This window comes from Phocoena phocoena, chromosome 14, assembly GCF_963924675.1.
Source record: "Phocoena phocoena chromosome 14, mPhoPho1.1, whole genome shotgun sequence".
In the NCBI taxonomy this organism is placed as follows: Eukaryota; Metazoa; Chordata; class Mammalia; order Artiodactyla; family Phocoenidae; genus Phocoena; species Phocoena phocoena.
The window spans coordinates 3,124,444-3,196,532 of record NC_089232.1 but is presented as its reverse complement, the minus strand read 5'-3'; positions in this window follow the sequence as shown (position 1 = coordinate 3,196,532).

Here is a 72,089-nt window from a genome sequence, read left to right as displayed (position 1 = left end):
CTGTAAATCTAAAACTGCTCTAACAAATAAAGTTTAAAAAAGTGAGTTGGTGAAAATAAAGAAAAGAAAGGAAGATGGATAAACCAAGAGTGAGTGGCTACGATGAGTGCTGTAATAAAGTGGGTGTCCTTTGCTGTTAGTTCTGTTCATTTACAGTTTTGAAAACTGTGGTCCCTTCATTACTCATCACAGATGTTAACACTATAGTTGCTCTAAAAATAATCAGGATTTTGAGTCCACTTGTAGGGATTTGGAAGCGTTAGATAAAAATTCTGTCCTCTCAAACACATTTTAACTGCATGCACAGATCTTCCTTCACCCACTGAAATGTGACACTTACACAGAACTGCATCCTGAACCAGCAAATACACACCACTCTCTAGCAACCTCTGCAGAGAGGAGAAGCAAGAACAAAGGGTCTCCTGCCACGATTAACCCATGACTCTAGCTGAATTTTTCAACTTCTTTTTACCTCATTTTTTACCTGCAAAATTATAGGGCAAGATTAACTTCTACCCTTTCTACCTCTAAAATTCTTTTTCCAAAAGTAGCTAAATGATTGATGTGAGTGAGAGAAGAAGCTCTTTCCCAAAGCTTTTTTCAGCAACTAAGAAACAAAAATACAAGGTCAGTGTCTTACTAACATCCCATTGCTTCAGAACTCAAAGCGTTAATGGCTCCACGAGGACAGATCCATCTGTACTCTCCTCCAGTATTTCCACTAAACACATTCTGAAAGCACACTTGTTAGATGTTTGCATTTGTATCTATGGCTAGAAAATTGAACTTATCAAGTGTCTAACATTTGTGTAAATTACTTTGCATCATGCTTCCTGATTCACAGCGTTGGGTTTTCCTAAGCCAGCTACTTCTAGAGAATAACAAGAAAGTCAGTTTTTACTCTTAACCCACTTCCCAATGTCTGACAAGGATTTGAAAAAATGACCACGTCTCTTTTTCTCCCCACACCAAACTGACCTTTGAAATTCTCCATGACACTGCAATAATCTTGAATCTAAAAAAGGTAATTGTATATAAACCCCTCCAGTTGTCTGGGCCTCAGTTTCCCCATCTATAAAATAGAGAGGTTGGATTAGATTATTCATAGGAATAATTAAAAGGTCACTAGACCAATCACCTCTTTGTTCATTGAATTTCCTATATAAGATCCTTGGTAACTGATGCTTATTTCTAAAGTTCAAAGATGTAATAATTGATTTAATTATTATATTTTTGGGGTTAAATATTCCCATGTGACATAAAATATCTAGATAGATTAAAATAAACAGATATTTATGATTTCAAAACCTCATCTCTACATTTTCCAACATAGGAGATTTCATCACAGTGCTGTGGTCTGAATGTTTGTGTCCCCCCAAATTTGTATGTTAAAATCCTAACCCCCAAAGATGATAGTAGTGGAGGTGGGTCTTTGGGACATGCTTAGGTGATAAGGGTGGAGCCCTCATGAATGGGATTAGTGCCCTTATAAAAGAGGCTCTGGAGAGACTCCTAGCCCCTTCCATATGAGGACACAACAAGAGGCATTGGTCATGAACAAAGAGGAGAGCTCTCATCAGAAGATGGCCACGCTGTCACTTTGACCTTGGACATCCTAGCCTCCAAAACTGTGAGAAATAAATTTCAGTTGTTTACAAACCACTCAGTCTGTGGCATTTTGTTATAACAGACCGAATGGACTAAGACACATAGCTTCCTCTTTACATTATTTTAGTACCAACAAACTTTTACCTCAATTGTGGCACTGAAATTAATTAGAGCTCTTAAAAGGTAGTTCCAGGGCTTCCCTGGTGGCACAGTGGTTGAGAGTCCGCCTGCCGATGCAGGGGACATGGGTTCGTACCCCAGTCTGGAAGGATCCCACATGCCGCGGAGCGGCTGGGCCCATGAGCCATGGCCGCTGAGCCTGCGCGGCTGGAGCCTGTGCTCCACAACAGGAGAGGCCACAACAGTGAGAGGCCCGTGTACCGCAAAAAAAAAAAAAAAAAAAGGTATTTCCAAAAATTGAAACTTAGGAAGTCGTCTTGGAATCTGATGAAAGCTATGGAGCATGTTCCCAGAAATAATACAGTTATATGTAAATACACATTTATAAACACACACACACACACACACACACACACAAGTTCATCCACACATCTCCCGAACAAAGCCCATTTCTATTTCCACAGTACATATGAATGTCAGTTTAAGAAATACTGATCTAAAGACCGATACATGATAAACCAGGGAAAATATCAAAATGTGATTATTTCCCTTATCCATTCCAATCTTAAGGGATTCAGCTTATGCATCAATTATTGTAAAAAGTTTATTGACCAGATATCTAAAACACAGTGTGTGAAGAAATAAAAGATATATGACAATACAGATGATATATATGAGACATTTAAGTAAGTTTTGAATGCCCAAGTAATACAATATTGTACCTGTTTATAGACATATATGTATATGTATATGTGCATATGCTTTAAAGTAAACAAAATATATTAGAAGGAGCGACTCCAAACTCCTTAATGAGGGAGAGAGAGAATGATAAAAGTAAACTAAACAGTTACAGTATCCAGAATCCTGATTCCTGTCCAGGAAGACAGCAGAAACATGATACATTGTCAACAGTTGTTAATCCAGGATGGTCAGCACATGGGTATAGTTTGATCATAAATCTCCCGCAAGGTCACCAAAACCCAGGGTAGCACAGCCAACCTCAGAACGGATTTTTGGCTCTTGCTACAGGAGAATGAAAGCCAGCTGAGAGCAGGGGTCTGTGGAGTGGTCGTGTGGGCCAGGAGACAGCGATGTGTGTGGCCAGCAGTTTGGGCAGTGGCGGGCGTGGACAAAGGTCAGCCCACGACACACACCGAACGTAGGGCTCTTGCACTGCAGTTTTGCAGCAAAGCAAGAGCACTCATTTGGATCACCAGCTCTTCATTTCTCGCAGTCCCAGACACCAGCCCTGAACTATTGGCTGGTCCCCTTTGCCATCTCCCTGGTACCTGGCAATATGTCTCAACCCAGACAAAATTTCAAAATAATTGGTTGCCTACATAAAAATTAGCTCTCTGAAATGATAGTGGGTGGTGTATCTTCATGCTTTATAAACTTAAATTCTCAATTACAGCAAACTTAAAAGTACTGAAATTTTAACATGACTAAAATAAAATTCTGAATAAATTTCAGATGGAGAACTCATAGGAGCAATCCAAATTCTTTTAATGTCATCAGTGACATAAATCTTTTGCCCGATATGCCCTTTACTCTAAAATGAATTCTGAATAAATATTTTTGCAGTGAAAGAGTGAGTGAATTTAAAATATTGATGATTATACAGCATATACTCTTTAATCAGCTTTTGCTGTTGAGTAAGAATTTAAATATCAAATTTCACGAAGTGAATTTCACTTTTTAAAATGTATATTGAGTACCTACCAAGCAGCAGTTGCTGGCTTAGCTGCTGGAATAGAATTAGTCAACCTGAAGGCATATACAAAGTGATTTTTTTCCATAGGGCTATGAGTAAAAGTAAACTAACATTCTCTTCTAGAGTTATATCAGATCTGGTTTAAAATATGCTGTCTTAAGATGAATTATAAACTGTCAGAATTCATGGTTATAAAAAGGGATTTCCAGATATTTCTAATGACTTGGAATTTCTGTTTAATCTAACAAACCACACTGACTATTGAATTTGTGTGTCTGTGAATATAAAGATTTATTGTCCCTGGAGGTAATTATTGACCTCAGCATCTTATCAGTCAATATTTACCTCTCAGGCCAATAAATCTTGATATAACCTCATGAAAGTCAATATCTGTTTAATAGTATACATGGAAATCTGTAATAGTTTGATTACAGGCTTCAATGTCACACTGGCTAGTGCACGTCTTCCCATCGAAGGGACAGTGAATCATTTTTTCTTTCCAAGACAGAGCAGCTCTGATGGCTGTGATGTGCTTGTTCTCACTCTAACATTGGATTAGATATATGCATATCATTCTTTGATTCTCTTTTCCATACAAGTCTTGCCTCTTCAATCCACTGGTAAGCCCCTGTAAACCTAGGACTAAGTGAGTGTCTCTGTGGTTTCACTCTTTGTTCCAAGCATAGCTAGCTCTTCATCATTGCAAATGGAACCATTTCTGTGGCTGGACGAGTCTTCCAACATGCCGTGCCCCAGGGGTGACTTAGGAAGTCACTGCATCTCAGGATGCTTTCCAGACCCAGCAAGGATTCGGTGCTATCAGACGCTAAGGCAGCAGAAATGAGCATCTAATACTGAGTATGATGTTCCTCATCCCACAAAGCCAGAAAGTTGAGGCATCTGCAGTGATACACAGCTCCTGGGTTGTCTTATAACATTTGAAAGTATAGTTGACAAGGCACACTACTTCCCTGATGCCCATTACATATCAATTGACCAGGCCTCCAAAGAGGAAAATTTTGAAATCATTTTTGCTGTTTCATGGGCAGGTTCCGAAACATTAAGAATGTGGCACAAAGAACTATTAGGCTACTTCAAAGAGTCTTTTATGTTGATTAAGCAAAGATGGAGGCCAATGATTAGGCTGGATCCAGAGGGCTACATTTTCAGTGGCTGTAGACATCCCCAGCTGGGTTTCTGGCCTGTCTTAGAGTCTGGACAGCACCACTGGCCTCCTGGTGGCCTGAGACAAGAAGCTTCACCAAGTTTCAAAGCCTGGCTTGATTTCCGTGTTAATAGATACTTGTCTTTGTAAACCTGACTACGGTGGCAGTGGTTAGGAAACCAAATGCTTCTTCAGCCCGTGGTGGCTTGCACACCGCCCAGATGCAGGAAGTCCAGGCCTGCGGGGGCAGCAAAAGCTGGGGAAACTCACGTGGACATGACCAGTAGCAGGTGGGATTTCTCATCACCCATTCATGCAAGGACAGCCCTGAGATCTAGAAGGACTAATGTCATCACTGAGAAAGGCACTTCATCCTTGGACTGTTCAGCTTTTATGATGTGTGATCGGGAAAGTGCCACCACTTTCCTGATATGTTAGGGACCAGGCTGCAAAAATAATACAAAATGACAGAAACTTGGCTCCTGTCGTCCACTGCCAGCTCCATGGCTGGTGTGAGGAACAGCGTTAATTCCTCCTCTGGCATTGCATGCAGGGGCTGTGCATGGAGGGAAGAGCTGAAGTCCAAACCTTGCAGTGGACTAGGGTTGGTTTTACCATAAGCGCTGGAGCCAGTTTGCCTAGAGATTTGCAAGAGGCCAACTCCTCTGAGATCAGTCTTAGGTTACATACATTTTACCCCTCTGTCTCTGCTGCAAACCCAAAGGATGTCCCTAAACATAATACCGCAGCCTATGGACAACTCTTATCATTTAAACACCTCAGATGCATGAGGCTTCCTACTGACACAGCCATTGCAGGCACTGAAGCATGGTTAGAAATGGCTGGTGACTATTTCTAACCATAATGGCAGATAGGAGATGGTCATTTGTAAGAACAAGCTGGGAATTATACATTATCCCAGAAAGTGTCACAAGGCCATCATCTGTGGCCTTTTTGGAAACACTACTTCCAAATGTTTTCCAGTGGCTTGGGAACCTCTGTCATCCTGAAGAAAAGCAAACCTGTTCACAGGACACCCAGGCAACAGATAACAATGTCTACAGAGTGGTGCCCACCCAGCTTTTGACACAGATGGCAGTCCAGATATCCCACCTGCTTGAGAAAATCAGAGTCGTAGGGAAAAAATGTTCTCTGCACCTGTGTTGATGCAAACCATTTCCCACTCCTAACTCTGGGGTCACTAAGAGACAGAAGAGAGAAAGGGGAAGATGGACTCTTCCAGCCATAGGTATATTCAGGGATGCATCATTTCAGGCAAGTGGTCCAGCCAGTGCACCAGTTTGGGACAAGTGCTGCATTGGTGCAATTTGTCTTGAGTTGGCTGTACCTGGGTTCAATCTCTCTCCCACTATGCGAGCATTAAGGGCCATTGTACCCCACATGGTACAGTGTGGTGCTCTCTGAGCAGGGAAGGGTCCACTGTCTGACTGAATAATGTCCGAGTATCCTAACTATTAATTATAATCAGAGGCATTGCAATTGGACATCTAATGCCTCCACCATGATTCTGAAGTCTTCCCTGAGGATTCTGGTGTTTCCAGAAGGTGATTAGCTAACAACACCCAGGGATCACCCCTCCAGGTTGATACTTTACTACCTGAATCTCCTAAGGACAGAGGACAGTTCTGGGATTCCTCTCATCTCTGCCATCCTGAAGGTATGCACCCTCTGTAATATCCCCTCCATATCTGGTCATGGTACCTCCCATATCACAAAGAGGCACCAGACATGTGAGTGAAAAAGCCTCCAGAAGATTCCAGCCAGGGACCTTTGAATCTTCCCAGCTGAGGCCCCAGACCCAAAATGGCAGAGACACGGCATTGCTGCTGTACCGAGTCTGAATTCCTGACTCACAGGTCCCAAGAGCATAATTAAGAAGTGGTCTTTTTATGCCACTAAGTTTGGAGCAGTTTTTATGCAGCAGTGAACAACAGGGACAATGAAATCAAATTGTGGAAGCTTTGCATACCAGACTGAGGAATGTAAATTTCATCGTGCAGGTCAATGATTTTCTAACTCTGGTCCACAGAGACCTCTCAGTGGCCTGGAGGAGGGCGGGGCTGGGAAGAAAAGACAGAGCTCAGCCATCCACTTCTACCCCATTTACGTGCCTTCCAAGCAAGCCTTTGCTTAAGAGCCATGTGATACCTTTCTACAGACGAATATAATATATCACTTATATGTGGAATCAAACAACAAGATGGTACAAATGAACTTATTTACAAAGCAGAAACAGACTCACAGACATAGAAAACAAATGCATGGTTACCAAAAGGGAAACGTGCAAGGCAGGGATAAATTAAGAGTTTGGGATTAACATATACATACCACTAATATATAAAATAGATAATCAACAAGGACCTACCGTATAGCACAGGGAGCTCTATGCAATACTCTGTAATAACCTATACGGGAAAAGAATCTGAAAAAGAATGGCTATGTCTAACTGAATCACTTTGCTTTGTACCCCTGAAACTAACACAACATTGTAAATCAACTGTACCCCAATATAAAATAAAAGTTCAATTTAAAAAATATTAAAGCAAAAAAGAGCTATGATATCAAACATAATAGAATAGAGAGATTTTTTTCCCGTCTATAAATTATAAAGCTCTGGCTTCGTAAAGCCATGTTTCTACTACAGACTAGCTTCTCATGCACACTGAGCTGGTGCAGTTGCTCACCAGGTCCTCCAGGCGTGGTGCACCTGCATCTGCAGAGTCTCCACTCTGAGACCTGGCCCAGTTATGGGTCCAGAGAATAACATCTTTGCTCTGCAAGCTCACGATCAGGCCTGTGCTACCCTAACATACTGCACCTTTCACCTGATGCTCACTTTGGTCACCCTGGCCAGTCATACTCCAAATGCTGTTCAACTTAGGTCTCTGAACTCATCAGAATCTTTGGGGGTTGGAACAATTAGCTATTCAAACGTGGGAAATAAACTCTACCTCCTGATAAGAGTAAGGATGAAGTCACCATGCAAAAGGCTTGGATATCAGAAGGTCATTCATTGGGGCTGGCAATGTGGTCAGTCTACCAGAGGGGTAGAGCTTAAATATACATATTTGGGGGAATTCCCTGGTGATCCGGTGGTTAGTACTCGACACTTTCACTGTCAGGAGCTCAGGTTCAGTTCCTGGTCGGGGAAATAAGATCCCACAAGCCACGTGGCATGGCCAAAGTCAACAAATAAATAAATAAACATTAAAATACACATTTTTTAAGGTACTCTTGAGAGTGTAAGAGAATACTTTACACAGCGAAGTTTAGGGATCTCAGAATGTACAAAGAAGTAACCAGACTCCAGAGCCTGTATCTCAGAAAATCAACTCTAAGTGGTATCCATGTCACAAGAGCCGTTGTGGGTTTCATCAATGTGTTTTTGGGAGGAGTGGCCTGTTAGCTCTATGAGGGCTGGATTAGAGCAGAGAGACACGGGCGAACAAGGAGACCAGCTAGGGGATTTTAGTGACTCAGGTGAGAAGTGACAAGGCCCTGGAAAGTCAAGGTGTCAGCCAGGCTGCATTCCTTTCCAGGGTCTCTGCAGGAGAATCCATTTCCTTGCAAATTCTCAAGGCAGTCTGCATCCTTTGGCTTGGGGTCCCTTTCTCTGTCTTCAAAGCCAGCACTGCCACATCTTCAAATCACTGACTCTGACCTACCTTCTGGTCTCCCTCTTTCCCTTACAAGAACCCTTGCAAAATAGCATTGGCCCACCCAGATAATCCAGGATAACTTTCCCGTCTCAAGATCCTTAGTTTAATCACATCCGACTAAGTCCCTTACGCCTCATGAGGTGACATAGTCACAGGCTCTGGAGAATTAAGATGTGGATATCTTTAAGTGTCATTGTTCTGTCTATTCTACCATCATTTTCCCTTCTGCCAACCTTCTGAGGAACTGCTGTGTAGAAAGAGGGTTGGGGAAGCAGGGGTATTTATCCATTGATTTCCATTCCTGGTTGACTGAGGGTTATCCTAGGGGCATTAAAACTCAGGCATTTCCTGACTGCCCTGTCCGTGGGCTGAGAAAACTCCTATGAGAAAACAAGCTTCAGGCAGAGAAGCAAAGAGACAGGAGTGCTTAGGCGGGATGCTATCCTCAAGGAATGCAACTGTGCCCCCAGGTTGCAATTGAGCTCAGAAGTAGGCTAAGGGCTTATGAGGCAAGGCAACAGCAATGCCTGCTATAGGCACCAATCACTTCCAGTCCAAAATGCATAACATGGTATCACCAGGCCCATTTATCCCCGGACTAATTATTCTGCCCTTTCTCTTTCCATTCCCTTTATTGAAACCACATTTTCCAGTCATGGACCAGCAGAAATTTAACCTTCCTCATGGAGTGTTTGAAGAGTGGGTGACCTCCTCTGCCCCTCCAGGGAGTTTGTACTTCATAGCCTCTGTGATCTGACATTATCTGTCTTGATTCTGTAACAGCATCTCCTATTTTAGCACCATCTCCGCTCTGTAACTAGGCAGCTAATTCCTTGAAAGCAAGAGCTCTAGGTTTTAAAATAATATCTATTTCCAGCTAGAGGAGTGGTGCTCGGTGGATGGTTGGTGGACAAGGACTGGGAAAGTTCAGGGCTGCCTTAGGTCAGGAGTCGCTATAGAACTAGAGCATAGGTTTAACCAGCTGGTTAGCAATGATTTTTCTGCACTGAGTGGGTACTTGTGGTTGGTTTGGGAATGACAATGATGGAAGGGGTTTCACTTGGGACCTTCCTTCACCTTCTCCTCTCAGTTTGTTTTCTTGTACTTAAACCTCAAGCTTTACAGAAAGAAAAAAAAAAAAGTCATGGGTTGGTAAACCAAGGATCACACATGCTTTGAGCACTGAGTATAACTGGACCTAAAATTCTGCCCAAAATTTAAGCACAAGAGGATGCTACCATAACTGCTGAGTCACTCAGGGCCCTTCCTGCCCAGAAAGCCACCATCTCAGCTGGGCTTTCGTCCTTTGAGCCCATGTCCTCCACATCAGTGGATGGGTCTCTGCCAGGAAAGCCGTGGGGAACCAGAGTTTTAGAGGCAAAGTAGGTAGGAGACCACAGCGGAGACTTCTCAGCCTATAATTATTTTTAAGAGGTGTAATAAACCCTTCCTTTAATAGAGGCAAATGAATGCGACAGCAGAGTGATGGGCTTTAGAAAATGCATAAACTCTATTTTAAGCTATGGATGGCACAATTTGGATGTCAGCAAGTTGGCTGTTTTTACTTAGACATTATTATAATGATATCACATCTCATTATCTACTTATTTAAAAAAATGCACACTCACGATTTTACTGTTCATGGGAATTGCAAAGTGTTTACTTAGAGCTTCATCTTTTAAATCTCATGCATACTGCTCTTTGTCTAATAAGTTTAATAGTGTTCCAATGAGTTTAAATGAGATATACGCATAATATCCAGAAGGCGAGGTTTATCATTTTATTCTCCTATCCTTTGATCTTGTTTTCTCCATGTCAGCTATGTGCTAGAATGAAAGATTATTTCAGGGAATAAGCAAAACTGACATGATAACCTGATGTAAGCCCAGGCTGAAGATGAGCTGACTTTCCAAGGCCATTTCCATGGGTTGTCAATGTGGTTTCACTTCTCTTCCTATGTCACGTTCTCTGAAGGAGAAATAGATGGCAGATATCCCTTTATGCATGCATTCATGTATTTCCACTTAAGAAACATTTATTAATGTCTCCCTTCCCATTTTATATCACTGTCACTACACATGAATTCACAAAACAGTTGATATTGGCTATATCATTGGATTAAAATTATCACTAGAACAATGATATAATAAGAAATATAATTATTAAATTATATTGAATTTTATTCAATATGAGTTTCTTCCAGAATGTAACACACTTATCTAACTCTATTAGGTTAGACTTGAGTCATAACTTATGTGCAACCAGACAACATTGTTGGTGTTTGGGAATTGCATTAAGGTAACAATTACTTCAACAAAAACCCCCTTTATGCTTCTGATGATCTCACTGTTGGGTTATAATTCCTCCTTTCAGGTCTCCCCAAAATCCACCACTTATCTGCTTTCTCTCACACTGCCAGTATATGCTTGACAAGGATTTTTATCTATGCTTTTTGACTTATAATGCATATTACTTACAATACTACTCTGGATATCATGTATAAGACACAAACTTCTTATGAATATAAAAATAATGCAAAATTTTTAAATTAAAATAAATGCATTTGTCATTGTTCTCCCAGTCAACGAGAGCAGACCCTTTGGTGTTATCTCTGATTCTTTTCTCTCTCTCATCCCATATATTCGGTCAAGCCTTGTAAGTGTTGATATCACACAGGGCCGGATAACAAGGCCACAGTCAAACTACTGATTTTGCAATTCTGGACTTAATATTGTTTACTTTCAACTCTACATGGGTAAATTGAAACCGTGCTTAGAGCAATATTGGAGAGAGCAGTGTGATACCGAGCCACAGAATTAACACAATTTTAAAAGATTAACTCATGTGCGTGTGCATATGTGTGCATGCGTGTTTTACTTTTTACAATAGTCTTTCATTTACAAAGTACGTTTATTCTTTAAAAATGTATTACTCACAGTTTCACGGTGGTCCCTTCCAGGTCCTTCCCTGACACACATACATATGTAACTATCATCATCCTCATCTAGTCCTGCCCATACCCCAGACATCAGCCTCTTGCAAACTAGTGTACACAAACCCTCCCCTTATTTGCACCGATCCTCAGTTCAAAACATTGCAAAGTCCCCAGGTTCTCAGAAAATAGAGATTCCCTCAGCCTAATTTTCAAGTCTTTCAAACTCTGTCCTCAGCCAAAGTACCATCTGAAACAAATCTACTTCTCCAACAAGAGTGACTGACAGCCTGGCCTCTGAATGTCATTTGCCTACTTTAACCCTCATGCCTTTCTTTACAGAGTCCACCTCCCACTTATCCAATGGGCCCTTCCTGAATCTACAACCTTCCAGAAACTTTCTCTGATTAACACAATCCATGGTATCACTCTCGATTCTAAATCCTTGTGGTCATTTTTTTCCTCAGTCATTCCACTTAGTTATAAGCTGTCCTTTCTTACAGGCAGTTTTTCATGAGTACTAATAAAATCTCTATAACTTGGACTTAGACTTGAAAGTGAGATTTTACCTTTCTCTTTGAAGTCACCAGTGTGCCTGGCATCTTACACATCACTTTAGCACTTTAGAAGCACAGCCTATTGAATTGCTATGGCTCAAAATTAAGCAAAATCATTCAGGATAATTTTCCAAATTATGTCCTAATGTGTATCTTTTTTATCCTTTATTCATCTGAACAAATCAATCTATGTTTCAACCAAAGATAGGACATGTTCAAAATGAAAGAACCAAGTTCTGTAATTTGATATGCTATTGAATAAGCAAAGTCTTTGGTGACTTCTTTATTTGTAACTGAAATATTTATCCCTGCCTTATTCATGAAATGGTATATGTCTTAGCCACTTGAAAAGTGCAATGCTAAAAAATCAATAGTTTGTTGTGAAGGACAGTGATGTAATGGTTGAGGCATGTTGCCTCATGGAAAATGCCTCTTCAAACTCAAAAGTGAGACCTGCTGTCATGGGTGGCAAGTCCATTAAGATGGGGGGACTCTGTCATTCTCTTTGGGTGAAAAGTCATTGGCCACAGCAGATTTTTATCCCAGTCCCTAAATCTCACAGCATTCCATTATATAGACTCAACCCTCAAGAAGATCATGAAAAACTCAGAAAATTAGGAAATTGAGAAATTCTGTAAGAAAAAATATCCTATTAGCAAATGGAAAAAGGGTATAACCAGATATTTCACCAAAAAAGGATATATAGATGACAAATAATAATGTAAAAATAGGTTCAATTTCATTAGGCTTTAGGGGAATGCAAAATAAAACCACAATGAGACATCACTATATACCTATCAACATAGCTAAAATAAAAACTAGAAACACACCAAATACTGACAAGGTTGCAGAGAAATGGAATCACTCATATTGCAGGTAGAAATGAAAAATGGTGCAGTCACTTTGGTAATCAGCTTGAAGCCTCTTTTATGAGGGCACCAATCCCATGGCTAAGGGTCCCATCCTCATGACCTAAGCACTTCTCAAAGCCCCTAACCCTCTTAATACCATCACTTTCAGGAGTTAAGATTCAACACATGCATTTTCAGGAGACACATAAATACCATAGCAAACTAGCTATTGATCCATCCACCTACATGGATGACTCTCCAGGGAATTATACTTACTAAAAAAGTTAATTTGAAAGGCTGCATACTGTGATTCTATTTAGATAACATTCTTGAAACAACACAATTATATAAAAGGTGAACAGATTAGTGGTCTCTGGAGTCAGGATGGGGGTAGAGTGAGGGTGGTCGGTGTGTCCCTAAGACAGTAACATAGTGGATCCTGTGATGACAGAACTGTTCAGCATCTTGACTATCCATGTCAGTATCCTGACTGTGATCTTATAGTATAATTTTGCAAGACGTGTTCATTCAGGGAAACTGGGTAACTGTTACCTGGATCTCTCTGTAATGCTTTTTACAGCTGCGTGTTTATCCCAACTTATTTAACTTCTTAATTAAACTACTGTCTAAGGAAAAAACAAAAACACTACAAGACAATAGCTATTGATAACTACAATTATCTCAAAATAGCATAATTTAAATAAAAAAGAACATAGGGGAACTTCCCTGGTGACACAGTGGTTAACAATCCACCTGCCAGTGCAGGGGACAGGGGTTTGATCCCTCGTCCTGGAAGATCCCATATGCTGCGGGGCAACTAAACCCGTGCGCCACAATGACCGAGCCTGTGCTCTAGAGCCCGCGAGCCACAACTACTGAGCCCATGTGCCACAACTACTGAAGCCCGTGTGCCTAGATCCCGTGCTCCGCAACAAGAGAAGCCACTGCAATGAGAAGCCCGCACACCACAAAGAAGAGTAGCCTCTGCTCGCCGCAACTAGAGAAAACCCGCACACAGCAATGAAGACCCAACACAGCCAAAAATAAATAAATAAATTTATTTTTTCAAAAAAAGAACATAGGAGGGCTTCCCTGGTGGCGCTGTGGTTGAGAGTCCGCCTGCGGATGCAGGGGACACGGGTTCGTGCCCCGGTCCAGGAAGATCCCACATGCCGTGGAGTAGCTGGGCCCGTGAGCCATGGCCGCTGAGCCCTCGCATCTGGAGCCTGTGCTCCGCAACGGGAGAGGCCACAACAGTGAGAGGCCCGCATACTGCAAAAAAAAAAGAAAAAAAAAAAGAACATAGGAATGGGTGATGTTGCAGCCACCACTGAAAACACTATCGACCATACTGTCCAGTAAGAACTGAATTCATAGAGTTAGAAAGTATGTTGGTAGATGCCAGGGGCCAGGGCCAGGGGCGGGGGTGAGGAATGGGGAGTTACTCTTTAATGGGGACAGATTTTCAGTTTAGGAAGGTGAAAAATTCGGGCGACGGATGATGGTGAGCGTTGCACAACAATGTGAGTGTACTTAGTGCCGCTGGATTGCACAGTTAAATATGGTTACAATAGTATGTTTTATATTATGTGACTCTTACCACAATAAAAAAAAATTAAAAAAAAAAAAAAAGAACTGACCGGCCAAAGATTGCTGTCCATTTTTTTGGAGCAACACCACTTGGAGGAAAATGATTGTCCTGGCAGGAACTTGTGACTTTCTTTTAGCAAAACTGTCACTGAATTCTGCTGCTTTCTCTAGCCTGCCCTATGCCCTTAAATTTCACCACTGTTAATTCTCTAGGACATCTTGGATTCTTCTTTGATTATTTTCTCTTATCCCAAAGTAGGAGGAGAAGAAAAGTTGACAGATGACTGTTCTCTCCGCACCAATGAATTCAGCTCCTCCTTAAACTGGCTCTTTGTGAGAGACATGGAAAAGAGGAGCCTGCTAGGAAACCCACTTTTCACACCGTATATTTTTTAAGCATCTCTGATCTTCTCCCCTGGACAAGCCCACCTCTTCCAACCAGAGGACTGGGGATTGGAAATAGGGTATGGGAGGGGTCACAGATGTGAGAGCCAGACTGTATAAAAGGCCACCAGCCCCAGAGAAATAAGCGGGAAGTCTTTTGAAAGAAACCTCGTTGTATGTCCCTGATCTCACACTTTGTTTTCTGATCCCCCGAAGTTCTTTCACCTTTAGTGGCTGGAACAATGGGAGAATGCAACAAATGCTAATTTGTCTAAATTAATTTCCCCTCCCCAGTTTTTCTAACTTTGAAATACAGAGAAATGTATTATTTTAATCTGGTTTTCACATGTTAATTGGTCAGATTTCTTTGAATTTATGTCAGACTCTTTTGACCTTTCTCTAGTGGCTGTGCCTGGGAGGAAGACCATCACACATTAACATAAGAAAGTGGGGAAAAGGGACACAAAACACAGGTGTCACTCTAGGAAATTATGGGAGGGTGACAGGAGTTACCTTTAGGAGGACTCTCCAAACAAAACTGTATCTCACACGTTAGTAAACACAGAGAGCACTCCTTGAACTGTATGTTCATGGGTCTGAATTTATTAGGACGTCTGGATGTTCCTCTCAATAACTAATCCTAACTGCTTCAAGTTTCAACCCCATTCTATTCTATACCCATGATGGTTAGTACAAAAATCACTAGAGGAGCTTTCAAAGTGTACAGACACGCAGCCTCCACCAAAGGCAGTTCCCATTTAGTTAGCCTGGGTGAGTCTGGGGCATCTGTGTGTTTAAAAGACTACAGGAGGTTCCACTGTGCAGCCAGGTTTGAGAATCAGTGGTCTCTAGGGAAGAATGGCCTTCTCCAAATGCACCTGCGATCCTATTTCTCACTTGCATAACACAGGCAATGACTTCTCAGCACCTCCCTGGTTCCTAGCCTGGAATATATGACAGACTCATTTCTGGGGATTTTTAAAAGTGCAGGTGCTCTACTCTGGAGCTACCAAATCAAATCTAAATCAGAGGACATCGTTTAAAAGCTTCACAGACAACTACAGTGCTCATGCTGGTTGAGAACCATTGATGTTAGAATCTAAAATCTAAATGGCTTTGACATGTATCTCAAGACACGAACCGTCTCTAGCCTCCTCGATCACTGCCTTGTATGCAAGTCAATTTCCCACCTGGTGAAATGAACCGCACTTTCTCTAAACTGAAGTCCCAAAGGGGGGTCCCCCTCCTCGCTTCCTCTACCTCTCAGGCCACTCCTTTTCTGTCTCTGCCACAGCCTCCTGTTCCTCTAAAAAGGAATTAAATGAATTCTCAAGGCTCTTAGTCACAGTATGTAATTCAGTATTTAATTAGAATGAATTAGTAAATATATGTGCCATGTATTTTCACAACTTTAGGCTTTGGTGCGTGCTTTCCCCTACGACTACCTTTTCTCCCTACATTTCCCAACTTGTAAACTCCTATTTCATATTTAAAGTTCAATTTGTTTGTTTGTTTTTTACTTCTTCTCTATAATGTAGGTAGTGAGGTTAGACATCCCCTCCATCGTGTACTAATAGTAGAAGCTTTACTGCAGAGTCTATTATAAATGATTCCTGTTTACCTCTGTCTCCACCCAGTAAACAGAAAATCCACAAGGATGGGAGGAGAGAAGGTGTCTTCTTGAACGTTGTGACTGGAAAATTATTATTAGCCCAGTGACTGAATTTAGCAAATATTACTTTGGACTGACTATGTGCAGAAGTCTATGCTACTTAGTTATGTTACTTAATTTCTTGGGCTGTTGCAACAAAAATGTGATCCAATTGTTCCTCATATTTCGAAGAGAAACAATATAAATGCTTATGACAAACATCTTCTCAGAGATGTAGAAGAGTTAATTAAAGGAATGGTTATGATGTATGCTTAAACTCTTAGAACTCTCTTTGGAGGAAGACAATGCTGAAAATTGATATGAGTTGGAAAACAGGGTTAATCCAGCTGAGGGGGAAAAATGAAGTATTTAGTATCAGAATAACCTGGGTTTGTTGAAAATAGAAGTCTGGTGCTTTGCTGTTTGGGGCTTTTACCCATTTTGAACAAATTTCGGAACATTCTTTGGATTCATCTAGGTAACCTTAAAAATCCAACTGCCATTAGATTACCAGGGCAGTACAAGAATCATAGCTTTGACGCAACTTTTAAATATTAAAACCCCAAAATAAAAGTCAACTTAGCACTGTTTATTGCTATAAGAAAAGAAGTATCCTGCAGGATTACAGGTTTAAAGACTAAAGGAAGAAGCATCGGCATTTAGAGAAATGAAAGGAGTAGGAAGCATTAATAATGACAAAAGCACTTCAGATGATATCTGAGAATCCCAGATCCATATTGAAACTGTTCTCCTTCACCAACAAACACAGGAGGTGGTAACACTCCTATAGAATAATGACCATAACACCCTTACCAACAATAATGACAACTAACTTACGGCAGGAGAAAAGAAAGGCCTACAAATTTACCAGATTCAAAAATCAGAGACTATAACCTGAACAACAAAAGAGCACCAATAAAATCAAGTTTAAGGATCTAGATTTATCCCAGTTTTATAGACCAGTTATATTAAACAAAGAAGGGGCAGGGTCTCTTCTTCCCCCAGCAATGGTTTTGTTGGTTTAGCAATTGCAATGTCCTGCACCAGGAGCTCTAAGTGATTAAACCAAATAAATACAATTTCTGCCCTCAAGGAGTGTGGAGCATCAACAACACACAAGATGCACAAGATGTTTGAGGGCAAACAGATGACATGGGTGGTCAGAGAGAGCTGTGATTGTTTCAGGAAAAGGCCTCATGAGGTCAGTACCATTTGGACAAAGGAACTTGAGGGGGTAGAGGGTAGGTTAAGGAGAAGTAATGGCAGGAAGAGGAAGGACAGGTGAATTTTGGGGATGGATGCTATATTAAACCCATTTTGGATAATGGTTAACGATGAGGCTAGAGAAGGGATTAAAACCTTCACAAAACATGCTGCTTACAACTTTTTGAAGTAGTTTCATAGGAAGACAGTAGAGGTTTCTGGTCAGGAGAATGATAGGATCAGAGGTAATCTGGGAGGTAATGAAACTGACGAATGTGTGTTTTCTAACAGAACAGAATAGTCAGAAGGCTACTAACCAGACCAGAAGGAAGGATGCTGCAATGGTGTAGAAGTTACCTAACTGGGACCTGGATTAATGATGGCAAGGCAAGTCAGGTGGACAGGGTGATGACTTCCTGGTGGATCAAGAGGGAAGGAGGAATTAAAGAGAGAAATTTTGAGCCTATGCAATTAAAGGGAAAGCTAGGGCATTGACATGAGCTTTATTGGAGGGACAGAAGGATGCAGAGAGAGAGAATCCTCCAGGGATGAACAGAGTTGAATGAAGATATTAAGCTTTTACTCTTAACATGGTGGTGAAAGTTGGCCTTTTGTCACACAGAGGGGAAGGAGCCAATTAAAAGATGGTGCAAGAAGGAAGGAAGGGGATAATCATACAGGAGGCAAGAAAAAACAAGATCAAAATCCAGCTGATAGGCATAGACTTGGAAACAAGTAGGATGTTTCCTTCTCTAAGACAGAAGAGAGGGAGGAGAGGATGAGCAAAGATGGATGGTAGGCATTTAAATGATTGGCGTTTAATGAATGAAATAACTGAACTCTTCTAACTTAACGCAATAACTATAAATTTGCAGGATCAAGAAAGAAAAAGAGACCAAAAGGAAATAGAATTTCTAATTTAAAAAAAAATAATAAGGAAAACTATGTCCTCGTCTGGCAGTTTCCTTTGTCCTTTCCTGAAAAGTTAAAACACGTGCCAAAGGACTTTTTGCACAAACAAAAAGATGTCAGTGTCAGTGTGGAGTCAAGGAAGGTAAATGGACAGAGCTCTGCTCCATCACAAGTCAAGATCTACAGCAGACACAAACGAAAGTGTGTAAACTTCCAATCGTGAAGTGAACTAACTGCAATTTTGAGGGGAAAAAAGTTATAAGAAAAGATTTGCGTTATCATCCTTTTCCATCTTCAAACTTCCTTATCTTCATATTTTCCAAGAAAGTACATGTGTTAACAGAGACCGCCATAAATGATAGACTCAGAGACTCCTTCAGTTCGAAATATTCAGAGGTCATTTACTTCACTCAGTGCAGAAATTCACTCATAATATCCCCAACAAACAGCTGTGCAGCTGCTGTGGGAAAGATTTCACATATGTAAGCTCACTGTATTTCTGAAAACACCATTCTATTTGGAGGTAGAGGCTTCCTTTTTCCATTAGGCAGAATCTGCCAACCACATCTAGTATAAGGAAGGATAAATCTGTAGCTAGCTGAAGGAGATAGTTGGGTCACATCCCCAAGTGTTCAAACTAACTCCCCCTCTACCTCTACGGCGTCTGGAACTGAGCAGGACCCTGTGGGGCTCCTGGGCACAAAAGCCTTTCTGTGTCCCCCATTTCTTGATTACAGGAAATAGGCTTCGTTCAGCCTCCAGGACCTTCCCTGAGTTCCAATGGGCAGGTTCAAATAGTTGCTAATCAGGGAAGCGAGGGGATGCAGAGGCAAGGGAGGAACAGTCAAGAAACAATAGTGCAGCCTTTTGGCAGGGTCCTTGCTCCCCTTCAAGGGATGCACACAACACTATCTTAGGGCTGTTTTGCAGATACTGAAACCCTTACCAAATGGGAGATGTTAACTACCTGATGAAGCACATTCCAGAGAAGGTCACAGTTGCCCGTCATCACCTGAGGCCAGATGATCTCTGGATGGAAGGAATGCGGGCCCTGCAGCCTGATCCTTACCAGCGACCCCACACCTGGAATATAAGACTTCTCACAGCCACGCCCCCCCCAGGTTGAGATACACAGTTTTGAGGGCATTAGCCCGCTATGTCTCCCTATGCCTGGCAAAGCAATAAAGCTATTCTTTTCTACTTCACCCAAAACTCTGTCTCTGAGATTCAATTTGGTGTCAGGGTCCAGAGGCCGGATTCGGCTTCAAGTCCTCATAGTGAGAGAACCTTCACTCATTAACCCAGTATTTCCTCTTGTGCACTCAAGTCAGTCACATTTCCATGTGGCCAGGGGGTGGGCAACCTATCCCAGTGATGAAGGCAGGGTTCAGCCAGCCTGCTTCTCACCTTGATCCTGTCTCTGTATCTACTACTTCAGCCTTCCATGTGAATTTGCTACATTATCATTATCAGCTCCTCCAGTAAAACCAAACTGTCCAAATATTCCATGGGGTCCCTGTAGCTTCTCTTTCCATTAGATTGAGCCTAGCAACTACTTCCTGGCAGAGTCTGATAAAAGCCACCATTCTCTCTTTTTCCTTCTCTTCCACGCTTGTGGCCACCTTGGAGATCTCAAGTCCAAAATGGAGACAGGCCACCTAACTCACCTGAGCAACTAATTATCTTATAAAAGCTACTGATGTCTGGAGGAATAAATTATTTATATATTTTTAAAAATATTTTTTTCTGCTTATGCTATCCTATCCTGACTGTGATCACAAAATACTCATATCATTTTTCACGTGAACTTATTTTAAGCTACCTCTTCCTCCTTTTTCGTTTAAATTTGATTAACATTTTATCCTAGTCCCAAGACAGCAAGGAAGGAGATATGAGTTTCCCCTATAAGGTAAAAATAAAAGTTTTTTCTTAGAAATGTTGGCTAATATTTATTAAGATAGCACCACATACCCTCAGTGTGCTGATTTATAGTGAATCAGAAATTGTCTAAAACGTTTTCAGTATTACAAGAATCCTGGCTGTTGTTGGGTTTTGGTGCTGAGAAAATACTTTGTAAAGTAAGTAACCACTTTAACTCTTTTATCAATCCCAAATATTCCACATAGGCTATAAACTAGATAACTTCCATGCATGTTCCATAAAATGCTGATAACACTACTCACCTTTTGCCATTTAGCTTTTTTTCCTCTTTCTGCAACCCTAGCCCTAGGAGTGGGGTGTTCTGGAATAAAAACACCTTGAGAATGAGACCATTTCCTATTCTTCCTTGTCTTCATCTCTGCCTAAGAAAATGCGAGCTCTTACTGACAAAGGAATCAGTGAAAGAGGACCGCTTCAGATGGACGTGGGTTTATCCCAATTCTACTACCCAACAGGTGTGTGGCCCAAGACACAGGTAACATTTTGGGGGCTCAATTTTCTCATCTGAATGTTTGGGTATAATAATCTCTGCTTCACAAGGTCTCTAGCTCATTTCTGTCCTCTGAGTCAGCACCCATCACTGCCACTCCCTTTCCTATACCTCCAATGAAATGTCTAAACACTCTCTCACACAGAGCTCTTGACTAGCCACACCTGAAACCTGATTCCCACTTCATTACCTGACACAGTGAAGATCCAGCTCCTCAAGCTGCCTTTCCTCTCTTTCTCTTCCATCCACATCTAATCCGTCTACAAGCTCTGCTTATTCTACCTCCAAACTATATCTCAGCTCATCCATGTCTATTTTCCAAATCATCCTTCTTTCTTGCATTGTTTACTAACTGAATTCTCTTGTCTCCATGCTCACTCTTCCCTAAACAGTCTCTTCAAAGAAGCCAGAATAATATTTCAGAAACAGAAATCAACAAATCCTACTTATAACTCATCAATGGCCTTTGTGAAAGTTTCATAGAGAAGGACAGAAAGAAAAGAAAAGAGTTCTAATACAAAATTAATAGGAAGCAACCCATCTGTGTCTCTAACCTCCTGAAGATAGGAGCTCTGATATGAATGGGAAAGTCGTTCAGTAGAATTAGCCTAAAAAATAGGACTAAGCAGGCTTCTCTGACATGATATGGGCTTGATACTTAGGGAAAACCACTGACAGAACTAAGCGTCAAAATGAATTGAAGTAATATGTGGTCATTTGAGGTGGGTATAGATGTGCTAAAGAAGTAGGCTGGACAGGAAGCTGGCAACGGTAATCCAAATAGAAAAAAAAAATTTAGTGACACTGAAAACACAAGAATTGGTGATATAGATGGAGACATACAATAAATCTGAGAAAGGCAGTGAGAAACACAACAGTGTAATTTGGTGAATACATAATGAGATGTGAGCAGTTCAGTAGTGTCTCTTCAGGACAGAGTCAAGGATGCAGTTGGAGGATCTTTGCTAGGACCCAGGTCACTCATTTCTACAGCTGGGCACACACACCACCTGCAGACTCAATGAATGCTTATCACTTAGTGATAACAGCAATTAAAATACACTTACCAAGATTATTTTAAGCTTTATTTATTTTTCTTCTTATTTTTTTCTCCTTCATTTTTTCAAGAATTTGAATATAAAATATTTACAATCTGGCCCTGATTCAAAATAATTCAGAAATTAATTAGCTCTGCTGACCCTCACCTCCTCACCACCAATAGCCAATTTTCTGCAGAAGTTTGTGGGTCATTAATATCTCTTCATAGAAAAATACATTAACATTTTTCCTGAAAAATAGTGATGGGTAATCCTAACCTTTAGATCTCATAATAGCTGAGTAGTCCAGACTCTTGAAAAATACATTTCTTAAAAACTTGGTAAATTGTCAGATTGGACATGGTTAACTGGTGCTAACCTTGAACCCTGTGTTAGATTTTATTCTACTCTCTGTTAACTCCCATCTTTCCAGTGAGCTCAGGTCTGAATGCAGTGATGACACTGACTCTGACTGGAACCATGAATTAATCCAAAATAACTCTCCTTATACCTTCAATGTTTCATCTTCACTCTTTGACATTAAAGATGGGGCTGCATCCTTAGCTAAGCAATGGCCTTGCCTGGAAATTGCAATTCCCAGAATTACAAACAGTTCTATTCAGGTCTATCCTATCTGAGCTCCTGGTGTTCTTGAACATTGAGCATAGTGCCTGGTGGTCATTAAATAGTCAACACATTGTAATAATTATAGTAATAGTAATAACCATAATACTAGCTAACACCTACTGAGAACTTTCAGACACATAAGGATTTTTATTATCTTAAAAACAAAATGCTGAACGAGGAGGGTCAAAGGTTAATAATTCACCTGTGCAATAATATCAGGCTTTTGGATCCATTTCTCTGTGCAGGTTTTGACTTTCCCCTCATGCTTGCAAGGTGGCTGCTGCAGCCCCAAGCATCTACTCTTCACACAATGCCTCCAACAACAGAAAGGAAGAAAGAGAGCTTTCTTTTTCTAGATACATCTTATTTCTTTATTTAAAAAAATAATAAAGGAACATTTTTCCTGTACATAAGCCCTCTCACAGTCTTCTCCCAGGTCCCGTCAGGCAGAATGTAATCACGTGCCTATCTCTTAACCAATTCCCAGCAAAAGGTAAAGGGATTGCTACGAGTGACTTAGTCCCTAAGAAGTCTCACTCCCTGGTATTAGGGAAGGAACCCACCTACCATGAGCACCTTATTATTCAAAACCTGATTGTCGTTATTATTCAAAATCAGATTTAAAATCTGATTTTCTTAGCTAGGGATAATGGCAGGAAGTTCTCGGCATTATCGGCAGAGCCCTGTCTGCCCCAGGTAGATCCTATTAGTATTCTCATTGAATCGATGAGGAAACTTAGGCTAAGGGAAGTTAAATAACCAGCTCAAGGTCACACAGCAAGCATATGGCAGAGATGAGACTTGAACTCAGTCTCATTCAAGTGATTTCAGAGTCCAAACTCTCATCAAGTAAGCTGTGCTGGTTCTCAATTAGTGTGAAGCATTTCCAGATTATCCTCTGGGAAACAGAGAAAACCATTGCTTTTTATTTCTAATCCTCCATAAGAAATATTCTATGTTGTCACTGAAGGGCAGAATTCCAGAAAGAGAACAGCATGGCATGAGGTCCTTAAATCATCCCTTGGTATCAGGGAAATGAAGGAGCACCTCTGGAGAGTGAAGCCAGTAGTCAGAAGAGCAGGATTGGGAGAGGACCTCCCTGCAATTCCTGGGGAAAGAGGGAACCCTGGGCTGGGAGAGGGTCCCCAGAGCTCTTGGTGTGGCCCTGGGAGCAGTGAGGTGGGGGTGGGACTGGAAGTAGAGTCCATAGGGTTATAGTGACTCTTGGAGAGCTTACACCACAGTCTCAGCCCTGGTGGAGACCCTGCCCCGTGCCAGCGTCTGCTCCGTCCCATTCCTGTGTGATGCTCTGTCCCTTCACAATCTCTAATCTCTAGAGAAGAAAAGCCCAGAGCAGACCTGCCAAATTGGTCTTATGCTCCTTAGTCATTTAAGACCTTTTATCATCTCATCCCCTTCCTCAATTTGTTTTCTACAATTCACTTCTAAGAATGGACTAATTCACATGAGTAGCCCCTAAACATATTTTACTTATTATCTACCCACTTGTGTTTCTTACCGGACTTTCCATGACAAGCAGGTCTACGCTGCCTCTCTGCTTATAATAATTCTATTTATCCATGAAAATATTCAATGGCGGTCGCTTGTTCAACCAGCTAACCATCTGCATGTGTGGGCATATCCTATACAGACACTCACACAGTGAGGTTAGACTTTCGGATGCACTTTAAACAAATAAAGCAATAAAACTTCAAGAAAGAAATAAAAGTAAAGTTTAGATAATATTTTTTGGAATAAATTTGGTACATGATACCAAAAACAGGAACCATAAAAAGAAGGGTTATAGAGAAACATAAAAATTAAACATGTAAAAAATTATTATAAAATGAAAAAACTAAAAATATTGTGACATATATCAGATAAATGGCTATTCGTTTTGATATTTAAAGAGCTCTTACATGTCTTAGAAAAGATTCACAGCAGTAAGGAAAATGGGCCAAGGCTTCAGAAAAACTCATTCACAGAAAATAAATATATAGAAAAAAAGGTCAGTACTTTTTGTAATTAAAGAAGCACCAGTTAAAATTAGGTATGAGTTTTTTAACCTCAAACTGAAAAATAAAACTCACAATTGCAATAGCTATGTTGGTAAGTGATCAAGACAATGTGACCCTTAAAGTAAGAAAACCGTAAATTGGTTCAGCTTTTCCAAGTATGTAATTTGTCATTATAGTCATTATACTAAAAGCTTTTAAATGTAGATCTGTATACCGTGTGATTTAATTATTTCACCTCTAAGAATTTATCCTTAAAAAATTATTAGCAAAGATTTGCTTGCAGAAATTTTTTATTGCACCATTAAGACAGGAAAATAACTTACCTAAATATCCATCAATAGACAGTTAAGTTATTTATGGTACACAACATTAGTTGGAATGTAATGCAACCATTTAAGTGGAAAGTAATAAAACTATTTAATTTTGTAGAAAATGTTCATAATATGTTGTTATTAACAAAATAGTGTTCACAAATACATTTTTTAAAATGTGTGTGTATATAAACACAGTAAAAATGAAGGTCTTTTGCATGTTTTTCCCTTTTCTCTAAATTTTCTATAATTGAAATGAATTACTTTTGTAATTAAAAAAACATGTTTAAAGGCTTTATGTGATGCATCTTTCCAGGCCCTCCGTACATAGGATCTTCGCAAAATGTTCTCTGATTTCCCCCAAGTGGGCATTCCTTCCTATGAAGAATTCATAAGAATTCTTTGTTCATTGTCTATAAAAATTATAAAGTATTTACAGAAGCCCGCCTGTGTCATAGGTTTTGTTGTGTTGTTACTGTTCTCTGTACATGGCCCATCTTCCTCACTATACCATCAGCTCCTAAAAGGCCAGAACTTGACATTTGTGTTTTATTATTTTCAATAAAATACTTAAGGATTGATATGTGTTCAGGAAACTGAACCATTATAGTGAGGTTTTATCTTTTCATAAAGCTTTCTGAAATATTACGGGACAAAGAATCTTTACAAATGCAAGCGGAGCAAATGCGATAAAGGCCTTTCACCTGGGAGGGAAATGGAAACCCAAGGTAAGTGAAGTCAGCCAAGACTGAACCCAGCTTTACAAACCTCTAGACCTCACTCTTCCCCAGTGTATCAGAAATAGCAGCTGCCTTGTGTGCTGGGGGACAGGGGGATTGTTACAGTGATGGCGCCCAGTGACTCCTGTCTCCCAGTTGCCATGCCTTTGTACAGTCCCTCCACGGACATTGACACTGAGCTTGGCCACATGAGTTGCCCCGGCCAATAGGACATCAGAAAATGGGGTGCCAGCGAAGGCTTTATGAGTGCTTGTACAATGAGGCTTGCTTTCTTGGAGCATGCCAGCATCCTTTAAAGAAAAGGAAATCCCCGCTATCCAGCTGAAGAGGCCACAAGAAGACAATCAAGTTGTTCCAGCCAATAACTACCATCAACGGCCAGCATGGGAGTGAGGCTATGAGGCTATCTTGAATCAACCAGCCCGGGGCAAGACACCCACGGTTGAGAGCAGTTGATTAAGTAGCCCCAGGCCAAGGCCAGAACTGCCCAGCTAACCCACAATGAAGTACAGATCAGAAGCAAATAAATGGTTAGATGTAAAGACTATCACCACCTCCTGTCCCTGCCTGCTGCCCAGGTAGACCTGGGTCCCCCACAGAGGGTTCCTGACCTGTCACAGCCCTCTTGTCACATGGGCTCCTAACTGGATTTCAGAATCCTTTTCAACCAGGGCTCTGATCTACTCCTTCCAGCCATTGGAGCTGTAGTATAAATTTTAAATTCTTTGTAATTCCTAAACAAGATGATATTTTCTCTTTTTCCTTATACATATATCCACTCTTTTAGATTCTTTTCCCATATAGGTCATTACAGAGTATTGAGTAAAGTTCCCTATGCTATACAGTAGGTCCTTATTCATTATCTATTATGTATATAATGTGTATATGTCAATCCCAATCTCCCAATTTATCCGTCCCCAGCCTTTCCCCCCTGGTAACCATAGGTTTGTTTTCTACATCTGTGACTCTATCTCTTATCTAATGGGGCAAATTGAGACAAGCTTTTGTGGAAGATTTCAAACCTGTGTCAGATACTATCAAAATTTAGTCTGATTTGGATTATGTTTTACAATCAAGGGAGTTCTGTTCCAAACTCACTGATCTAAAATTGTACTTTAAAATAGATCAGATTTGCCTTCATATTACAGATGGACTGGTAAATGGTGACCTACTGCTCTCAGTTTTGGAAGGAAGGAAGGAAGGAAGGAAAGGAGGGAAGGAGGGAGGGAGGAAGGAAGGAAGGAAGGGAGGTGTAGGTTGAGCAACAATTACCATTTTCTGTATATTCTACACACCCTACCCTCCCATTGAACAAAGAATTTAACCAAAATCATAAAAGTTTTAGTGGAAGCCAGTATGGTGACCCAACTTTACTTTAGGCAAAGTTGGCCATCTGTGCCTCGCTTTCCACATATGTAAATTGAAGGCTGTTACATCTGTCCCTTGCAGGGATATCATAGTAACAAATGAGAGGACATACATGAAAACATATTCTTCAGAGAAAAGTAGCCATAATTATCCTAATTTAGGAAAACACAGAAATCAACTTGCATTTAACAAAATGTGAAACTTCTTTTAATTGTTGTCGATCTAATTCCTATGAGGTATGTGGTTTTAAATTTTGTTGACAATGATTTCAACGAAACCATAATTTAGTTATTATTATATCCGTCCAGCTGTTTTATCATCATTAGTTTTAGTTCAGGTAGAATCCTCTTCAGATAAATTATATGTGTATTGGAAGCTAGTGATTATTGTATTTCTCTAAGAAATCTTTTTGTTTTATGCCCTAAAATCTCTCTGAAGTCAATGATAGTTTGTAAAACAAAAGCTTTATCAATGAAATTTTGCAAATAAATTGTCTTATCTACAACTGAAACATATTTGCTTTTTAGCCTGCATTAAAATCTTAACTTCTCTAATAGGTAAACTTTTCAGCTATCTGTGACAACTGGAAACTTTCTCTTAAAATGAAAACTGAAATGTAAAAACATCCCTGGTGATTAAAAAATCTTGTAATCATCATAAATCATAGAGATTTTGTCACCAAAAAATATCTAACTGATCATTTCAGAAATTTCCAGTTTGCTCCTCTGAACAAAACAATAGGAAAAAAAGAAAAGACCTCCCTGTCACTGCTTGTCTTAAACGCTTAGTTTAATTCATAAAGTCAGCAAAATATAATAAAGAGTTATGGCAAAATATAAAGAGTTCAACCTCAACTCCTGTTTCTTCTCAGATGATTTGTCTTCATTCTGCAGTTAAACCAATTTTCAAATTCCTTTTTATCCTGTACGAACGTCAATCCCCAAACATAATTTTTGAAATACAACCTGAATGCAAGCAGCTTCATAGCAACTCTCCTTTTTAATAACTTACTTAGCTCTCCCGCAGCCCACGTACGCGTACTTGGGCAGATACTAGTAGTATTGACATTTTAGGGATTAGGCAGTTGAAGTCTAGAGGGATTACCCTAATTGAGTGAAAATCAGCAGAACTAAACCCAGTTGTCTGGACCTGTAGCCTAGGAGAGGTCCATTAGAGTAGACCACCTTCGGAAACGCTGAGTCATGGAAACGTGGAAGGACCTAAGAAATCTTCTTTCCAGGATAGTGTGGTGAGCATTCAGGCGGCCTGTCTCAGCGGCCCAGCACCGAGCAGCATTGACCACAGCACAGCTTCCTCTGGTGTCAGGGGCAACAGCGGTGCTCCAGGAGCGGCTCCACATCTGAAATCTCTTTCCCCGACTTATTCTGTCAAAGCCCAAGAATCAGATATTGACCTTTGTTTCCTAGCAGCCGTTTTCTGCCTTCTCTCCACACAGTGTCCTTCTGAATTGCTAGATCAGGCTTGGTGGGTTAGAGAAGCCTCCTATTCCAGAGCCACTAGAAGTGTCTACCCCTGTCCCCAACCTCCCGTTATCCAGACACAGATTGCCTGGAATTGAGGCCAGTCCCCTTTGGACCAGTGTGCAGTTGCAACCTCTCTAAGGTACAAGGGTCATTCTGCAGGGCTGAGCAAGCAGAATAACTTGGGGTGATTGTGTCCCTTCTGTAGGAAGGAAAGGCATTTTGTAACAGAGTGACCGAGTGGCTGCTCTTTGTGGTGCTGGATTTGACCAAGTGAAACTCTGCTGAAGCAACAAGGGGAAGGAGGTCGGGAAGGGAATCGAGCAGAAGGTGCGGCCAGAAGGACAAATCCACCAAAGAGTGGATGGGACAGCGTCCAGGCAGGAGCATCTCTGTGCCCCGGGGTTGAGCTTTCTTGTCGGAGAAGAAGGGACAGGTCAATGGACCACAACTTGGCTTGTCTGAGACCCTCCTCAAAGACCCTGGATCCATCAGAACCTTCTGATGAAGCTTCTCTGAGTCACTGAAGCTCAGGCAACAGCTCCCCAAACCTACAATCCCCACCCCTATTTAGTTACCTGCTGACCTTCAGTATTCACTGCAAAATAAACTCAAGCCATGTGCCCTGCAGTTAAGTAGAGGACAGTTTGATGATAAAGTCTTATGGCCAGATACAAATGGCCAACAGGCACATGAAAAGATGCTCAACATCACTAATTATTAGAGAAATGCAAATCAAAACTACAATTAGTTATCACATCACACCAGTTAGAATGGCCATCATCAAAAAGTCTACAAATAACAAATGCTGGAGAGGGTGTGGAGAAAAGGGAACCCTCTTGCTCTGTTGGTGGGAATGTAAGGTGGTGCAGCCACTATGGAGAACAGTATGGAGGTTCCTCAAAAAACTAAAATTAGATTTGCTGTATGATCCAGCAATCCCAATCTTGGGAATATATCCAGACAAAACTATAATTCAAAAAGATGCACGCACCCCTATGTTCATAGCAGCACTATTCACAGTAGCCAAGACATGGAAACAACCCAAATGTCCATCAACATATGAATGCGTAAAGAAGATGTGGTATATATATATATATATATATATATATATATATATATATATGCAAGGGAATACTACTCAGCCATAAAAAGACAACAAAATAATGCCTTTTGCAGAAACATGGATGGACATAAGGATTACCACACTATGTGAAGTAAATAAGAAAGAGAAAGACAAATACTATATATCACTTATTGTGGAATCTAAAATGTGACACAAGTGGACTTATCTGTGAAACAGGAACAGACTCACAGACAACAGAGAGCAGGCGTGTGGTTGCCAAAGGGGAGGAGGGGTGGGGAAGGAATGGATTCAGAGTTTGGGGTTAGCAGATGCAAACTATTGTATATAGAATGGATAAACAACAAGGTCTTACTGTACAGCACAGGGAACTATATTCAACATCCTGTGATAAACCATAATGGAAAAGAATATGAAAAAGAATGTATATATATATATATATATATATATATATATATATATATATTATATATGTTTAACTGAATCACTTTGCTGTACAGCAGAAATTAACACAACATTCTAAATCGACTATACTTCAATTTTAAAAAGTGTTATGGTCAGGAACATGTTGCCATGTGTAGAGCCTATGAAATTTAAAACATGGAGATCTGGGTTCTGGTTGGAGAGGTAAAGGCACCATCATTGTCAACCAAAGGTGTCTGTTCTTGGAAGGCTGTCATTCAACAGTTTTGAGTTCCTGTCTCTACACTCACTGCTTCGTTCCCAAGTGTTGTGTTGAAAGCTTGTGGAGAAGCAGAAGAAAGGAACCATACAATTACCAATTATCGTACCAAAAACACAATGTTTGTTTTCTCATATGGAAATTATTCTGTGGGTCGGGTGGGAGGAGATAAATATATCTATGAATTAGTCAACCAAAACTGGTAACTGAGGTAATAACTTTTTTAATGGAAAATGATTCTAGTAAATACAGATGTTCACCAAATCTAAGTCATTCTCTGAGATCCTGGTTGCAAAAATCACTATGGCATGATTCAGCATTAGAAACTGTGATTTGTGGGGACATCTCTTCTCTGGGCACAGGTCTGTGTGTGTGCCTGGATGGCTTGTGGGTGGGGTAATTCATCAAGGGTGAGGAACAAAAAACTATGACAGGGGTCAGACCATCTGACCTGTTGAGAGAACTCAAATTCATGTCATCCTGAAGCCTGGGGACCTGGTCAATAAAACAAAAATTCGGGGATTGAATAGCATGCCCCACCCCCACACACACATAAATAAGGGCAAGTTAAGACTGAGTGATAAGGTCTCCTATTTAACAGTACGATACCAACGTCAATCTCTTCATTTTACTACTGCACTACAGTCGTAGAATGTCACCACTGGGGGAAGCCCGATGACGTGCTCATAGGTCACAATGTACCTGTTTTTTGTAACTTTCTGTGAGTCTATAATTAGTCCAAAATAAAAGTTTTTAAAAGTAAAAAAAAAAAATTCGGTATAATGGACTGTGTTATTATCTATTGCATTTTCCCCTCGCTTATGGAACTTAAGCCATATTTTCTAATCCAAAACTTTGTCAGGGAGAAAATAAAGGAAAACAAAGTTATAATTTAGAAATTAAACATGGTGGGCTCTGCCAGATGCCCCATATCCGTCAAGGGGTTCCCTGGGTTCTGGAAATTTCATCTCAGACAAACTAGATCAATGAAAAAGATCTCATCTAAAAGGGCTCCAGAGAGATAGTAAAAGGAACTTAAAAACATAGTTTTCACTCCTTTTTACTTGGGAAAGTACAATAAACTAGACCTGAAAATTATCCCACATTCCCTAAAGTGTAGCTATAGAAGCTGGTATGTTTTCTGCACTTTCCACTTTCTCACCCAGTCCCATCACCAGTGACAATACCTTGCAAATAGAGATAGATCTCATAAGCTCTACTGACTGATTCTGGATTTAAAGCACTCCAAAACTTCAAGGGCCAAAGGGCCTACAGTACAAGGGCCAAAGGGCCAAAGTTACAGTACAATATCAACCCCTCCAGCCCAATCTCACACCACAGAACTCACACATATGCAATGCAGAACCAAGTACAATTTGCATAAACTATGTGATAAGCATTTAGTTCCTTGAGGATTCTCAACACAGAAAGAGGAAACTATTGTATGATCGTCAGTCCTGCTTCAACCATACTCTGTCAAATTCTCCTTTTTGATTTTGCAGTGTTCTGGTTATTATATTGAACCCTAGTCCAATACAGGACAGTTTAAAAGTTTGAATATATCATCTGGTACAAAGCATCCCCACTCCCTGTGGTTCCATGAAAGTCTAGACTTGTTCCAGGAGCACAGAGTTGGAAGGAAAGCAGTGCCCTTCTGCCTTCCCCTCTTCTGAGTGTGCCCTCCTCCAGGTTGGGCAGCCCCAACCGGGAGGCTTCCCCTTGGAAAGCCCCAAGGAAATGTACCTGGAGGTGGTGATGCCTGACCTCTAGGTGAAGAAAGGCAGAGAGCCAAGGTCCAGAGGTAGAACCCACCATGTTCCAAGAACTGTCCATTATTTCATATATAGCTGGAGTGAAGGGTCCACGTGGGCCTCACGTAGGAGACACAGGTATATCGCCAATGTCTCAGAGACTAGAAACATATTTAAATAGCAAAAACCATGTGGTTTTCCATATAAATATTGAAATGTATCATGGTTCTATTTATTTTTCCTTCTGAAGCTACAAAAATACACATTTTTTCATAAAAGTAGAAATTGAAAGCAAAGGAAAAGTGTGAGAACTTAAGTAAAACTGGGTTCATGATGACACTACAACTTTACCATCTCTTCTTTTTTATATATATGAATTTATTTATTTTATTTTTGGCTGCATTGGGTCTTCGTTGCTGTACGCAGGCTTTTCTCTGGCTGCAGCGAGCAGGGGCTACTCTTCCTTGCAGTGCATGGGCTTCCCATTGCGGTGGCTTCTCTTGTTGCAGAGCACGGGCTCTAGGCACATGGGCTTCAGTACTTGTGGCACACAGGCTCAGTAGTTGTGGCTCACGGGCTCTAGAGCGCAGGCTCAGTAGTTGCTCCACGGCATGTGGGATCTTCCCGGATGAGAGCTCGAAGCCATGTCCCCTTCATTGGCAGGCGGATTCTTAACCACTGCACCACCAGGGAGGCCCTTACCATCTCTTCTTAATCGATTTCAGGCTCAACCTCATGCACACACATTTCTGCTCTTGTTGATACTTGCAAAGCTCTTTATTTTGTACTCACCTCCATTTAATCAAAATTTCCAGCTTGATTTATTTGAGGTTTATTTTTTTCCTATTTCTATTATTTGAAAACTTTTCCAGACATAAGTGGCTGTTGTCTCATTTTCCCACAAATATGTCTAATAGTTCACCAAGAGAGTCTTGATATGGGGTTAATGGAAGTAGTGTAGAAACAACAGCATTTTATCATCATCATAATTAGTTCATGTGATATGAAAATATAACTAGAGAATGGAGTATATGCAAACTAGGATCCTGTGCATAATTGGAATTATAAAAATGCATATCGAATTTCATAAAAATTTAGGTTAAGGAAAATGTAATTTTGAAGTAAAAAAGTTTAAGACAAATCTCTTAAAAATTTTGTTTGTTAAAGTTTTAAAGAATCCTGTATTTCTGACTTTCAGTGATTGGTTTAGAGTGTTATAAAGGTTGTATGTGCTATTACCAGGCAGATTATTAACCCCAAAAAATCATTTGTAGAGAAGGGTTACTTATTGCAGAAGGAGTTTCTGATTAGAAAACAGCTCTGGAAAATTTCAGAAAACATAGAAAGTTAAATGTTTTTGAAACATTATAATTTTGGAGCCAACATTACTTTTTATGACATAAATATTTCAGACAAATTACTGTCTGCTTAATTAAGTCATGATTGGAAAAGTAGACTTAGCTTGAAATCAATAGTTGTTAATTTTTTAGGAAACAAAATTTCTGGTTAAGAAGGCATTATAAATAAAATTTTGTCTAGGTTAGAGTGTCTTTGGTGTCGTTAGAAATTACCATGAAAGTTAAAGAAGTTAAAGTATTTAGTAGTAGTCGTATTACAGTATAGCTGATTTACAATCAGAAGAAATATTTCAGTGTGTGCACTCCCAAATCATCTTACCAAATTGTGCAAATCCAAAACCAAATTATTTAAACAATAAAGATTTAGAAATCTCAGGACCTTACGAATGAGATCAATCTTTACTCAAAGTGTTCAATAAACTAAGATTAGATTGTCTGAGACGTTTGAAGAATCCTAGACTATTTTAATTAAAAAGAAGCACCAGTTTCAGCAGTGCTGAAGATATGGCCAACAACATCTTACACAATACAAGACCTATCTGTCACAAATCAAAGTTCGTATTATTAACATTGTGGCTAGGCTGCATTAATAAAAAGTGTGAGTGGAAATTTTAATGGGTTTGTAATGAGCTAAAAGAGGCAGAGTCAAAAGTATCTACACATGCTTCCATCATACCTCTCATACTTAAAAGTAATGATGCCTTATGTGTAAGCTAAAGAACACCAGAATGCCCTTAACCTACTAATTCTTGGTACGGCACTACTATTCCCCACTTTGTGTGTGTTTGCCGGGGATTATCAGATGTTTTCAAGGAAAAAGAATAAATATCAGACAGGTGGTTCTGTACTTCTTCAAACACACGACACTGACAGCATATTATTGTGAATCATCATCCTTATTAATTTAATTGAACTAACAGAGATTATGGTCACATCCCAAGTATTCCAGTCTCTATGGACAGATTTTCTTTTATTTTCTTTTTCATGTTCAAAATGAGAAGGAATGTATCGTTTTCCATTATTTCACTTTACGTTATTATAGACTGATAAGAATAATAAATACAGAAAAATAAATTGGGGTAGGGAATAGAAATTATGCCAAAATAATCTCAGAGAGCTTAAGACTTTTCCTTCAAAGGAAAAGAAAGATTTTAAAAGAAAACTACACCGTGGCAATTAAGGTAGTGCTTTTTTCCCCCTACACCATCAGAAAAAGAGCAGAAAATTTAAAGTCCTTTGCCAAAGATTGAAGGCTGTTACTAAAGTGAAATATATGACTTTTAAAGAATGAATTTAGCAAAAGGAAACAAATTTTAGAACTCCTTCTGAAAAATAGAATGAACTGGGGCTTCCCTGGTGGTGCAGTAGTTAAGAATCTGCCTGCCAATGCAGGGGACACGGGTTCGAGCCCTGGTCTGGGAAGATCCCACCTACTGCAGAGCAACTAGGCCGCAATAGTGAGAGGTCCGCGCACCGCGATGAAGACTGGCCCCCGCTTGCCACAACTAGAGAAAGCCCTCCCACAGAAACGAAGACCCAGCACAGCCATAAATAAATAAATAATTTAAAAAATAAATAAATTTTTAAAAAGTAAAACTAGAATGAACTATTAAATAAAGCAATGGTCAAACGGGCCAACAAATTTGATGCAAATCCCAGAACTCTGATTTTTCTTGCAACTTGAAAAGCTCATCTTTATCTATGACTGTTGATTCAGTTGATTGTAACTATCTGTTTATTCAATACGCCCTTCACAACCATGCTCTTCTTTCCTTCAAGTTTCCAGATATTGCATTGGATTGACCAATTAAGACAATACATTTTCTATTCTGTGCTTCTCAAAAATATACTTAAACAGCGCTAGGAGCAGAGACTCAGTAGCTGGGCATTGATGGCCCTGGAGAGGAATGGGTTTGCAATTGTGGGCGTGCGTGTGCGCGGGCGTACGCACACACACACGCACACACATGCACCCTGATCAGGCCTGAAGGACCTCGCCCTCTTGTGAAAATGTTGCCACCGCAACACACCTCCTGCCTCACCTTCAGAGAGACAGATGATGCTTTACTACTTGAATCTTACTGCTAAGAACGTTTCGCATTGCTCAAAATGCTACCACACTTTTCATTTTCAAACTTTAATTCCGGGCCTAAAAATGTTTCAAGTTGACCACACAGTTTGCAGTCTTGTTGGCATGGTCTGATGAGTTATGAAAATGTCTTCATGTCATTCCGAGGGAAATACCACAGGAAAACTGGTACCTGAAATATGTCATGAAGCTGCTCACTTGCTTAATGAACGCCTCCTCGCGCAGAGATGCAGCTCTGAGACCGGCCAGCAACATGTGCCCCTCCCCACCCTAGAGTCCTACTCTGCTTCATAATAACGTGGTTAATTAAAAAGTATGTATGGAGCTGGAAAGGTGAGCCAGAATGCGGTCCAGGAATGTGTGCTTATACACAAATAAGGAAGGTGTGTGTGAGGATGCGTTTAACTTAGACTATGTAAAACAGACAGACAGACATACAAACACACACACGTGTGGGGAGCTGGAGACAGAAAGGGAGGTGCTGCAGTGGGATGGGGCAGAGTCATAAGGACTGTGGCCAGTGGTTGGATCTTCAGGCAGGATGGTCAGGACAGCCTTTGCGGAGAAGATGGCATTGAAGAATTGAAAGAGGTTTTCAAGTCATTTATGCTCCAGAAGGAGAAAGAGACTGTCACACTTGCAGAGAAAGTAAATGATATAAATACAAGTCAAGTTTATAACCTTTGTTGTAAAAATTAAACATTTCCTTCATAAAATCTAATTGAGTGATATAATCAAATAATCTGGAGGAAGGTTTTTTTTTCCCTCCCACTATATTAGACGGTCGAGGGATAGACGATTCTCATAGGTGTTCTCCTTGGATTCTTTTTAAAATACATCCTTCCATTCTTCCAATGCCCACTAAACAACTGCTATACCTATTAGGAGCTACAAAGGTAAGTGAGTTTCAAACCATGATCCCCCAGGAGAAGGTAAGGCTTCAAATAATTTGAGTGAAATATTAGTGTAATAACATAAAGCAAAGTGTCACAGAAATGCACCAGAGAGAGAAAATGGTCAACTAGGAAGAACCAAAAAGTTACCCTGGAGGTGTTCATCTGTGACGGGTATGATACTGAAAGGCTTAGGTGTGGAGTGGGCATCTTACCTGGAAGGGGTAGTAAGAGCAGAGGAAACATCAGAACTTACCTGGGGACCTATTTAGGCGGGAGGATGCCAAACAAAATATGAGAAGAGCCTGCAAATATAATTTCTAGTCACGTACGGATGACCGAAAAGCAATCTCTCCTTTGGATGGACTTTCTGACACCCTCACCGCCTCCTGTCTCCAGCTCTGCCCCTAACAGCTCTGTGACCACAGGGCCTCTAGGTCCCCAACTGTGGATGGTGGAGGCTGGTGTTCCTGAAAGTTCCTTAGGTTCAGAAATTTTTCAGCCTGAAATGCCAGTGTCACTCTATCATCAACACTTCAAGACGTAGTATTTGTAACTTAGAATTATAGACAGCCATCCCCCCATCATCAGCCTGACATTCACCATTTCAAATTTTCTAAGACCTGACTGAAACCTTTCTACTTCAAACTGACGACTGCTTTTATTGTCCATACAGCGCTTATTCCTGTGACTCCCTTTGCTGTGTAAGTGAAGTCCCTCTGTGTTCTCATTTATTTCATCTTTCTTTTGAGTGGATTTCTGGTTGTGCTACTGAACCAAAGGAGATTTGACCTAAATAAAGTGCCAATTTGGAAAAGAAACATGAGGAAAAGGGAGCAGTGGTGACAGTCACAAATGATAGTGAGCAAAGGCAGTACTGGGGAGAAGATGTCATTCAGTCTCTGCTCTAATTGAACTGCCCACTAGGGAAACATCCTTCTATCAGCCTTTCCGGTGTATCACTTTAAAACACACACACATGGTCGATTATGGACTCTTTAAGAAAATATCTGGAAAACCAGACTGTTTTAAACATTGGCTTATATTTTTGTAAAGATATTTTCCCTTTCTGTTTTACTTGAAAACTCATCATTTCCAATTGGTGTTTCTTCACCAAATTTTCTGATTATGAACATCAGGGAGTATCACACACTATGATTTCTGGCCAGGATCACACTTTCTCCTAACGGGAAACCTGAGGCTCACAGAGGTATCAAAAGCCATGCTCCACAAACACCGTCAGATGGTCTCCAGGTTAGGTTACTTTAAAAATAAAAGTACACAGTTCTTTAAAAAATTAAAAATAGGGTATGAGGCAGCAATGCCACTTCTGAGTGGACACCCCAAAGAATTGAAAGCAGGGTATCAAACAAATATGTGTACACCCACATTTATAGCAGCATATTCACAATAGCCAAAAGTTAGAAGCAACCCCAGTGTCCATCGACAGACGAATGGATAAACAAAATGTGTTCTGTACACATCATGGAATATGATGCAGCCTTAAAAAGGAAGGAAAGTCTGACACCTGCTGCAACATGGATGACCCTGAAGACGTTGTGCTCGGTGAAATAAACCAGTCACCAAAAGACAAATGCTCTATGATTCCACTTATGGGAGGAACTTGAAATAGTCAAATTCATAGAAAGCAAAAAGTGGTTAGCTGGGGCTGGGGAAAATGGGGAGTTATTGTTCAGTGAGACAGAATTTCAAGTTGGGAAGATGAAAATATATTGGAGATGGACAAGGGTGAGGGTTGCCCAGCAATGTTCTTAATGCTGCTGAATTACACACTTAAGAATAGTTAACGTGGGGCTTCCCTGGTGGCGCAGTGGTTGAGAGTCCACCTGCCGATGCAGGGGACACGGGTTCGTGCCCCGGTCCGGGAGGATCCCACATGCCGCCGAGCGGCTGGGTCTGTGAGCCATGGCCGCTGAGCCTGTGCGTCCGGAGCCTGTGCTCCGCAACGGGAGAGGCCACAACAGTGAGAGGCCCGCGTACCGCAAAAAAAGGGTTAACGTGCTCATCTTGGATTCTGTATACTGACCACAAGAAAAAAACATAATAAAAGTATGTTGCAGCTTTTTAGAAGACAGAGCTCATGGCCTGCCAATCCCTTCTGGTGCCATATTGTGGCTGTGACATTCTGATAAATAGACTGAAGAAATCATTTGCTGGGCAGCATTGAAAGACAGCTGTGTCAGGTGAAATACTCCAGTCCCATTTCTGGCTGCTGAGAAACCCTATCCGGATGTTTTGACTCATTACCCTGAGCCTTCATCAGCTGACGAAACTAAATTTTTTTCATCAGCTGATTAAGATTCAAGATAATGAGTCAAAACATGCCAGTAGTAATTCCCAACAGCAATGAAGACAGGATGTTAACTTTTCCACGCACATAGACGCAGGCAGACAGACGGGAAATGAACCAGCGTGGCTTCCCCGCATGCGGGAAAAGTTGATTTCATCAAGGACAGGGGCAACAATTACCATATACACCTAAAAAAGAGAAACAAAAAACTAATAACTGACCAAACAATTGAATGGATTGCTAATAATTTTAATAAGAAGCGACTAATAGCACCAAATGAACTCATGGAAAACACAATTGGAGGAAAGAAAATAAAAATCACACAGAAAGTGACCATGCAGAAATTTGAACGGATTCCAGGAAAACGAAAGTTCCAAATGCTTTGCACTTCCTCTTGAATCAACAAATGCACTTCAGAATGTTTTTGATGGCAACTGTATCTGAGCTTAAAGTTCCAGGAATTTTCCACAACTGTTCTGCATTCTGTGGGCCTTCTGTCTGACTACGGAATATTGAGTTTTACCAACAAAAGCATGTGACTGAATACTACCTCTTGCTATCAGATCTATATATGTATTTTCAATTCCATTAGGCATTCATTGGGAAGGTACCTAATATTTGGAATGCACTGCTTAGTGTACTAACTTATTTGTGTGGGGTGTCAGCATCAGAGAGACCAAAAGCACAGAGAGAATTATTGCCGTTGAAAGGATTCTGTTGGGGGTGAGCATAATGGTTAATAGGCCAAGAGTCAAGGGAGTTAAATAGTTCCTCAATCTGGTAATAGTCCAGCATTCCAAAAGCTGTGGAAAATCGGACATAATATCTTGTACGTATCGGCCTAGGTTTCTCTCTTTCAGTATTTTGAGTAAATCAGCTTATAAAATCTGCTAAGAAAAGTTCCCCCTCTAAAAATATGATAAATGCTGAAACATGGCACGAAATAGTCTCAGTGGTAAACTGAAAGCAAACTGTATTCTGGGAACAAACAATGGCTGTGATCCTAATTCTTTGAATTGCAGCATCTGAGTATGCAATGCTTTTAAATGCAAGATTCAGAGCAGCAGAGAGACCGATCTCCCATACAAGATTAAGGAAAACTTCTACCTCCAGCTCACTGCTGATGGGCAGGCTCTAGGAAAGCCTTCTTACAGGAACACTTTGTTAGAATTTTGTCTGAGGTTTTGGGGGAGGAGGGAAGAGCATCGTGCTAAAAAGATGAAATCAGTCTTTTTTTCTTTTTTGCTGTTTTTTCTTTCTTCCCTGACTGCTACATTTCTGCTCTACCAGTACCTGTCACTTGCGGGAGACAGCATCACTCAGCTTATTAGGAAAGCATCACTCCCACTACTGTTCAATCTAAAATGTGCTACTTAGAGATACCACCTCTGAGAGGTGCCACCTCTGAGAGACCAGCCCATGCACGTGTTCAGAGAGGGTCTTAATTGATGCAGGATTTACTGTTCGAAGCAAAACTTTGCTTGGACAGGCTGAGAGGAAGAGCAAATTGAGGAAGAGCCCTTTGTCTGGTTTTACGGGCTTGTCTTCTCATTGGGAGCCTACATTTACTAACTGTATAATTGGTGGCACAATTCTTCCATCATAAACATTGTTATCAGTTAATTAAACTTGAAACGCAGCTTTGTTCCCCAACATGTTTTGTCAGATTGTTTTCCTTATTTATTTATCATCATAAAATTTTACTTGGTGACTGGCAGCTTCTCAGCCCTCCAATAATCATATAAATCAAAACATAAGATTTTAGTCTTCATGCAATTTCCTTTTGGTCTGAAAATATGAAACCAGATGTTTTTGGCATGCTAAAGATGCTTTTCATCTTTTTTAGGTTCTTTCAGTGCAGTCAAAGTAAATGCATTTTTAAAACCAACTTATGAAAGTTAACTTCCCTTTGTTCATCTCAGTGCGGTCTGGTTTGCATTGATGCAGTGGCATTGAGAGACCTTTCAGATAACGTACTGAATTTCTTGGAGGAATTACACATGTGGGGCTAAAAGCTCAAAGAGCAACAGAAATTGTATTAATAACAGATCAGTAGACCATGAACCATGATTCACAGAGGGTCTGACCAAGCGCGATGCCGAAAAGTGACGGTTCAGGTTGGACAAGGACCAATATGGTCTTGACTGTCTCGCTATCATTGGGGTGATATGCCTAATTTGTTCATGTAGTTATCACATACTTGTTCCGTCTTGAAAAGGTGAGGCCCATGAAAGCATGGCCATTGGAATTTCCTGCGATGGTGAATCTCATTTCGGTAGATATTACCGTCTATCTCAGCCTAAGGCTATCACTAAAACATCTAAACATTCCCAGATGGAACATACTTCACTGATATTACAGGGATTTGATGTTACTGGAGAGACTTGGGGTCAGTAAGCAGGAGCAGAAATAGAGTGGCACATAGGCTAATCTCATTTGTACGTTGTCTCAGGTTGCCATTACGTCCCTGGGCTATTTTGTGGTTTGGGTATTGGAACTCTTAGGACAGACTGAAATACTTTGGGATCTTGGTGGGGTGGTGTATGGAATTATTTATAATCAGCTTTGCTATCTAAGCTTTGATGTGGTTCCCCATCCTCAGCCCCCAGCTTCACTGCATAAATTCCACCGCCTGGTGGACACATCTACCTCTCCACCCAAACCCCCAGCAATCATGGCAACCCCTGCCTTCAGGAAGAGCAGAATGCCTCCACACCTTACTCTGCTTGATTTTTCAGGCAAGTTTTCCCAGTGGCAACACGTTTTCACAATCACAGACTTCATAAACGTCCTTATTCCCGATGGCAATCGGCTGTCCGTTCCCCACATTCCACTGAATTTGCTGTCAGAAGTCACCAGTGGTCCCTCAGTAGCCAAATCCAATCCATCGGCCTCTACTCCACTGACCTCTTCCTCTTTATTTTATTTTTTTGTCTGTATGTCTCTCCCTTTTCTACTTGTGAGCTTTTGATATTTTTAGTTATTTATTTTACTGCACCACACAGCCTGTGGAACTTCCCCGACCAGGGATCAAACCCGTGCCCCCTGCATTGGAAGCACTGAGTCTTAACCACTGGACCACCAGGGAAGCCCTGACCTCTTCCTTTTTAAATTTATCTTCTCTTGGCTCACACGAACTAAGCTCTTTTGGTGCTTCTCTTTCTCTGAACTCCCTGTCCAATATTTTCTCTTCCTCTTCCTCTGCCTGACTTGAAAACATTGTCATCTGTAAGGTTCTGCCTTTGGTCCTCTTTCACCTTCACTCATAATAGCCTGGGTGTAATATTGACTCTATGGTTATCTATGTGCTGATGCTACCCAGAATCCTGTCTCCCATCCAAGTCCTGCTTCTGTGCTGAAGAACCCAGGATCCACCTGCCTAGTAGAATCTACACACAAAGTCAGTATAAAAAACCCCATGTTTACCCTCAAATTACTGTTTTCTCTAAAGAGTCCAGCCTAATTAATATCACTCCGACATCCAGGTCAGAAACCTATTGCCCTAGGATCTCTTTCACACAGATTACTATCCACTTGCTCACAGCCTTCAAATCTACCTTTGAATTATCTTTCAAATTTGTCCAATTCATTCTGTTAATATTTTTTAAAATAACCAATATTTAAATTAATTAGGGAATAGTTGGTTCTCTGGAAGTGAGTGAGAGTTTTCTCACATATAGATCCATGCTTGACTGAAGATTCTTGCCACACTAATTTCAAATCATGTAACACAAACCACCACCTTCTCTCAGGTCTACTTTGAGAGACACAGGAAAATGAAATATGAGATACACGTTTAACAAAATGGCAAAGGGAGAAAAGGTAGGAGGATAAGAAAAAAGACATTATTACCCCAAACCAACTTTTTCTCCTATTTTCTTATTTTGAAGGCTGGCTCTGAAATCCATTGTTCTCAGCTCATATTTTTTTCCCCTATTTCCTCTTTTTCTCAGGCCCAGGGACAGTTATATTGCCAATACTCTAGTTCCACTTCCAAGGCAGTCCCAGTACTCCTGACCCATCCCAGGTCCTCACTATTTCACACCGAATCTACGGCCGCTGTGCGCCACTCCAATCTCCTTCTTTCTGCTCTCGGTTGCCTCTCTAAATACAAGACCTCCTTCAAGTCCTTTGATGCCTCATTACTGTCAAGATCAAGTCCACCCTTCTTGGTGAAATGATCATGACCCCTGCATCTCTTTGGTGCTTGTCTCTGCCATCTCTCCTTTGGCACCCAACATACAGGTGTGCTGAACAGCCTATGTCCCTAAGTACCACTCTGCTTCCCACTCATCTTTACTATAAGCTCTCTTGACATTTTCTCTTCCCCATCATCCTCTGTCACCTGCCCAGCGAGCTAAGCTCCAGGACTCAGCAAAAACATCACTTGCCCAAGGTCTCTCTCACTGCTTAGGTAGAACCATCCTAAACATCCTTTTAAAAATTTCTCCTTTGGCAACTTTAACCATCTTCCATCTCTCAGCATCTGTAGCACCATTGGATGCATCTTGTACACTGTCTCATGAATCAGACTGCAACGCTTACTGATCCAGAGCCATTCCTGGCTATGCTTGGTGTTCTCTTTCTTAGCACAGTGCCTGGCACCTACTAGACCAGTGTAATATAGATCAGGATGCTATGCTGACTAGTCATGAGCTGACACCATGCCCTATGAGCCACAAGCCTATTTGTCAGCCTCTGTTCTTGGAGTTCTGACCCTGGCTCCACCACCTACAGGCCAGCACAACCTCTCTCTGTTTCTATTGCATCTTCTGCCAAGTGATAACTACAATAGGACACACCTAAAAGCACTGATAAAAAAAGAAAAGAAAAAACAATAGCATGTCAAATGCTTGACACAGTGCCTCCTACACAGTGACTGCTTAAGGAATGTGAACCGTTATCAGCTGATCTATGTGTGCTTGTTAAATGAAGAAATTATTAGAAAAAGTACGAGAGGATGTCAAGATCTATCAGCTCCCTGAGACTAAGAATCATACCTTGAGTTTCTTTTGAATTTTCTTGTTGATTTGGTTTTTTGGGGGTCCGTATTCTCAGCAGTGTCAAACTCAAAATAAGAATTCCATGCGTGTAGTTGAATGCTGGATCAGAAAGATAATATGTAGGCAAGTTCAAACTTGCGAGGATTAGATAAACACAAAGGGTAATCAAATCCAGTAGGGGAGGAAGCTCAGCAAAGTGTCCTGAACCCAGTGACCTATGAGTCTCTGTGTGAAGGAGCACTTTTCTCGTGATGTACGCAGGAGAGCAGACTGCAGAACAATGGACTGGTGATGGTAGGAGGGATCTAGCCACCTTTTCCTTTGCCCCTTTTCTTCACTATCATTATTTGAATCATTTATTTTTTTCAAAATTTTACCATCATGCGTTAATTATCATCGTCTGTCTCAGGGTCGGTGTTGCCTCTTTGTAAACGGACCCAGAGTTCTGCTTCCTGAAAATCTTTGTTAAGCACCTCCTCCTCAAAGATTAAGTCTCTCCCTCGGTAATGAAGAGATCTCTCTAGTTAAAGGAACTTTGAGAATTGAGCTCTAAATTGGCTTTCAGACTTCAGAAGTGACAAAGACAAGAGGGCCTCTGTGTCCCGATCACGTTTAGATTATTCTTTCAGCAAATTTTATTGTGCACCTACTGTGGGTAGGAAAACAAAACCATACCTCCTGTTAAATAAACTAAGCGTGACTTGTTTGAACTGTATTTATAAATTTGAATCACGTAGCAGGACACCCATGGGAAACTTCTGAGACCCCCTGATCTCATGATGCAATAATTTTATTGTCTTCTCATTGGAAACAGACAAGTTGGCTGCTCTTTGTTGACCTTAGGAAAGATGTGTCATGGTCAACTGTGAAGACCATCCTTATTGGGAAGGTTATTTGTCTCTCTGCCCTCATGTACCCCCCTCCCTATCCTTCTGCTCTGTAGCACAGTGAGCTAACACCTGCAGACTAGACTTCCCTGAATGCCCTGCCCACAGGATTCCTGCTTGTTTCAGCCAATGGAAGCCATGGCAGGATATTAGGCATCTGGAAGTGTGTGTCAATGGGGAGGAGGGCTCGGGGGGTGGGGTGAGGAAGCCATAGTAATATTTCCAGCCCACCTCTGTTTCCAAAGCCTCCTCCAACAGTGGCTTTCTCTCTCCTAGAAGTCTGTCCACAAAGCAGACTCGTCCTCCAAGGCCGCAAACCCTCTTCCTCTGACCTCTCCCTTCCTTGGAGCAGCAGCCACTTCTTACAGTTGTTGGCTTCTGGATTGTTTCCCTTCCCCCATTTTCATATCTTCCAACACCTCTGTAATTTGCTTCTGTGTTAGACTCCCATAATAAACCACCTCGGCAGGAACTGTTTTCCCGACAGACACTGACTCACAGAGCCAAAGTCCCCTGCATAGTCTTCATGACCACACGGGGACCTCTTCTCAGTGTGCACTTTGAGGACCAGCTACCTTGCTCCAAGCTCTTTAGAGACCACCTTTAATCCTGGCAGAGGAAAGCTTCAGATTGGTTTGATTCTCCAGCCTCACTGGGTTCGAGGGGATCTCCACTGAGCCATGCTAGAGGGCAACAGAGCCAAGAACAGGCTGCCTGACCGTCAGCTTCCGAGGGTCTCTTCTGGAAGGCAGTCTCTCTGTGATGAAATATTGTTTTGAATGTGATCATCTTTTGGAAAAATAGTGTTGCCATCATCTGCCTGAGCTTTCCTCAGCAGCGCTACTTAGGAGTATTCAGCACTTTTAGGGAGAAAAAGAAAAATCCTAAAGGAACACACACACGTGTTTGGGGGAAACTTCCAGGTACCGAGATCTGGATCACTGTTCTAGGTAACTCTGTACTGCTCATTGGTGGTGAGTTATAAATGGTTTTCCATCCGTTAATCACCTTGCCTTCAGTCTTACCTACACCCAGCCCATTTTCACTGCTGCTGAAAGAGTGATCACTGCAAAAACCAAATTTGATCATTTAAAATTAAAATTTTTATTGGATTTTCATAGCTTTCAAGATGAAGACCACATATTTTAGCATGGAATTGTACCTGGTCCTTTAGTAGAAACCAAATATGTGGTTTCTACCTTTCTCTGTGGTCACCCACCTGCTACTTCTGCCCTTCTCTTGTTCCCCTGCTGCCGGAAGTGTCCTAAGTCAGACATAGTCTTTCATAGGTCTATACTTTAGTGTCTGCTGTTCTTCTGCTGTAATATTCTTCTACCTCCTAGTCTGCTCAGGCTCAGCTGATACACCACCTAAAATCCCCCGTCTCTTCCACCCCTTGCCCTATTTGGCTGAGGTGCCAGCCCATGGGCTCCTGAAGCATCTCCTGCATAACCTACATCTGACCTAAGGGTGTGATCATTTGCCCACCTGACCAGCTCCCCCACCAGATCAGCCATCTCACAGGCAGGGCCATCCTCTTAGAATTCCTTGTTTTTGTCAGTGCCTAATTTTGGGCTTGGTATATATTAGACATTTAATATATGCCCTTACCCTCAGTGCATAAGAGTTCTGAGTATTCTACATTCTTACCAACTCTTAGTATTTTAAGTCACTTTAAATTTCAACCATACTAATACATTTGTCATAATATTCTATTGTCGTTTTAATTTGCATTTCCCTGGAAATGAACGATGTTGAATGTCTTTCCACATACTTATTTACCACTTACATATTTTCTTTTGTCAAGTATTCAGTCAGGTCTTTTGCCCATTTTAATTTATTTTTTAATTTTTTTTATTGATTTGTAAGAGTTTAATACAAACAACTTTGATAATTTGAGAAGTGCAATCTATAGGTTAGTATTGTATTAAATTTGATAGAACTTCACAAGAGAACTTTTGTCACAATGTCTCTGAAATTCGTTGAGTTTAAATTTTTAAATAAGAGATATGCCATTATTTTGAGTTATATAAATCTCCGACTTTAAAATAATCCTATATTTTATAGAAAAGGAAAACTCCAATAATATTTAACTACAAAATATTGTTTTACATTTAGCATACATTTTATAATATACACATGATAAAATTTGGGGGCTTTTTTTCACATCAAAATGTAAGTGACAACCACAAATAATGTACTTCTTCATAAAACAGAATTTACTTTAAATAGAAATGTTCCTCTCACATTTTAGCAAAATGTACAGTGGGAAAACATGACACTAACCATTTTCATTTGTTATAATAAACACACACACACATCCATGAAAGGAATTTGGATCTAAATTATTTTTTATAGGAAATGGATATGTTTATCACAGATTCTGAACCCACCATACAGATAACAGAATTGGTTCTTAATGTTTTGATCACTGCCAGAACAAACACATTTCCGGATTGATTTATTTTTTTTCCCCAAAGGTTGAGTAAGACATAACAAACACTTCCTGCCACAGACATGGCATGGTGGTAGGTCGGATACCTGGGTTATATAAATCTTTATGCTGAGCATTTATGACATTTCAGCTTAGAAGTTCATTCAGTTTAATGATTGAGGCAGCAGGCAATTATGACATTAAACAGTTCACAGACCTTAACCCAAGCCCCAAATGGTTTAATTTTTTTAATGGCTGACTTTGCCTCTCCCGGTGCGCACAGCCCAATGCAGAGTTTAAAACCCTCGCCCATCTTAATTGCCCCTGCTTTGTTGCAAGCACCACTGACTGCCTTCTAGTTCCAAATGTCTTCAGTTATTAAAAATTATCAATAGAAAGTAATCCAGACTTACACTGGCGATACAATTGGCTACATATGCCCTAGTGGAGCATAAAATAAGAAAGACTGTTACTATTACTACTGAAGTGTCATAGCGGAGAACATACTTTAAAAGTGAATCACATTATGCCTGTTCAGTCAATTATTTCTACTTGCAAAGACAGAGCTTCTTCCTGAAGATAACTTTCCTTTCTTAAGTAAAGATACTGTCTTAGATTCGAATACATATTTGAGTCTGAAGATGCTACTCACTGAAATAACCAGGTTGGGGAGAACTATTAAATTTAAATAAAAGTCACATCGAATTTTATTGTGATAACTATATCTGCACCCAATATTTCCTTTGTTCCTGAGCTCACTGCAATTAATAATTTTGTGTCATATTAAACTCTGATAATTTTTATAATTTCCTAATATTGAGTTGCTTTTCCAGAACTGCTTAGTAAATATAATCACTGTTGCTTTTGAACTCTAAGTAGCAGCCATAGGCTTCTAGAAAGAAGGCTGAAGAATTAGAGCAATGCTTATTGGGTCAGGTGGGGTTAGAAAATGTTCAATATCTTAAGAAATGTCTCTTACAACTATGAAAAATCCCTGAGATGGAGTGCTCTCACTGAATTACCACATTTGATTCTCAAACAATGCTAGAGTATTTTGATCCTCATTTCAAAGTTGAGGCATCTGAATTTCAAGAGGTTTAAAGTTCCACATCTTATTCTTCTCAAGTGAGCTCAGGTGGCTTTTCCTATAGGAAGCCTCTTCTGAGCTGGCGGGCCCAGGTAGGCACTCCACCTGCCTTTGGAAGGCTGCGCATGTCATCTATGTGTGACTCAGGACTCCAAGTGACATTCCATGTTCCTGAGGATGGGACCATGTTTTATGAACCCTTGTAACCCTGGGGCTGCTAACAGTATCTGGTACTTGGTAGGAGATCAATAACTGCTTGTTTTGGTTTCATTTTGGTTTTGATTGTTTTAAACAACTATCTCTTGGCCGTTGGCTCATGGTCTTCCTGTCCACTCAGAATCTCTGAGGACCAGACATTCAACACTAAGATCTCACCCTAGAAGGGCCTCACCTTTGTCCTCACACCACCAATCCACTTGCCTTTTCTCCTTGTACTACCAGATGGCAAACGGTGCTAAGAAAACATCTTACTTATGCCCCTTTCCTAGTCCAGATCCATACACAGGCAGACACGTGGTAAAACAATTAACAGTACAGACCCTACAGCCATGCGGCCTGGGCTCAAATCTCAGCCCTGCTACTTACATGTCAGTGACACTGGGTCACTCATCAACCTCTCAGAATCTCCAAACCCTCATTTATATAGTGGCAAAATAAAAAGATTTGCCACACGGAGTTGGCATGAAGATTCAATGTCATGAAATGTCATTAAATTGTATATATATGGACACATATATATGTGTTTACATATGCAGAGAATTCTGATTATTTGCAAGAGTTCTGTTCTACAAAGTTGCTGAAAACACTGAATTAACAAATATGAACCATTGCTCTCAGAGGAGAATGCAGAGCTAGTTTCCTATGAGCCTCTGGTCACAACATTTCCATCAACTGGTCAATACGTAACCTTGTGTTATGGCTGTTTTTGCTTAAAGACACCTTCCTTAATACACACATTTTTGGTTCATTACCACTGAACTCACAGTCCACGGCACTAGAACTCCTGCCCGAACGAAGCTCATCTAAGACACAGGTTTTCTCTTAGGTCATGTCACAGCTTTCTTATGCTTAGAAACTCGCTCCAGCCAGCACTACAGCACCACACTTGGGGGTCATTTTAAACAGCAAAATAGGAAGAAACACAAATGTGCAGAAAACGTGTTACTAAATGAGACTGTGAAAAGGACACTCGTTTAAGGTGTGGGAGCTGAAATGAAGGCAGAGCACCCTTTGTTCCACCTCAGCTGGGAACATGCACATTGGAGGACTCAAATTTTCCATCACTCTGCACGTGTCCTCAAATGACTGTAAGGCACCGTAAGCGTTGATTCTGGGGGGACGGGGTTACAAATCAGTCATAGCAAGCAGGCCAACTCACAAATATGGAATCTGCCAAGAAGGAGATTTGGCTGTACACACACACACACACACACACACACACACACACACGCACGCACACACTACCAGCCATTTGTGAGGCGAGAAGTCTCTGCAGTTTGGGTTCAGAGTCAATCTCTCTACCTTTGGCCTCACCACTTCCTTCAGCTGTTGGTTCTGTCCACTATTCCCTTTCCTTTATCCCAAGCCCTTCTTTTAGTAAATATGCTCAAACGTAGGAAGGAAGGAGGGAAGGAAGGAAGGAAGGAAGGAAGGAAGGAAGGAAGGAAGGAAGGAAGGAAGGAAGGAAGGAAGGAAGGAAGGAAGGAGAGAAGGAGAGAAGGGGAAGAAGAAAGGAAGGGAAAGAAAAGGAGAAGAAAAAAGAGAGAGAAAGAAAGCAGAGCCCTGCACCCCTCGAGCTGTCCTCCACTTGTAGCACACAGTCCCATCTCTCTCCTCTCCTCCTACTGAAGGGTCTCCATAGCCTTGTCCTCTCTCCCTGACTCAGGTCCTCCACCTCCCATCTGTGTTTCGAACCTCCACAATCTGGTTTGTGCATCAACCACCGCCATGATCCTGCTCTCCCTGGGACCACCTACATCTCTGAATGGCCAAACTCTATGGACACTTTCCTACATTGACCTTTCTGGGCTCCTGTCCTGCATTTGACCCTGCAGGCCACTCCCCACTTTAGAAACCCATTAATTCCATAGGATCCCTCCACACTGTCTTCTCACACCTCGAAGGGTGTCCCTATGCTGTCACCTCCTGGATTCTGCTTCTCTTCCTATTTTTCTGATGCCACCACTCCCAGGCCTCCCACCTCAGCCTCGTCCCCTTCTGTGTAAATATTCCTCTAGACTTCCAAAGACCTGAGAATGCTCACTCATGCACTGGCAGTTCAGCCCACCCCGATTCCTCACCACACCTGTGGTCATCCTCTCCTCTCTGCTTGGACTGCTTTCTCTGCTGGCCAACAGCTTCTCACCTGTCCAATTCCTAAATGACATTTTAGAATCAACCTGGACCAATGTAAATTGGTACAACCATTATGGACAACAGTATGGAGGTTCCTTAAAAAACTAAAAATAGAACTACCATATGACCCAGCAATCTGGGCATATATCCAGAGAAAACTATAATTTGAAAAGATTCATACACCCCTATGTTCATAGCAGCACTATTCACAATAGCCCAGACATGGAAATGACCTAAATGTCCATTGACAGATGAATGGATAAAGAAGGTATGGAACATGTGTACAATGGAATATTACTCAGCCATAAAAAAGAATGAAATAATGTCATATGCAGCAACATGGATGGACCTAGAGATTGTCACACTGTGTGAAGTAAGTTAGTCAGAGAAAGACAAATATCATATGATATCACTTATATGTGGAATCTAAAAAAAATAATACAAATGAACTTATTTACAAAACAGAAATAGAGTCACAGATGTAGAAAACAAACTTATGGTTACTGGGGGGAAAGTGGGGAAGAAGGGATCCATTGGGAGACTGGGATTCACATGTACACACTACTATATATAAAACAGATAACTAATAAGGACCTACTGTAGAGCACAGGGAACTCTTCTCAGTACTCTGCAATGACCTATATGGGAAAGAATCTAAAAAAGAGTGGATATATATGTAACTGATTCACTTTGCTGTACACCTGAAATTAACACAACACTGCAAATCAACTATACTCCAATAAAAATTTTTTAAACAATAACATTTATAAAGTTCTTGACACATACAAAAAATAAAAAAAGAATCAACCTGCAGTCTTATAAGATTTAAGGGCTCTTGATGATGAGCCACACAGCACGGTGACACTCGGAGAAATGAGAGGCAGAGCTCTCTGTTCTTACAGCTCCCATGGGAGAAGGCCACCAGACAGGGCCACACAGGAGCTTCCCCCCAGGGACAGAGTCACAGGAGGCTGGGACTCTAGGGGCAGCTATGCACTGCAGACGTGGCATAGCTCCCTGTACACTGACCACCTTGAATATTTTCTGGAGCTCTGGGCATCTGGCTGTCCCTAGTTATCCGGTACCTGGACCCAGGGAGATTAGGGTGGGTGCTGGAATGAAGGGCTTGGAGTATGGACTTAATCATCTGCTCAGGAAGGGGAATTGACCAACCTCTAGCCAGAACCTCAAAACTGGGTCAAAACAGCATTTTTTTTTCTGTTGTTATTAAGCACTAATCATTTTTTTCAGATTTTTACTAGAGTAGAGTCAATTTACAATGTTGTGTTAGCTTCTGCTGTACAGCAAAGTATATCAGTTATGCATACACACATATCCACTCTTTTTTAGATTCTTTTCCCATAGAGGTCATTACAGAGCACTGAGTAGAGTTCCCTGTGCTCTACAGTAGCTTCTTATTAGTTATCTATTTTGTGTATAGTAGTATGTGTATGTCAATCCCAGTCTCCCCAATTATCCCTCCCCCCACCCCTGCTTTCCCCCCTCGTGACCATAAGTTTTTTTCTACATCTGTGACTCTATTTCTGTTTTGTAAATACGTTCATTTGTACCATTTTTTAGATTCCACATATAAGCAGTATCACATACTATTTGTCTTTCTCTGTCTGACTTACTTCACTCAGTTACGACAGCATTGAAACAGCGACAACTACATTACACCTCGCATCAGCTTCTCCGGTGGGATTAGGAACTCCCCCAAGACCCAGCGTCCCAACACCACTCCCCCGCCCGCATCTTAGGCATCACATTTCAACTCCCCACTTAGGCATCTGTGCCTCTACTTGGTCATTACCTTTAGTGGCTGGAACTGTGCTTGTCCATCTTTGTACCCCAACACACTGTTCAGCACATAGAGGGTGCTTAATACATATTTTCTCAGTGAATAAATTAAATGTAAAGCATAGGCAATAAAATAGAACATCCCCTGGATCTTAGGGAAAAACACCTATGTGTAAAAAATGTGAACTTTGGGAGAAAAAAATTCAGGCAGAGAAAAATGTAAGCAGCAGTAAGGGTTCTAAAGTAAAACTTAGTGTTTGAGTGAACTATGTATTCAGTTGCTATGGGGAAAAATTAATTCATTCGAGGGAAGATGAGAAGGGTATAACGGAGATTAATTAAAATTTAGTTTATCAGATTTTTCTCAGGAGATTGGCAACTGAGTCAGAGGAAAATCTTATTTAAGTGCATAAGTATATTTCAGCTTCTAAGCACATTGCATGAGAAAATGGAAACAGAGAATAGCAGTGTACGTTAAGTAATTACCACTTTGGAATTTGATATGCCCTGAAATTCTAAATCTAGAAAATAAAACTCTTGGGGTAAAATGTTTGCAACTATCTCAGTATGATGAATTTTGAAAGGACCAGGTGCCTGGGGTCTCCAGTGACCTTCATGTCCCTAAAGCTGACAGACACTTCTTGGTGTTCATCTTGCTTATCTGTGGATACGTGCGTGGGATGACCCTGTCCAGAAGTGTTCTCCTCTCTTGCTTCTTTATATCCATTTCTCCTGGGCCTTCTTGTTCTCTGACAGCCCGTTCTGGCTTCAGTTCCTGGCCCTTCCTGCTGTACCCCGTCTCTAGATGTGAAATTCCTGAGGAATCAGTGTTGCCCCCTACTGTCTTCCCTACCTCCATCCTCTGTGGAGATCTGCCCCTTCTCTCCCAGCTTTAACTCACATCTGTCTGCCTACAGCTCTCACCTGTGTTTCCAGTTCAAGGGGCTCTCAGGGCAGCAATGAAGAGCCCAGGCTCTCAAGTAAACAGCCCAGTTTTCAATGCTGGTTCTGCCACTTCTGCCTCAGTGTCCACAGCTGGGAAATGGGGATTATAACTAAGAAGGCAGGAGCCTGTAGGAGTCAATCCAGGAGGAGCAGTGCCTGGCACAGAGTAAAAAGCTCAATGGGACGTGCACACACTACCGTATATAAAACAGGTGCCTAACAAGGACCTGCTGTACAGTACAGGGAAATCTACGCAGTACTCTGTAATGACCTGCATGGGAAAAGAGTCTAAAAAACAGGGGATATATGTATGTGTATGGCTGATTCACTTTGCTGTACCCCTAAAACTAACACAGCATTGTAAACCAACTCTACTCCAACAAAAGTTAAAAAAGAGAAAAAAAAAAAAGCTCAGTGGAATTTGGCCACCAGTTGTCACCAAGCCTCCCTCCCGGTCTCTGGACACGGTGACTTACCTCCAGTCACGGCCACCATCCTGTCCCACTGGGGTGTCGCCACAGCCCCTAACTGGTCCCCTCCCTTTCCTTCTCCTCTTGCCAGTAGCATCCTCTGTCAAGTGGAGGTCAGGCTGCTTCCCCGCCCAAAACCCTTCCAGGCTGCTCATGTCTTCAGGATGAAGCCTGATCGTCTTTGCATCGGTCCTGCCCCTCTCCTTCCCCCTTGCTGTGCTGCAGCTCTCCTCGTTTGGGGTGTGGTTTCTGCACCAACGGGTGCCCCACTGCCCACTCCTGCAAAGTCCCTTCGCAGCCGCCGGCAGCTGGTCCTTGGAGCCTCAGCTTCCCCGCTCCCTACCTCTGGAGCCCACTCAGACCCTGGCTCTAGACCAGCCCTCCTGTTCTTAGGATCTTCCACACCAGCGCTGTGCCAGGCGCTGGGATGCAGCGGGGAACAGAGTGACCACAGCCCCCGCACGGCTGCATCTTCAGTGGGTTTTGGACGCAGCACAAGCATCTAAGCCCCAATCCACACTGTAAAGGGCACTTTGAGAGGGGTCACAAGGGGTCCTAGTTTGGGTTTAGGGAAGTCTCAGGACGGAGGAGACACCAGCTGAGACACGAAGGGCAGGTTGGAGTGGTCCAGCGAGAGATGCCCCAGGCGGGACCCAGGCTTCAGGGCCCGCAGCTCGGACAACTGCTCCCAAGGAGCAATCCAGTGACAGAGGGGGAGAGGCTGAATGTTTTGGAGCAGGTGTCTACAAACAATGGAATAATCACCAAATCTAAGAATGGCACTCAAAACTTATCATGTCATTTTACAGAGGAAGACAGAAGAAAGGTCCTTTTACCTTACATTTAAAATCAAAATTCCAGGGGAAAAGAAGAATGAAGGAAGAGACCACATATAAGCTTAGTTATGGCTCAGAGTAGCTATGCTGAAGCCACCTGCCACCCAGGACCCAGTCCTGGCTATCCCACCTCCCCAAGGTGGGGTCTGATGTCATCTGAGAAATTGTGAACGTGAGCTTCAGGGGCTCACATATGGGAGTAAGCGGTGGGCAGGAAGTCATGAATTGGATTCATGATGGCCTTCTGCTGTCAGCTTAGGGAATAGCTCTTTTAATATATTTTGAAGCATGTATCAGGATTTCCCTGGTGACCCTAACCTCTCTGAAGTTGCAGGGTCATTGTGAATACCCAGCCATGATCTTGGGTGATGGCTGAGATCCAAAGCTCCATTTGGATGGAGGAAAGCTGCCTTCGTGAAGTGCTGTGGGTAACAAGGATGCCACGAAGTACATGCTGCAAAATATGTTAAACGTGCTATTTTCTAAACTGAGAGCAGAAGGGCCCATCATGTAGATAGCTTTAGTATTTGGGGAGAAAGGAAGAAAAATCTCTCTGGCATATGACGTCATTTATAATAAGGAGGACCAGCATCTGTCGGTGCTTCCTTTGTGCCAGGCCTGAAATCAGGGGGGTGGTGGACATGGCACCAGCAGAGGGAGATGAGCAAGCAGATCCCCACCTAGCCCGCTGGCCCTGGCAAGAAGCTGAACGGGGAATCAGGAAGCCTGAACGCTGGTTTCTAATCCCACTACCAGGAGGGTGCCTATGACTTTGAACGTATCAGACAACTTGTCTTTAGCTCCACTTCGTGTCATTAGGACGAGGTAAGGGCAAGCTTCTTGATGGGACACACAGGAGAAGAGTAGAAAGGCATGAGATTCACTCCGGGACCGAACTTTATTCCTGGGGAAAATGTCAGGTCTCCCAGAGAGGACGAATCCTGGAGGGCTAAGAGGAACCAGTTTAGGGGAAAGGAGGACCCCTGGTTACACATCAGGAAAGCAAAATTGAAACCTAGCCAGAGTGACTGGCTGTTTTGACCTCTGTTGGGGCAAGGAGAAGCAAAGTTGTTCCACAGATTGTGGTGAGGATTACACAGCTCTGTGAATGCACTGAAGACTTTGTTTTTAACTTTTTATTTTATATTGGAGTATATCCAATTAACGATTAACAATGTTGTGATAGTTTTGGGTGTACAGCAAAGAAACCCAGCCATCCATATACATGTATCCATTCTCCCCCCAGACTCCCCTCCCATCCAGGCTGCCATATAACATTGAGCAGAGTTCCCCGTGGTATACAGTAGGTCCTTGTTGGTTACCCTTTTTAAATACAGGGAATATTTTAAATAGCGGGGAATCCTTTTTAAATATTTATCCTTTTCAAATAGCAGGGAATACACTGAAAACTTTGAACTGATGAACTTCTGACCTTTAAATGGATGAATCGTATGTTATGTGAATTACATCTCAATAAAGATGACAGATATACGAAAAAAATTGCTTCAGGAAAAGCAAGAATCACAGTGAGTGGACACTAGGTCTTCTTCGGTTTTTTGCCTAAATTCCTTGATCACCCTAGAGGTTCTCCTTTGAAAAATGCCCTTGGCTAGTCGTCTTTTCTCTCTGAGGAATTTTTTTTAATTGGAAATTAAATTAAAAGTTTTTTATAATTGGAAATTCATAATTTGAAAGCTGTGATTACCCATCTCCCCCCCCCCCAATCAGCAATGGGAGGTTTATGTTTTTCTTACTCCTATGGGTCATCTAGACAATTAGATGAATAGACACACCGCCTTGCACCATTTCCCTCATCAATCTGTTGGTCAGAAAGCATTTATTGACCATAAAACTATATACATTACCTAAACAACCTCTGACACACCCAGGCCCTGGAAGATTTGAGAGGCATGTGTATTCAATGTGGAGTTATTCTCTGCAGCTTGAAGCTGAAAAGGAAATCCTAATTTGGATTTTATAGTCCAGACATTTTCCTTAGCATCTCTAAAACACACCCCAAAATGGTATTTCAAGCACTTCAGAGAAAGGATGCCAAGTACAAGAATGCAGTGGAGAAGAATATTTTTGTCCCATTAACTCAACCTACAGAACATACCACAAACACTCCCAACTATCTCATGATCACTAAACAAACTTTGAAAACTAATACCAGCAACGTACTCTTCGTGCTAATTAAGAGCTAAATTGACATGATTTGTGTTCGATTCTGGACTACATTTTTAAATAACTTCCTCCTTTGTGCTCACTTCCATTTTAATGGAAAGATAAGAGTTTTGGTTACATTCGTACATTAATAGACGGCACAAATATTTACTGAGTGCCGGTTACATATGGAGCCCTGAGTTAGCCATTGAATGAGCTGTAAGACTGTGGCTCAAGTGCTCCCCGCTCCCTGATATGATTTAGAAATAGTCACTTCTTTAATCATCTCATCTGTTTATTTCTCAAGAAGATGGTTCTACACAGTAACTTTTAATACAATGTGTGTCAGGATAAAAAGCAGTGTGCAATTATCCAATTTTCATCTACTTAAATTTGAATGACCACACTTACTTGCCCATTCCGTTTTGCAACTTTTAGCCTGTAGGCACTTAAGCAGCAGTTTGAGACCCGAGATTCTCCCAGATTTAGTTCTACATGGCCAGTGCTCGTTGGACCCTAATTGTTGTGTGGTAGGTAGTTTTTACTCAAAGCAACCTTCCGTTTAAAATGCCAGCATTCAGAATACTTCATAAGCATGTGGTCCATGATTTTATAGTTAGAGAGTAACACCCATACCGAAAAATCGAGAATGTTTTACTACATGTTTCCCCTCAGGAGCCTGGCAAAATGAAAAATTGAATGATTTCTACCAGACAGTCTATTACCGACCAGGGTTCTTGGCCTTCCTTGATCAAAAGAAATTGCTAAGGGGCCAGACGAGAAATTCAGGCCAGGCTTTACTGGGATCCCTGCTGCAGCAGGGTGGCGGGGGGAGCAAAAACAAGTAACAGGTTCACTTGCTTGTTTGCTCCCCAAGGAAGGGGGAGCTGGTGCCTTATACGGGGTGAGGGTAGGGGTAGGTCCAGGGGTCGGGCATGAGGGACGGTTTAGGTGGTCTACCCACCCCAGGGGGACGTGCAGTACCCTGGTTTTGCTTCCAGCTCTTCAGAAGCGGCAGTTGGGACTTTTCGGTCTTCTTGTAGTTCATAATTTGCCCCAACTGTGCATGCACACCTTTATTTTTAGTCCCTTATAGTTTCTTTGTATTTCGTTGCTGGAGGAGATGTTTGTCCAGGTGCAAGCACTGCAGCAAAGCATCCCAGGTCCCAGGTCCCAACCTGTCTAAATTTGCCTCAACAAACAGGTAAATTAAGCAATGATCTCAGGCCTTGGGTATGGAAGCCCCTGACCTGGGGCACAGCGGACCTCAAGTACCCCACGTGAAAATGTAGAACACACACGAGCAGAGTCTGACTTCCTTCTCTCCAGTGGGCTTTAAAAAATATATCCATGCAATTGTTTTCATCGTTTTTTAAAGGAAGGAGATTGTGACTCAAGGCAACTCCACATGTAATCAATCAGAGATGTACTGAGTACAGGGCATTCACTTCGGTGCTGTGCAAAAGACATTATGAGTTCTCATCCTACGGCAGGCACCCTCACTTGCACATGCTTCTGCCAAGAGGTGTCTCCCACTGCCTTTCAGGCCTGTCGGATCACAGCACATTCATCCTATCAGAATCCACAGGCTCTGTCCAGGCACCTGGACCCGTTTATTACTTGCTATCAGAACTCCGTGAAGAAACCGTAATCATGAATGCAGCTCTTTAAAGGCAACAGAGATCAACTGGAAACAAAAGTTACCAATGGTTAGTAGCTAACAATTTGATTTTGTCAGTTGATATTCATGGTAGAAATAACTTTGAATGAAAGAAAGTGTGACAAGGGCAGGACATGTGAGGCAGGACACGTGGAGTCAAAGCAGGTGTCTTACAAAGACGACAACTGACCTCATGTAGGACTTGACTCGGGAGCTGCCTCCTCTTCCCTTTGCACAATGTTGTATCTCTTCTCAGAACAATTCTATGTTCAGACATCTCTTAGCATCTCACATGGAGAAGATCTGAATCTTCTAGTTCTGATTCAGCTTCTTGTGTTTCATACAACATTGTATTAGTCTGGATAAGCTATGTTTTGCTGCCGTGACAAATAGCTGCAAAATCTCTGTGTCTTAATACCAAAAAAAAAAGTATTTCTTACACACATTACATATCTAATGTAAAGACAGCAGGGAAGCTTGGTTTATCATAGACAGTTGAGGACCCGGGCTGATGGAGGCTCCATGCAGATATGTCCCTCCACCATCACCTGGTTATGAAAATGGGATGGTAATAAGTGATATGCCAGCTCTAAAAACTTCCCTTCCAAAGCGAGATAATTCTAGGCTAAAGCATGGCCACACCTGTGATGGTTAATTCTGTGTCAGCGTGACTGGGTATGCAGATGTTTGGTCAAACACTATTCTGGGAGTGTCTGTGAGGGTGGTTGGGATGAGATTAACATTGGAATCGGGAGACTGAGTGAAGCAGACTCCCCTTCTCCCCTCCACTAAGGTGGGTGGGCCTCATCTGATCTGCTGAGGCTCTGACCTTCTCCTAAGTCAGAGAGAATTCTCCTGCCTGACTGCCTCTGAAATGGGACATATGGCTTCTCCCACCTTCAGAGTCAAAGGGAAACATCAACTTTTCCTAGGCCTGAAGGCCAAGGCTGTTGGCCTTAGGATGGGAACTGCACCACTGCTCTCCTGGGTCCAGACCTGAGGGACTCACACTATGGACCTTGTTAGCCTCCATAATTGTGTGAGCCAATTCCTTACAATAAATCTACAGAAATGTCTGTGTGTGTGTGTGTGTGTGTGTGTGTGTGGGTGTGTGTGTTATTCATCCTATTGGTTCTGTTTCTCTGGAGGACCCTGTGTAACACATAAATTAATGAAGTAGGGAAATGCAGTTTATCAAGTGCCTGAAAAGAGAACTAGAAATATCTGATGGAAGGATTTTCAAAAGTATACCAATAGGATGATGGGTGGACTTTTCATTTTGAGTTGGAAGGTGCTCTAAGATCCCAAACTGACAAGTGAGTGACAAATCATACAATCCCTATGGCCGGACACCATCTTCTGTCTATTAAGAGATGGAAGAACTCATCCTGCTACCACTCCAATGGCATCCCCTCCTTTCCAACTTATATAGAAGGATGCAAAGGAGAGAAGAGTGGGCAGACCAGTGGAGTGGATGGCCTTCCAGGCACAAGGGGTTAGAAATAAAGAAGTTTGTCCCTCCCCTCTCCGAAGCCAGATAAGTGAGTGTCTAAGAGGATCAGAGGTTGAGATAGGAGTGCCTGCAAGGAGGGATCACCAGGGCTTCACCTCTCAGCTGGAAGCTTGCTGAGTTATTGAAGATGTCAGCCCATATAGGGGCCACCACTAGAAGGAGAACATGAGGGCGTCCTCGAAGAAGCTTGACACGTATAACCTGGCTGTAATCAGCATAGAGAATGGCAGGACTGGTGCATACAACTGGTCTGGTAACTTCGGGGTGGAAAAGGGTGGCAGGGAAAGGACTACTGGGGTAGCAGCAGAGTAGACCTGATGTAAATCCTTCCCTAGTTCCCCGGGCCCCCAGAGGCAGGAAAAGAGGTCATGGCTCCATGGAAGGAGCTCAGAGATAAAAAGAGGGAACTCCCTTCCCAGAGAGGGAATTGGGGCCATGGACCACTGGAGGGACCCAAGGGACTGCCTGTCTTTGGAAGAGTCCTCATCTGAGTGCCACCATATAGAAACTCCCACACCACCTATGCAGGGGACACCACAGGGGAAGAAAAACCACACCATCGGATGAAATAAGACCAAGTGAGAGAAAATGGGGCCACCTCCTCAGCCCCAAAGGACACTATGTGTGTCACTCTCATTCCCCGACCCAATCCCAAACTTACACAGCTGAGCCAACCCAGAGAAGTGAGGGAGGGGGAGAAGTAAGGCAGATCAGCACCCCCTCCAAGCGTTGCAGTGCTGGGGAGTGAAAAAGCAGAGGGTTTCTCCAAACTGTTTTACCCCTGTCCTTTTCTTCACAATTCTTAATAAAACGTGATCCTTATGGGAGTATCAAATGTTACAGTAAAATACCCAGTCACATCCACTTACCTTTCACATCTACTGAGAGACAAGGTCCTTCTAGTTCAAAACCATTCCCTCGGCAAGTCTTTCAACACCAGCCATGGCACTAAGAAGCCTGCAAATGTGTTCTGCTATTGTGGACTACGCATGTTTTAATTTTGTTTTAATCAAATTAACTCCTATCACATTACGTGAGCTCAAAATTATAGTGACAGCCTTCAACCGATTGTAAATGCAGAGTTTGATTAATCTTTAAAAGGGCAAGTTCAACAGTGTTGCACGGAGCAAAGAGGTGAAGCAGAAAAGTAATTGTAGCATTTCTGTTTATCAAAAAAAACAATGCTTCACCAGAATTTCACATTCCTAGTAAATAAAGGGAAATGTTAGCATTTATTTACACTGTATAATATGTAGCAGATATTTCCAGGTTTTCTCCACTTTTCTATAAAACTTGGGAAAAGTATAGGAGCCTGGCTCACAAATACAGACCTTGAATTTTTTAATTAAGAATCACACAATCATACATATGTTATATTCAATTATTTCTCCATGAATTTTCAGTAGCTGAACCAATACTAAAACACTGCAAATATTCCAGCAAATGTCCAGGTGGTGTCATCCTACTTGGTACACTTTGCAATTTGTCTTTTACGTTGAAGCTTTCTTGCTGTGTCAGAAGCAAAAATAAGTCCAGATGTAAATATTTAACCTTGTTACAGGCTTTAGAGATGTTTCAAAGTAACAGTCATCTTCTCTTGACGGATCAAATTCTGTTCTCAACATTTGCTTTGGTGTGTCTTACATATTTCATCCTTGCTTACTCTGCTTTCTTCCATTTAGTAGGGCAAAACATATATCTATTTTTAAAAACATATATGTATATTTTAAATATATTGTTCAGGACAAAGTCTCCCTAGAACACAGAGATAAAGAGGGAGAAATGGAACAAAAACGAAAGGGTTCAGCTGAGTTGCATTTCCTTTTAGGCTTACAACTTGCATTCCCTAGAGCAGCTCTGTCCAATAGAAATATAATACCAGCACAGACGTGAACCACATCTATAATTTTCAATTTTCTGGCAGCCACATCCAAGATAAGTAAAAAGACACAGGTGAAAATAACCTTAATAATATATTTTAAGTCAATATTTTCAAGTTATTATCATTTTAACATGTAATGATACAAATATTTATTCGTGGGATGCTCTAAATTCTCATTTTCATACTAAGTCTTCAAAATCTAGTGTGTATTTGCCATATACAGCACGTCACATTTCACGTGCTCAATGAGGGACTTCCCTGGCAGTCCAGTGGTTAAGACTCCGCACTCCCAGTGCAGGCGGCATGGGTTTGATCCCTCGTCGGGGAACTAAGATCCCGCAAGCCACATGGCATGGCCAAGAAGAAAAATAAAATAAATAAAAGTAATGTGCTCAGTGGCCACATGAGGTTACTGGCTACCTGCAGCCAGCACAGCTTTAAAGAGTATAAGAGGGCTTCCCTTGGTGGCGCAGTGGTTGGGAGTCCGCCTGCCGATGCAGGGGACGCGGGTTCGTGCCCCGGTCCGGGAAGATCCCACATGCCGCGGAGCGGCTGGGCCCGTGAGCCATGGCCACTGAGCCTGCGTGTCCAGAGTCTGTGCTCCGCAACGGGAGAGGCCACAGCAGTGAGAGGCCTGCGTACCGCAAATAAATAAATAAATAAATAAATAAAATAAAATAGGGCTTCCCTGGTGGCGCAGTGGTTGAGGCTCTGCCTGCCGATGCAGGGGACGCGGGTTTGTGCCGCGGTCCGGGAAGATCCCACATGCTGCGGAGCGGCTGGGCCCGTGAGCCATGGCCGCTGAGCCTGTGTGTCCAGAGCCTGTGCTCTGCAGCAGGAGAGGCCACAGCAGGGGGAGGCCCACGTACTGCAAAAAAAAAAAAGAGTATAAGAAACTATTCTAAGAATCTGATCATGTGTCCATAGGCAGCTTGCATACCCACATTGGTGTAATGCCAGTGCTAACAATGTAACAATGCTGACTGTAATAAGGATAGTATTGGAGCACCTCTAACTAATCTCTGCTATGACTGAAGCTCTGGGACAGTTTGTCACAACACTGTTTATCGGGTAACTATTATCTGTAGTTTATAGACTAAGAAAACTGAGGTTCAGAACTTGTCCAAGGGAACTGAACCCAGATCTGGCCCCAACACCCCACACTGGTGCCCATCCCACGATGTGGTCCAGGACGTGACCAGGAGGTGGCTAGGCTGGGCGGCCAGATGCTGGGATACACTGTGAGGGTTTCCAGTAAGCCTGGGCTCGGCTTTGTGTCGCAGGTACCCTGGGATTTCTCATAATGGTTGCAGAATAAGTGATGTTATGGCCTCTATCAGGACTTGAACCATCTCTGTTGGAATTGCTGAAAGGTTGGATCAAGTCAAGAATGTCTTTTTTCCCAAACTCTCAGCAGTCGCTGTAGATCCTGACCCCTTGGGGGACACGTGGAACATGCAGTGATTTAACTTGTCTGTTGTCAACCAGATGATAACTGCAAGAGCTGGATGGACAGCCAGGCCTGTCTACTTTTGCACTACATCGGGCAACCTCCTATAAGTGTCCACTCTGATCTGCACCTCGGGGAACTGGATCTCATGCTCGCTAATTTTCACCTGGAGAAAAGTAATCCCGATGAAGCAAAAGTGGGCCGCACAGCCAGGCATCTCTTTGCTCAATGACATAGAGAACAGCACCCGACAATGAGTTGAGGGCTGCCTAGAGGAAGCACAAACCATGGAGTGCGGATATGCCCACACGTCTGTGGGGTTGGGAGCTGGGACCTATGGACACAGAGCTGGAGAAGCTAGTAGGGAATGTCCTCTGGGATGGGGAAGCAAGACAGTCATCTGAGCAGAACAGGGTGCTCAGTACTCCTGACCCAGACCGAGGATGCAGGGCTGTAGAGCCTGAACCTAAAAGCTCAGCATCACTAAGTCTCCAAGGTCACTGACCGTCAGCGACTTGGGCAGGAGACCCATCCGCAGGCCCAGCCCAGGCACTGTACCCACCAAAGCAGGCAGCCCGGAGGGCAGAGCAGCAGAGCAGGGCCAGGCCCTCAGGGGCTCCCCGCTGTGGACATGCTGCATTTGACATCTGGAGCTTCCAGAGGCTTCATCACGGCAAGTGACAGCAGGAATGGAAGAAAGGGCCAGGCTCTGAAGGGTAAGTGGGGCAGAAAGCAACGATCCTCAGACCTCCGTGAGGACAAGAGGGAATTTTCCAGAGGAGGAGCCAGAGATAATCTACTTTTCCAAGCTCTTCCTGAGGGCATTCGGACTAGGGTGGCCAGGTTCAGCCGATAAAAATACAGGACGCCCAGTTAAATCTGAATTTCAGGTAAACAAAGAATTTTGGTTTTAGTGTTAAGTATGTTCCATGCAACATACTACTAAAAATATTAAGAGTTGTTTATCTGAAATTCAGATTCACCTGGAGTCTGCATATTATCTGGACTCTGTAATCTGGCTCCCACGCTAGTCTGTACACAAAAGGAGTTCCTGATGCTTTCATTGTGAAACTGTGGATGTGAGACAGCACAGCCGTTAAAGGGCTCAGACTGGTGTCATGGACCCCAGCTTGAAGTAAGCTCTGACATTTCCCTGTTACGTGGCCTGGAAAATGGAATTGTTTCTCTCAGCCTCATTGTCCTCATCTGTGGAATGGGGATGACATCTCTCCCTCGGGCTTTTATTAGGATGTAATGAAATAAGTGCTTAGCAAGTGGAGAGCGTAATTATTTCAGAAAGTGTTCTTGTTTAAAAGTATCAAAAATAATCAATAATGCCAGACTGAATTATTGTGAGACCATCCTAATTGTCTTTGAATGTTGGTTACTTTTTTTTTAATTCATAAAACTGGGAACACTTTAAGAAATGAGTTTAGATCTTAAAAGTTCCTATAATGGATACCTTAAAATTTTTAGAAAACGGAATCAAGTGATTTAGAAATAAAGATGGCACGATGTCTATTTTTAATAATAAAAATAAAAATATATTACCGAAGTTTAAAGCAAAAAATCGTTGTAATCTTTAAAAGAGGATCACACAATGAAAATACTAAACTATGGCAAATACATTTTTTAGCATTTATAAAGCACACCAACTGCTCACTAAATTCTAGACACATCTATAGTGTGTGTTCAGTGTTCAGACAAGTTCAGTTACTGATATAATCATTTATAAATTAGACCAAAACATAAGTCACCCCTGGTGTCTGAGAACACACACACAAAGAAACACAAACAACACATACATAGACAAATGCACTTTTTTTTTTTTTTTAAGCCGTAGAGAATCTCAGAATTTGAAAAGGAAAAGATGTGCCACTGTTTGACAGCAACACTTGGCAATAGCTCTGACAGTTTGAGGAGAAGCCAATCTCAGTGGTAAAACCCTTTTATGGGCCCTTGGCTGGGACATTCAGATAGGAATGTGCCGTGTGGGAGAGCAGGCTTGGCGAGAACACGAGCAGGCTTCACTCTGTTTATTTCTGCCGTCACTGTAAACTGTGCTCAAGGCTGAATATACATTGTCCCAGGCTTGCATTGCATCCTAGGGCACAGCCCCGGGGACGAGCTGAGGAAGATGGGAGAGAAGAGACGTGAGCTGGTCACTCCTTTAATTTCAGCTCTCAGCAAACTTCAAATTCATCAGACGGCTTCAGCGTTACCATCATTGAGTACCTACTATATATCAAGCACGATGTTAACCCCTTGACCTTACTCATGTGTAAAATGGGAATAATAACTGTATCTGTTTCCTACGGGTGCCGTGGTGGTGATGCTGATAAAGTGCTTGTCACCATGGCTGGCACAAAGTAAACATTCAATAACTGTGAAGCCTAAAACTGAATGGTAAATTTAGAGTGTTACAACTATTGAACTGTTAGTCTGAACAGATCCAGGATTCAAACCAGGCATCCTGGCTCCAGAGCCAGCCCTCTTAATCACTATCTTGCACTGTCGCCATTAATTATCCATTAATTTTCATAGAACATTTGAAAATGCATCATTGTGGTTGTTCTTAATATTGATAAAATGAGGCACAGAGAATTTTCACGACTTGGCCAAGATTTTCAGGAAATGGCAGCTTCATCTAACAGCTACTTTTCCCCCCAGTAGTTCAGTAAATAAACCTTAACAAATGCTTCCAGCACACAAAGTATGAGAGAAAGTATTGTAGAAAAAAAATAAAAGGATTGCAAGATATGGTTCCCACACTGAGCAGGCTTACATTCTGCTCAAGAAGATGAAGCAGATACCAAGGGCTCGGAAAGAAATCAAGGCGTAGGAATAGGTGCCATGTGAACACACGGATGTCAAATGTGCGTACAAAGGATTGAATGGAGAAATGGAGAGGGAGTCATCCAGGAGCTTCCAGGAAAAGGGAGCTTTGGGGCCAAGTCTAGAAAGAAAAGAGGGGTCTGGGTTAGCAGAGTCTTTCCTCTCCAGCCATCTTGCCAATCAACAAACCCGCTGCGTCCAAGGGCGGTTCCCAAAGAAAATCATCAGAGCCTGTGAGCATAGCTCCAGCCCCAATCCGGGCAGTAAAGACAGCCTGACAGGTCAGTGCCACTCAGAAAAGGGCCAATGACAAAAGACCAAAGAAGTGTTCCAGGAAGGGAGATGGTGACCTATTTAAGGGGAAGCAAGAAAGAAACTTTATAAAGACAAAGTGCTGTAAAAATCTTAACCTTTTTTTTTTTTTTTTTTTTTGCCACTGTGAATCTTCTTGCCAGTCTGAGAAGCACAATGGCTTTTCCTCCTTCAGTGTTTGGATTGACACACAAGGCACTGTGGTCCTCCTTTTACACCTTCTCCCACCTCTGCTCTGATTCCCACCCTTTCCTCTTCCACACATACCCCCCAAGACAAGCATAAATAAAACAAACAAACAAATATGTGAAACTTACTTGGAATGACGCTAGAGTCTCTGTACTATTAAGACACTGAGTAATGATTGGCTGCTCTCCAGATAGCTCTGCAGTCTGTTAAATAGCTCAATTAGTGAGCAGGGTTCTCCCCTCCCTCTCTCTCTCTTCCTTTTCCTCTTTCCTTCTCTCCCTCCCCCAATCTCTCTCCCTCTCTCTCATTGAATTTGGCCAAGTGCATGCTGCATTACTGCAGGGCGCCGTGCCAGATAGGCCCAGCAACACCCTTTCGTAGCCCCGATGCCTGGGACCCCTGAGAGTAGCGGAGAAGTCACCGTCTTCCAGGCCTGTGGGGACCACGAGGCAGCAGAGAGCATCGTGGCAGGATGTTTTTTCCTTCTGAAGGGTGGCTAATGAGCAATGTAGGTGAAGGCCCTCGGGAGGCACCTGGGCACCCTACCCACCCCAACAGAAGAAAGAGTGAGGTGGCAGCCACAGCCGGAGACCAGAGAGAAGGGGGCGGAGGAGAAGAGATTGGGGAAAGGAATGTGGGCCAGAAAGCAGAAGCTTTGCCGAGTTACTTAGATCTGAACAATCTGAAGGAAGCCTGAATCCCTTAAAAAAATACAATTCTCAAAAATATAGCATAAGCCCACAATGTCGGCACCATGTACATCAGCTCTGTGCCTTTCCCGTCGTTCCTTCTAGGGCTGAACCACTGAGATCTTATTTCCTCTTCTTGGAAGGGATGGTTTAGGTACACACTCTCCATCTACCAAACACACACAGAAAGTAAGCCCTCAAATCGATGCTTTATTTATGTCTGTTTGTGGCTCAACCAGACCTAAACAGTGTCAGAAGGACAAATGAGAAGACTACGTCCTATGTAGAGTCCACAAGCCCTATGTAATCCACAATTCCTTACTCCCTGCTCTGAAAACTCGTACAGAAAGCAGGACATTCATGTCGTAAGGTAAACACATTTAGTCTGTTGTCTGTTTCTGTAACACTTTTGTTGGTCTGGGCTACGTGATCCTGATGTATTCATTACATCTTGGCATGTACAACATACAGTATTTCTCTGTTTGACTCATTACAGCCTTCATACAATTAGGTGAAAGAAAATATTGTTTGTGAAAATGCTTTTAGGGGGGATTACATTTATCCTAGAATATTATGTATCACAATTTTAGAAACATTAAGTCTCAGCATTTACATATAATTATTATGGTTATTCCCTAGAGAAGATATTTAAATGTCTTTACCCTATCTGTTGGGTATATGTTTCCCTCGGAAGGAGTACCCTGTCAAACAATTAGAATGCTGAAATAAGAGAAAATATTCTTGGTTGCTTAATTGGAGAAAAAGTTGCCCCAAGATAAAAATTCTTAATGTAAAATTGTTCTCTGATTTGGGTGGTTTATTTTTGTTATGACATTATGGGATTTTTTTTTTTGAATTTTAAGCATAAAATCATACAGCTCAATTATCAAGATATTTGCATCTGAGGAAATCAAGTACTGAGATTAGACTCATAGATTTTTACGTGGACTTGAATCTATCTCTTTGTCATTTCACTGGGTACTTGGCAGTGTTTTGCCATGAATGTTAATATGCTGTGTGTTGTAGGTAGTGATTCTGCACACGTTGAAACAGACAAATCTGAGCTAGAGACACAGACCAAGCATTTTGTGGAAAAGCTGCCGAAGGAAATCATAAAGGTCCTTCAGACACGAGATCTCCAAATACACCGTTCTTCAAAAGACAACGTACCTACGAATGTCTGCCTTCTTACGGCTGGAGGTACATCTTAATAGGGAAAAAGAAAAAAAGTTAATTTTAATAGCAGATCCTCACTATCTCATCACACGCCTCTATTTTTTTAAAGGATGGATCAAGGGTGACTGCGGATACCTGTTAGGTCACACGTAAAATTCTGCATTAGGGTAATCTGGCATCCGTTTCCATCTTCTTTCCCGAGGAAAAAAAAAAAGAAAGAAAGAAAACGAGAGAAAGAAAGAAGGCATAATCAAAAGCCTAAATGACAAAGAGTTGACAGTCAGAGTCTGTGGTAAATGATTCCAGAGTCGCTGGCCTGCGGAAACGCAGCGGAAGTCCCCAGCAGACCTGATTAATTCCAGTCTCTCCAGCTGCCGGGGGAGCAGAGGGTAAGCTGTTTCGCAGAGAGGAGCCTATTACCACTACTAGGCTGAAATAGATCTAATCAACTCACAGCCGCTCCAAAGAAAACTTTACAGGTTTAGCTCACCAAGGCAGTGCTTTAAAATGATGACTACAAAGGATCATGGGAGTCTGAAAGCATTTAGTCGTTATTGCAGCTCAAGGAAATTTTCTGCTGTGGTTAGGCCGTGCTAATTTACTGAACATGACAAAGCCTCCCAGACTGGGTGACATCATTTGTTTAAAGGTCCCAGCACTCATACTGGAGTATTTCGAATATTACTTTTTTTATTCTTCAAAAACAGTTAATTTGTTGATATTTCATCGGTGTTTGGACTAATTACATGCACCATTATAAATGTCTTGACTAACCTACTTTAACGTTTAATTTAAACAACAATGCTCTGTAATTTGTCATGGTGCTTGCAAAGTGATGAACATTGCAACTTGGTTTTCTAAGCAATCAACATTCTATCTGTGCATCTTTAAAAAGAGGAATTTCCTGATGGAAAGGAGACCCTTTGAAACAGATGTGGGTTTCACACCCCCAGCTTCAGAATTACACTAAGTTCCACAACAGTTTGTGTAATAAGAAAACACTCAGATCTGAATGGATTGAAGACAGTATGAACTAACATGTACTCTATCAAACAAAGTTCTGCGTTTTTATAAATATTCACTTTGGATTGTATAACCACCTCCTTTTTAATGGAAACTAAACAGAGGGAAATTATTAAGGCCAGATAGATGCACATGTTAGATTGAAACCAAATAACCTTTTTTTTTTTCTCTTTTGGTTGTTGGAAATCTTTGTAAAGATTTGCAAGGTAAATCTGCTTTTGTTTAAATAATCAAGATTTGGAAACTCTGCAGGAGTTACATGATATGTTGTTTAGAATGCTGTGTGTGATAGCAAATATGCACACCACACACTTATTAAATATATTGATTACTAATGAATTCCCTGATCATACCCCCAAAAGAAATTAAAGGAGAGTACTCAAATCCTTGAATTTAAGTTAATTACAGATGATAATCTGCAAACTGTTTCCTTCAGAAATTTCTGTCAAAGGAAGATATGGTAGACCCAAAAGATGAATAGTGAAGACACAAAAGATAAATGATGGATAGTTTAGGATTTTAATAAGCCCTGAATCTGTTAGTCGTTATTTCAAGTGTGGTCCTTTGGTTAAGGGTATGTGATCAGTGGAGAAGGATAGCTGAGCGAGGCCACTGGACACACCATAATTTCAGAAAAAGCAAAATGTGGTCATGGGTGATATTCTGAAAAAGAATTCCTAGATTCCACTGTAATCTGAATTCTAGATTTAGAAAGATACCCTAGGCTGCTGAATACTTGCAAAGAACTTATCATAACGACACCTAGTTGCTTCTATAGCATTACATTTGCTACTATCTGAATTATAGATAGTTAAGTCATTCATATACTGGGAGCTTGTGCTGATCAGACTTCCTCCTTAAAATGGAATTTTGCATTATTTATCACTTATCCAGAGCTTAAAATGGTGCCTGGACTTTCCTTCATGTCAAGGATTCCAGATGCATTGTAAAAATCCATCTCTGAATAGGATTTGTAAATTTCTGACTTTCATCAGGACATCACTTTTGGTTACATTATAATGGACTTGATCTACATTCCTGGAGCTCAAGCAGGATTTCTATTTAGATAAAAGAAAAATTTCCTTTTCTGAGGTTTTTCAATCTTGTTTCATTCTGGTAATATTCAGCTACTTAAATTTCAACACCAAGAATCCAGCATTACCCCTAAAGTAGATACAAATGCCTCTGGAACTGTAAGACTGAAGAGGTCTGTCCTCATCAGCTATGAGTTCATGGTAGTCACAGAACACCGAAGGCCAGGTTTACTTCTGTCTCTTTCAGTGACAGTTCCTAGTGGGCTAAAATGTGCAAGCAATTAGACAGCTGTACGTATAATTGGTTTGACATGCCTGTTCTGTTCCTCCAGACCGAGAAACTACCTTTAAAAATTCCACGGATAGATTTTTGACCACATAGATAACTTTTAAAAATATGAAGTTTTATAATTCTGCAGTATCTAATAGGGATCCAAATGAAATTAAAAGACTTCTGGAGAGTACCAGACACATTTGGCGCCTGTGGTTGGCTTGATCCTTGAATAGAGAACTGGGCAGTGGAGGCCCAAGACATGAACACTTTTATCAAACTAGGTCTGTAAGTTTCAGACTTTTCCAAAGCCTAATGACAACGCAATACATATTTATTATTGTTGGGAAAAAATAGTGGAGGGGAAGAGAGGTAGGACCAGGTAAGAGACAAATGAACCAATCAGTATAAATCCATCTGGAAAAACAACTCAAAGCAAATGGACTACTGATGTCCAATTGGTAACGTCTTTCCATCTACAAAACAGGAGCTCTTGGAAACTCCTCTTTGTTATTTGGAAACACACACACACACACACACACACACACACACAAAATTACTCATAATCAAAATCTTAAAGCTGGATAGCTTTAAGAGATATAACAGCATAGAAATACATTCACGAAGTTATTATAGAATATTGAAAAAATAGAGGTGAGATTAATGATGATAGATAGAAAAAGCCCTGAATGAAGTAAACTTTTATTGAGTATGTGAGTACATAATTTTAGGAAAGATTGAGCTATTGGCCATCTTACTTATGGATATGTTATTGGAGGATTTATTTATTATGGATTTTACCACTTGAACACCACGTTAAAGGCATATAGTGTGTCTCTAATCGATGCCATGCATATCCCAGAGAGTCATTAAGGAATAGCCTTGTCACTGGAGCCTCCAAGGGACAGACAGTGGATCACAAAGGGAATCTGAGTGCAAGCACATGGGGTCCGTTTCCAGAGCGTTAAAGTTTGGGGCCAGAGAAACCCATCCCTGCCAGAAAATATCACCAGCATTCTAAAGAATATGTTTTAAAGCTTGTTTTTGAAGGAAATAAGGATGGTTCTGAAATCACCTGGATTTGCTTTATTATTTTATTTCTTCTGCAAAGATCACAGTGATGTCATATGTGATTTGGCAGTAGAGACATGGCGGTATGGGCAGACATGGCGGTAAATTCCAAGGGCTGTATTTTTTTGACTGGCTACCTCCACGTGGTTTGACTTCTAGTGGCATTCAATAGGCTTTGTGTTTTTTATTATGATTTATTTTTAAATCTCTATGTACTATAGTGTTTGTGCTACTGAATGTTGCTCTAGTTCTCTTTAAATGCCAAATCCTCAACATGGAATCATAAAGATGTGCTAATTAAACTCAAACCATTTCACATCTATTAATTCAGACTGTGATCTCTCATCAGATTTCTTATGTTAAGTAGAATTTAGGGCTGGTCAACAGATGTACACTGTTCACAAATGTGGTGAACAGGCAACTGCAATGACCATTCCTGAGTCGGATTTTTTTTTT